Source organism: Rutidosis leptorrhynchoides, chromosome 3, assembly GCF_046630445.1.
Source record: "Rutidosis leptorrhynchoides isolate AG116_Rl617_1_P2 chromosome 3, CSIRO_AGI_Rlap_v1, whole genome shotgun sequence".
NCBI classification, from domain to species: Eukaryota; Viridiplantae; Streptophyta; class Magnoliopsida; order Asterales; family Asteraceae; genus Rutidosis; species Rutidosis leptorrhynchoides.
Window position 1 is genome coordinate 230126228 of NC_092335.1, and position 72089 is coordinate 230198316.

Here is a 72089-nt window from a genome sequence, read left to right on the forward strand (position 1 = left end):
ATAATTCTTCACACCATACTTTATATACAGGTCTACGCATGTTGAATAAACGTACCCAATCGTTAAAAGTAGAATTACCATACCTCTACGTAAGTAATTCCCTAATTGGCCCGGCCAATTCTACAGCTTCTAACGGTGCCCATTCTATTACCCTAGGTACTTCAATAGCTTTAGAATGAAGAGTATGCAAGCCCCTTTGGTATTTTGGATAATCTATCCAACGTCTGTCAAATCTCAAGTTCGGGTGCAAATCTTCCAAGTGCATATCTGAAAATGTCATAACTGGATGAGGTATATCTTGTTTATAATAGCTATCAACATCCTGTTGTTCCACATTCTCAGGAGGAGCATTGCGAGCTTGGGATGAAGATTCACCCCTTTCAGTCTGCAAAACACATCAAACACAATTTTTGTGCATCCAAATATGCATTAGTGTCAGCAAAATCATCAATCAAAATAATTACAATGACATGTCCAATTTATATCAAACTTATGCTCATTTTCATATTTTTATCAAATCTACACTTTTTCAAATAAGCATATACGAAAATGTTCGCCAAGTTCATAAGCATTCAACTCAAATAACATGTCAAAATAATCATTACTAGCAATTAAACAAGTTTCAAATGGCATTATCTCTCAAAAATCAAATTCATGAATTTTAGACTTGAAAAAGTCCACTTTAATTCTCAAAAATCATGTTTAGGATCAAAGTTTGGATCATTTAACTACCTAAACATGTTACACTACTCAATTTAGCAATAATTCATGACAAAAATCGGCCATAACCTATTTATATCAAAAAGCCCCAAATTTGGTCAAGAACACAAACCCTAGATTACTCAAAATTTGAAGTTTAAGGCTTCTAATCATGTTAAATAGCATCAATCTAGGTTATACAAGCATAATACATAAGCAATTTAAGTATAATTACACTAAAAAGCATCAAAATCGAATTAGGGAAAAAATTGCTCAAGAACACCAATTTTCGGATTAAATGGTGTTTATGTGTAGAAATTTACCATTTTCCTTGAGTAATTCCTTGATAGCATCCTTCTTAACATGATTTTATTAAAAGATTTGATGAAAAACGGTGAAAAATTGTGAATTTCGGAGTGTTTGTGTGTGAATTTTCGGGTGTTTTTTCGCAGTTTTTGTGGTGTGGGGATGGGGACTGATCAGTTCAGCTCGTTTTATTTTTTTTTCTGTAATTTCGGTCCTCCACGAGTCGCGGTAAATTTACCCTTCAAACTCCGCGAGTCGCGGAGTTTGTATATATATATATTTTTTTTTAACATCTTATACTAATTAAAACAATTAAGTAATTAATTTTAAAATTTTGTTTCCCTTGTTATTTAGGACAAGGTCGTTTCGGAACGATGTCCTAGTCCGTCCCTTGACAAAATTTTAAAATTTGTCTTTTTGTAGCGATTGTTTTAAAAGCTAAGATTTTTGGGTTTTTTTTATTTATGTTTTTGGCATACTTTAATTCAATTAGATTAAAAATAATGATAATAAAAGTTCTCGTCCCTCCCTTGGGTAGAGCAATTTCAGTTCAACGACCTAGTCTTCAACTCACGACGAATTTTAAAAATCATATTTTTAACTTAGCGAATTAAAGTAAATTTTTATTTTTAAATTCACACCAAACTTAAATTTAAAATGCATAAAAATAAAATTCACACCAAACTTAATTTAAAAATTCATATTATAAATTTATACCAAACTTATATTATATTTTTGTTTTTATACATACAAACTTAAAAATATCAATTGTTCAAATATTTACAATTTTAAATATATTAATTTAAAAAGTTTACAATATTAATTTAAGATTTATATATTAATTTTAAAAACATGGTAAAAATAAAATTAAAAAATCTTTTTGGCTTTTATCCCACTTTAATTAATCAAATATTATCAAAAATATACGCCCCTCTTTTCGGTAAAGTAATTTCGGTTCCATGACCTAATTTAACTCATGACGAATTTTTGAAATATTTTGGTTTGATTGATTAAAGATATTTATACCTTAAGAATAAACGTTAAATTTCGCAGTGATGTAATAAATTTTTGTATGATATCAATAATTTCGGTCGCCAAACCTAATTTTATTCAATACCAATTTAATAATTTATAGCGAGCAAATTAGCGTTTATTATCAAAAGGTTAAAAATAAAAATAAAAACTGTACAGACTTACCTGTGAGATAGTATTCTTAGTGATATGATCTATCCCATTCATAAGATAGTCGGTTTAATTGATTTTCCATAGCTACATAGGCGTAACCTCGAGCATTCAGTGTTTTTTCTTCTAAACATATGAACGGTCCGTCTCTGCATAAAGTAACAAATTCGGTGTTTGAATAGGTTTGATTATTTGAACATTTATCTATGTGACCATTTTCCGCATTTGTGACATCTTTCAAGGTGTCGTGCTCTTCTTTTCGCTGCGGATTTTGATTTTCCTTTACCAAATTGTAACTTATTATCTTCGCATCTGGATTCTTTTCTTACTCCGTCCAATCTTTCTCTGATTACTGATACTAGATCACTCGGAAGTGTGTCATTATTACGTTTAGTGATCAAAGCGTGTAGCATTAGACCATGGTTTAGTTCACAGGAAGTCTTCATTTCGTAAAAACCTAAAAAAATAAAAATTCAGAATGGGGGGAGAAGACTAGTTCTTTAGGGTCTGCTAGGGAAAGACCATTCGGGTTCCATTTTCGAGAACTACATGAAAACAGAAAATCTAACTCTAACATAAATACATATTATCCTTTAAAAGACTTGATTCTCCCCACACTTAGTTAGCCGTGGTATCGAAATTGTGATTAACTTCGTTGTTGACTTCCATCGGACTATCTATGTAGTGTTTAACTCTGTGACCATTAACCTTAAATTCAATTCCATTTGAATTTATCAATTCTACTGTTCCGTATGGGAAAACTCTTTTGAATATGAATGGTCCAGACCATCTTGATTTCAATTTTCCAGGAAATAGCTTGAATCGTGAATTGAAAAGAAGAACTCTGTCTCCTTCTTTAAATTCTTTTAAACTTTTGATTCTTTTATCATGCCATTTCTTCGTTCTTTCTTTATAGATTAACGAATTTTCGTATGCTTCATGTCTTAATTCTTCTAATTCGTTTAGTTGACTTAACCGTAGACGTCCAGCTTCGTTTAGTCTTCAAAGCCCAAAATGCTTTGTGTTCAATTTCTACTGGAAGATGACATGCTTTTCCATAAACGAGTCTAAAAGGTGTGGTTCCAATTGGAGTTTTGTAGGCTGTTCTAAAATCCCAGAGTGCATCCTCCAATTTAATGGACCATTCCTTCGGATTTGATCCTACGGTTTTTTCTAGAATACGTTTTAAAGCTCGGTTAGTATTTTCAACTTGTCCACTTGTTTGTGGATGATATGCGGTGGAGATTTTATGAGTTACTCCATATCGTTTAAGAACTTTCTCAAGTTGATTATTACAGAAATGAGTTCCCCGATCACTTATTAAAGCTTTCGGTGTTCCAAACCTTGCAAAAAGACGTTTTAAAAAATTGACTACAACTCGTGCATCGTTAGTTGGGAGAGCTTGTGCTTCCGTCCATTTAGATACATAATCAATGGCTACGAGAATATAGAGATTATTATGAGATTTTGGAAATGGACCCATAAAGTCAATACCTCAAATGTCAAATACTTCACATACTTGAATGACATTTTGTGGAATTTCATCACGTTGACTTATTTTTCCGGCCCTTTGACAAGCATCACAGAATTTGCAAAGAAGGTGTGCGTCTTTGTAAATTGTAGGCCAATAGAATCCAGCATCATAAACTTTTCTTGCTGTTAGTTGAGACCCATAATGCCCTCCTGTTGGTCCTGTGTGACAATGGTTTAAAATTTTACTAGCTTCATCTCCGAATACACATCGGCGTATTATTCTATCTGGACAACTTTTAAATAGATGTGGATCTTCCCAGAAATAGTGTTTTATATCACTAAAGAATTTCTTTCGTTTTTGGTACGACAATCCTTTTTCAAGGAATCCACATACTAAGTAGTTTGCATAGTCTGCAAACCATGGAATTTCGTTATAATCTATCTTCAATAGATATTCATCAGGAAAGTTGTCTTGTATGGCCGATTCATTTAGAACTTCTAATTCGGGATTTTCAAGACGAGAAAGATGATCAGCGGCGAGATTTTCTGCTCCTCTTTTATCTCGGATTTCAATATCGAACTCTTGTAAGAGTAAGATCCAACGGATTAATCTTGGTTTGGCATCTTGTTTCGAAAATAGGTATCTAAGAGCAGAATGGTCGGTATAGACCACCGTTTTTGCTAGAACGAGATATGAACGAAATTTGTCAAAAGCAAAGACAATAGCAAGGAGTTCTTTTTCAGTAGTTGTGTAATTCGTTTGTGCTCCTTGTAACGTCTTACTAGCATAATATATAGGTTGAAATCGTTTTTCAATCCTTTGTCCTAAAACGGCTCCCATTGCAAAATCACTTGCATCGCACATTAGTTCAAATGGTAGATTCCAATTTGGTGTTATCATGATCGGCGCATTAGTGAGTTTCTCTTTAAGAATATTAAAAGATTTGATGCATTCATCTGAAAAGATGAATGGAGCATCTTTTTCTAGGAGTTTATTCATAGGAGTGGCAATTTTAGAAAAATCTTTTATGAAACGTCGGTAAAAACCGGCATGCCCTAGAAAACTCCTAACTCCTCTAACATTGGTGGGATGTGGAAGTTTAGCAATTACATCTACTTTAGCTCTATCCACTTCAATTCCTTCCGTTGAGATTTTATGTCCAAGAACAATGCCTTCTTTAACCATGAAATGACATTTCTTCCAATTAAGTACTAGATTTGATTGTTCGCATCTAATAAGCATTCGTTCAAGATTAACTAGACATGATTCAAAAGTATCACCGAAGACTGAAAAGTCATCTATGAAAACTTCCATGCATTCTTCTATCATGTCGTGAAAAATCGTCATCATGCACCTTTGAAAGGTTGAAGGGGCGTTGCAAAGTCCAAATGGCATGCGTTTGTAAGCAAAAGTACCATAAGGGCACGTGAACGTGGTTTTCTCTTGATCTTCGTGTTGGAATTCAATATAACAACATGTTCTTAATGTTAACATAATTACTAAATCAATTTAGTAAGAAATATAGCAAGCGGAAGCATGATATATTAAGAAAATAAGTGTATATATTAAACCATTTCAGTTGAATTCCAAGTAGATATCAAGTCTTGATAATATGCTTACAAATATAACAAGTAAAGGAAGAAGATTATACCTCCTTTATGATGAGTTATGAGCTGAATTTGGACAGCAATATGGATGATAAAGATGATGGAATAAAGCCTCTAACTTGAAGCCTCAAGTGTGTAATACCCCAAGCTCTTTTGCACCAACACTACCTTTGATTTTGTTAGGAATTAGGACACTTAATCACTTGTTTTTAACAACCAAAATCTGCTCTCTTCTACTACTTTTATTTCGGCCAGCAGACCCCAGGAAGAAGTGAGAGAGATTTTCAATTGTTACTTTGTATATTGTGAGTCAAAATCCTTGGTTAAAGATAGATGAGCATGCCCCTTAAGGAATGTGCAATGTGAAAAGCAACAAAACATGCATGGGGTGGTCTTTCCTTGGGGTTGCAAAACCGCCACCTCCACCATGTTAATAACAATATTTAGTTTTTAATAAAACTTGTAGTTATTAGACCATGCATTTAATTTGTTACTTGCAATTTTATAAACTTATTTATAAAACATAACACATCTTAATTATTTAAACCTATAAATAATTAAAATCCTTTGCATTTATAAATTATCCAAATAATTTATCTCAAGTGATAATATTTCAGAAAACCGATTTTCTAAAGTTCAAGTGTCGTGTATTTAATTAATGATCCGATCGTTATAATTAAATACAAATAAAATGCCGGTAAGCTTGTTATTGGGTATGACCCGACTTGGATCATAATATATTAGCCACATTAATTAAATATGTCTCTCGGGCATACGAAAATCCTTCAATCTCCCACTTGCACGAGAAACATAAGAAATTAATGCAAGTGATGGATACCACCTAACGACCGTCCATCACCCCCAATATGTTATGACTTTGTGCCATTCAATAACATCATCCTTTTCGAGTTCCCATCTCGAATATGAATAGGTGAATCTTTCATCACATCCTTTTGTCCTAGATGTCATGTTAACTCCAAGAGAGACAGAGTGATCACTCTCTTCTAGATTTAACTTTATCAGGCCTTAGACATCTGACTCTCAACGAATAAGAGGGACAAATTCCATCTTGATTACATACGTCCTAAACATGTACCTTGCATTGTACCTGAGCTCTTCCTTATGAACTACCATATTTCAGAATAGCGAGGGAAAGAATCAAGGCACAATACTTGGTAAATATCTGAACCCAATATGTATCTCAGGTCAGAGGATACAATGATATTCGCCTTTACTCAAGATTACATGTGATCAACCACAAAGGCTCCATTTAGCAAATCTTGAGGGCGGGTCTTCCAATATTTGCATCCCACAAATATCTATGAACCTTGGTAGCAACCTTGCCCCACATTCAGTCCGTGAATGTATACCAATCCAAGTTCATAATAGTCTAAACCTCACACTTGTTCCCACGAATGTGATCGACTACGGAATTTAGAATAATTACTTATTCATGGATAAAATATGCAAAATAGGAACATGACTCAAAACAAATTAATACCATAATTATATTAACGAGCTTGAACAATTTCGTTCCGTTACAATACTTAAAACAGATCATGACCAATCACTAGAATATCGAAGCCCTAATGCACAAACATGTCCTGCATGTTTTGCTCCATGTAAGAGCTTCGTGAGAGGATCCGCTATATTAAGATCTGTGTGAACTTTGCGAATACATATCTTTCCTTTTTCAACTTCATCCCTTATGTAGTTGAATCTCCGCTCAATGTGACGTGTCTTTTGGTGAGCACGAGGTTCCTTGATTTGAGCAATCGCACCCTCGTTGTCACAAAAGATCTCAAGATGGTCCTGAATGGAAGGGACTACTCCTAAGTCGTCGATGAATTTCTTCATCCATGCAGCTTCCTGAGCTGCCAATGATGCGGTAATGTACTCCGACTCTGTAGTGGATAATGCAACAACATCCTGTTTTGAACTCTTCCAAGAGACCGCACCTCCATTTACCGTGAAGACATAACCGGACTGTGATCGAGAATTATCTCGATCAGTTTGGAAAATCGCGTCCACGTAACCTTTTACAGCCAGTTCCTCCTCACCAGACCCATATATTAGAAACATATCCTTAGTTCTCCTAAGGTATTTCAATATATTTTTAACCGTAATCCAATGACTGTTTCCTGGGTTATTCTGGTATCTACTTGTCAAGCTTAGGGCGCATGACACATCCGGTCTAGTGCATATCATTGCATACATGATTGACCCAATAGCAGATGCATAAGGGACTCTCTTCATTCTCTCTTGTTCATCTTTCGTGATGGGGCACTGAGATGAACTGAGAGGCGTTCCTCTTTGAATAGGTACCAAACCACTCTTAGAGTTCTCCATCTTAAACCTTTTTAAGACCTTTTCAATGTATGCACTTTGATTCAAACCTATCAGTTTCTTGGATCTATTCCTGTAGATCCCAATCCCCAAAACGTATTGTGCTTCTCCAAGATCCTTAATGGAGAAGCATTTACTTAGCCAAGTTTTGACACCTTCCATTTCCGGAATATCATTTCCAAATAATAATATATCATCCACATATAGTACAAGGAATATGATAGTGCTCCCACTAGCTTTCTTATATACACAAACTTCATCACCATTTTTAATGAAGCCAAATTTATCGGCTTCCTCATTAAAGCGATGATTCCACATTCTAGATGCTTGTTTCAATCCGTAGATTGACTTCTTTAACTTGCATACCCTTTTAGGATATTTCGGATCAACAAAACCTTCAGGCTGAACCATATAGACATCTTCCTCAAGATGTCCATTTAGGAAAGCGGTCTTGACATCCATTTGCCATATTTCATAATCATAATGAGCAGCAATGGCAAATAATATCCTAATAGACTTTAGCATTGCCACATGCGAAAAAGTTTCATCATAGTCAACCCCTTGAGTTTGAGTGAAACCTTTTGCTACAAGTCTAGCTTTATATGTATCCAAGTTTCCATGTATGTCGGTTTTCATTTTGAAAAGCCATTTACAATCAACTAGCCTTGAGCTAGCAGGTTGTACAACAAGTTCCCAAACTTGGTTGTCATACATGGATTGCATCTCAGCGTTCATGACTTCCTGCCATTTATCCTTATCAATCCTTGATAAAGCATCTTGGTAGTTTGTTGGTTCATCCAAATCAACCACATAGCAACCATCCATGAGAAATCCATATCTCTCAGGAGGATTACTAATCCTACCAGATCTGCGAACGTCTTGTGTATTTTGATCATCCTCAACATTTTCATGTTGAGTGCTAGTGTCAACCAATTGTGTATCATCTACTTGATCTTGAATCTCTTCAAGATTTATTTTCCTTTCACTTTCGCCTTCCATTAAGAACTTAGTTTCAAGGAATTCTGCCTTCCGAGCAACAAATACATTCTGCTCGGAAGGATCATAGAAATAATATCCCATATTATCCTTGGGATATCCTATGAAGATACACTTCGTGGATCGAGCATTTAACTTATTAGGGACGTAACGCTTAGGATAAGCTTCACATCCCCATACCTGTAAGTATGATAGAGATGGAGGTTTTCCAAACCACATCTCATGAGGAGTTCGTTCCACTTTCTTGGTTGGGGCCATATTTAGAATACGAACCGCAGAGCATAGACAATAACCCCAAAATGATAGAGGTAACGAGCTTCTAGCCATCATAGATCAAACCATATCCATTAGGGTTCGGTTCCTCCTTTCGGAAACTCCATTAAGTTGGGGTGTTCCAGGAGGAGTAAGTTGTGAGATAATCCCACAACCTTTAAGATGATCTTGGAAAGCATCGCTTAGGTATTCACCTCCTCTATCGGTACGAAGTACCTTGATTGTCTTGTTGAGTTGATTTTGTACTTCGTTTTGATATTCCTTGAATGCTTCAAAAGTTTCGTCCTTATGTCTTAAGAGGTAGACATATCCGAAATGACTGAAGTCATCAATGAAAGTAATGAAGTATCTCTCACCATTCCTAGTTATGGGCTTAAAGGGTCCACATACATCCGAATGTATTAATCCCAATAAGTCCTTAGCCCTTTCATAGGTCCCTTTGAAAGGTGCTTTAGTCATTTTGCCTTATAAACAAGATTCACATACATCAAACGAGTCTAGTTCATTTGATTTCAAAAGTCCATTCTTTTGAAGTGTATGCATTCGATTCTTGTTTATGTGACCAAGGCGACAATGCCATAAGTAGGAATCACTCAAATCCCTTTTGAGTTTCTTGGTGTTTGCATGGAACATTGAGCTATTGTATGATGTGTCATCATGAACCAATTCATAAATACCATTTGAAGGTGAAGCCTTAAAATAGAACACATTATCTAAAGAAACATGGATATCATCATTAATGAAATTAAGATTAAAACCATATTGTTTCAAACGGGATACAGAAATAATGTTTCGCGATAAATCGGGTGCATACAAAACATTTTTCAAAATAAGTTCCAAACCACTTGGAAGCTTTAGAATAAAGTCTCCTTGAGCTACTACGTGCACCTTAGCTCCATTTCCCATGTAGAGACTTGATGGTCCCGCTTCTTGTTTACTTCTTTTGAACCCCTGCATAGAATTGCAAATGTGAGTTCCACATCACGTGTCTAATACCCATGTATTAGAAGAAGTAATACTAAGCTCAATGTATACCATATATACATTACCTGAGGATTGCCCTGCATCCCTCTTTTCCTTCAACTCCTTTAGGTAGACCGGGCAGTTACGTTTCCAGTGACCCATTTCACCGCAACCAAAGCACGGATCTTCCTTGGGGTTAGCCTTTCCGGCAACCTTTTGCTTCTTGTTGTTATTGGTTGGGGTAACCATCTTCCCTTTTCCCTTGCCCTTGCCTTGGTAGGCGGGTCCTTTCCTCTTAGCTGCCTTCGGCTTAGAAGTGTTATTGCTTTTGGACCCGCCTTCATTGATCATAAACATGGGTGAAGCCCTTTTACCCATGCTCGCTTCGGCCGTCTTAAGCATGGCGTGTAATTTGCCAATGCTCTTATCCCATCCATTCATGTTGTAATTCATTACAAATGTGTCAAACCTCTTTGACAAGGAATTAAGGATAAGGTCTGTGGCTAATTCATTAGACACGTTGCAGTTTAGACGGTTCGCTCAATCAATTAGGCTTTTCATCTTATGGACATAAGATGAAACGGATTGGGAGTCGTCCATCCGACATGCATGAAGCGCTCGAACCGTTTTGAAGCGCTCGACACGAGCTTGTTGAAGGAACATCTCCTTCAACTGTGTGATCATGTCATATGCACTATGATGCTCAAAATCCTTTTGGAGTTCGGGTATCATAGTCCCAAGCATGAGGCAAGAAACTTGCACCGAATCGGTGCAATGTTTCTCCCAATAAGCCATGCCTTCCGTATCATCCTCGTTCGGTTGATCGGGAATGGGGTCTTCCAACACATACGCCCTATCCTCTAGTTTAAGGACAATTCTTAGATTGCGAAACCAATCCATGAAGTTCGTATGGTTGAGTTTTTCCTTTTCGAGGATTGACCTCAACGATAGGTTGTTAAAGTTTATTGGTGCGTTTGGAATGTTGTTGTTATTGGCGGCCATCTACAAAATTTGACAAAGTTATTTAAGTATTAATTTTAATTTAACAATCAATACCCTTTAAATCCAATTGATATTTATTAAATTTTTAGAATCCAACGGTAAACCAAATTTCGGTTAGGTGACCTTTATCCCGTCATTTGATTTAGCTAGGTAGTCATTATATGACAATTGCAATCCTTTTGCAACTTCTAAGTTATGGGATCATGCAATCCTTTTGCATGGCATATTATCCCATCAATGCCTATTTGTTCATCATGCTTCGATGACTCTAAGTTCATGATTTCCAAATCAAGTCGTCCTACTTGTGAAAACGTGTAAACTTAACATACAAGTGGTTAGGTGACCTTTATCCCACAAGCATGCGAAATTCACCTTAATCATATTAGTTTCCTCATAACGGTTAGGTGACCTTTATCCCATTATGAGTTCCCTAATATTTTTAAGTGTTGCACAAAAGGATGGCGTTTAACTTGTTTACCTTGTTAATAAGGGATTTTAAGTTTTCATTAATTCTAGTTTGAGAAAACAATCATGTCATACACCAACATGCATTTAGTGTATGGTTAATTTGAAATCCATTTTCAAGTCTTGTAATTTTAGCCAATTACTTGATATAAACCATTTCATATATATAATCCTTATCATGTTCTTAATAACCGATTATTAATGTCCTTTTAGCCATTTTAATTTAACCATTTAAATTGACGTTTTGCATGTCGTTAATAATGTTTTAATTTAACCAATTAAATTGCCATTTTCTAGTTGTTGACTTGTTTGATTAACTTGTAGCATACAAACATACAATCCACATAATACAAAACAACAACGCATGCAAAATCAAATGTTCACAATCAAGCCATTTTGGTGGACATTTGTTTAGCCGAAAACAAATGCCACCGGTGAAGGGGTTATAACACAAAGTAGGAGATTTTAAATCTCCCACTTAATCTTGCATCCAAATGCTTCTTCATGTGTTCTTCAAGTCTTCATCATCTTCATTATTTTACAAAATATATCCTAATACATTTTGTCTAAAAAAAGAAAATACAACCTAATCTATTTTACATATCAAATATAAAATAAATTACATAACCAAATGAATAATTATTACAAACCAAATTGAATAAATTATTACAAACCAAATAGATGAATAAATCAACCAAACGAACATCCATTCAAACACAAAGTCGTGGCTATGATTGTGAACAATAAATATGACCAAAATGGAACAACCCAAAACCCATTTTGGGTATCCAAGAATTCGGCCAAACCAAGCAACCCTCCAAACCCGAAAAGTTTTTGCAATCTACTTTCATGCATGTTTATAGATTACAAATTCATGGGTTTATAAATCATATAAGAAGCATATTCCAAAGACCTCGGCTCTAGATACCATTGTTGGAATTCAATATAACAACATGTTCTTAATGTTAACATAATTACTAAATCAATTTAGTAAGAAATATAGCAAGCGGAAGCATGATATATTAAGAAAATAAGTGTATATATTAAACCATTTCAGTTGAATTCCAAGTAGATATCAAGTCTTGATAATATGCTTACAAATATAACAAGTAAAGGAAGAAGATTATACCTCCTTTATGATGAGTTATGAGCTGAATTTGGACAGCAATATGGATGATAAAGATGATGGAATAAAGCCTCTAACTTGAAGCCTCAAGTGTGTAATACCCCAAGCTCTTTTGCACCAACACTACCTTTGATTTTGTTAGGAATTAGGACACTTAATCACTTGTTTTTAACAACCAAAATCTGCTCTCTTCTACTACTTTTATTTCGGCCAGCAGACCCCAGGAAGAAGTGAGAGAGATTTTCAATTGTTACTTTGTATATTGTGAGTCAAAATCCTTGGTTAAAGATAGATGAGCATGCCCCTTAAGGAATGTGCAATGTGAAAAGCAACAAAACATGCATGGGGTGGTCTTTCCTTGGGGTTGCAAAACCGCCACCTCCACCATGTTAATAACAATATTTAGTTTTTAATAAAACTTGTAGTTATTAGACCATGCATTTAATTTGTTACTTGCAATTTTATAAACTTATTTATAAAACATAACACATCTTAATTATTTAAACCTATAAATAATTAAAATCCTTTGCATTTATAAATTATCCAAATAATTTATCTCAAGTGATAATATTTCAGAAAACCGATTTTCTAAAGTTCAAGTGTCGTGTATTTAATTAATGATCCGATCGTTATAATTAAATACAAATAAAATGCCGGTAAGCTTGTTATTGGGTATGACCTGACTTGGATCATAATATATTAGCCACATTAATTAAATATGTCTCTCGGGCATACGAAAATCCTTCACTTCGGGTGCTATTGGAATTTAAAAATATCCGAAAAAACCATCAAGAAAACAATAGTAACTATTTTCGGCTAATCTTTCCAACATTTAATCAATAAAAGGTAAGGGAAAGTGATCTTTTCTGGTGGCGTCATTTAATTTTCTATAATCAATACACACACGCCATCCTGTTACAGTCCTAGTAGGAATAAGCTCATTTTTCTCATTTGTAATGACAGTCATGCCACCCTTCTTAGGCACGCATTGAACTGGGTTTACCCATGGACTATCAGAAATTGGATAAATTAAACCTGCATCTAGCAGTTTAATAATTTTTTTTAACTACATCTTGCATATTCGGATTTAGTCTTTGTTGGCGTTGCACATACGTTTTATGACCTTCTTCCATAAGGATTTTATGTGTGCAATACGAAGGACTTATTCCTTTAATATCATAAATCTTCCATGAAATGGCTGGTTTATAAGCTTTCAACGCAGAAATGAGTTGTGATTTTTCATTTTCAGTAAGAGAAGACGATATTATTACAGGTAATTCAGATTCACCATGTAAATAAGCGTATTCCAAATGGTTTGGAAGTGGCTTTAACTCTAATGTCGGAGGTTCTTCTATCGATGATTTATATCGATATCTGTCTTCTTCTTTTAGCATTTGAATTTCTTCTGTTGTTGGTTCATATCCATTAGCTATAAGTGTAGCTAACATTTCAGCTTCATCAATTGGTTCATTACCTTCTCCTAAAGAACATTCTCCTGTTCCTTGTAATTCTGGAAATTCTTCCAACAATTCTGCATGTGAATCTATAGTTTGAATATAATAGCATGTATCATCTGCAGATTGTGGTTGTTGCATTGCTCTATCAACTAAAAAGGTAACACTTTCGTCCTCTATACTTAGGGTCAGTTTCTTACCAAACACGTCTATCATTGCTTTAGCCGTGTTTAAGAATGGTCTTCCTAATATGAGAGGAACTTGAGAATCTTCTTCCATGTCCAGAACAACAAAATCTACTGGAAATACTAAAGTACCAACTTTAACTAGCATGTTCTCCATTATCCCTCTAGGATATTTTATTGATCGATCGGCTAGCTGTATGCTTATTCTTGTTGGTTTCAATTCTCCAAGGTCTAGTTTAGCGTATAGTGAATACGGCATTAAATTTATACTAGCACCTAAGTCTGTCAATGCTTCTATTGAACTAAGACTACCCAGAAAACATGGAATTGTGAAACTTCCTGGATCAGATAGTTTTTCTGGTATCTTATTCAACAGTACTGCAGAACAACTAGCATTCATAGTAACGGCCGAGAGTTCTTCCATTTTCTTTCTATTTGTGATTAGATCTTTCAAGAATTTAGCATATCTAGGCATTCCTGAAATCACATCAATGAAAGGAAGATTTACATTTATCTGTTTAAACATATCCAAGAATTTGGATTGCTCGGCTTCAAGTTTCTCTTTTTTCATTTTACTCGGGTAAGGAAGTGGTAGTTGGTATGGTTTAACATAAGGTTTATCCTTAGCTGTGTTATCTTCATTAACCTTTTCCACTACCGGTTCTTTTTCCTTATCTTGTTCAGGTTGTGGTTCTTGTGGAATAAGAATAGCTTCTTCAGAATTTACAGGTATTTCAGGTGGTTTAAGTGTTGTACCACTTCTTGTGGTAATGGCTTTAGCTGTTTCATTCCGGGGGTTAGCATTTGTATCACTAGGTAAACTTCCCGGTTTTCTCTCTCCTATTAACCTTGCTATGTTACTTACTTCTTGTTCCAAGTTTTGAATAGAAGCTTGTTGATTTCTAAATGCTTGAGCATTTTGTTCATTAGTTTGTTTTTGAGATGTGAAAAACTGTGTTTGAGTTTCAACTAGCTTCGTCATCATATCTTCTAAATTCGGCTTTTTATCATCGGTTTGTGGTGGTTTGTTTTGAAAATTAGGTCTTTGCTGGTTGTAAGTATTGTTGGATACTTGTTGATTACTAGGACCTTGTTGGTTGTTGTATGGAATATTTCAGTTATAATTCTGATTTTGATTGTAAATCGGTCTTGGCGGTTGATAATTATTCTGATAATTATTTCCAGGCCTTTGGTTTTGATATGAAACATTCTCTCTTTGTTCCATTGTTAATTCAATACTGAGACAATCTTTTGTCAAATGTGGTCCTCCACACTGCTCACAACTAATTCGTATTGAGTGTATATCTTTAGTCATCTTATCCATTCGTCTCTAGACAGCATCTATCTTTGCGGAAATGGAATCTAAGTCATGGCTAGAATCGGCTCTAGCTGCTTTAGATGATCTAGCGATATCTTTTTCTTGGTGCCACTCATGTGAGTGGGAAGCAGTGTTATCAATAATTTTATAAGCATCAGTTTCGGTTTTCTTCATAATAGAACCACCAGCTGCTATATATAGACTTGCACCGTCCGAGTTAAAAGAACTTCAAAGTCAGTTAAAAGAATTACTGGACCGTGGATTCATACGACCGAGTACTTCACCGTGGGGAGCTCCAATTTTGTTTGTTAAGAAGAAAGATGGATCTTTTAGGATGTGTATAGATTATCGTGAATTAAATAAGTTAACTATCAAGAATCGGTATCCACTACCGAGAATTGACGACTTATTTGATCAACTCCAAGGATCATGTGTGTACTCAAAAATTGACTTAAGGTCGGGCTATCATCAATTACGTGTCAAAGAAGAAGATATACCGAAAACTGCTTTTCGGACACGTTATGGTCATTACGAATTTTTGGTTATGCCGTTTGGATTGACGAATGCGCCAGCTGTATTCATGGACCTCATGAATCGAGTTTGTAGTCCGTATTTAGATAAGTTTGTTATCGTTTTCATTGATGATATTCTTATCTATTCCAAGAGTGAGCAAGAGCATGAAGAGCATTTAAGGTTGATACTGGAGTTGTTGAGAAAAGAACAACTTTATGCTAAATTTTCTAAGTGTGCTTTCTGGTTGAAAGAAGTGCAATTTCTTGGTCACGTTGTTAATAGCGAAGGAATTCAGGTTGATCCAGCAAAAACTGAAGCTATTGAAAAATGGGAGACTCCTAAGACACCAACGCAGATACGTCAATTTTTGGGTTTAGCCGGTTATTATAGAAGGTTTATTCAAGATTTTTCCCGAATAGCTAAGCCGTTGACAGCGTTAACGCAAAAAGGGAAGAAATATGAATGGACCTCGGAGCAGGAGAACGCATTTCAAATACTGAAAAAGAAGTTAACTACGGCGCCTATTTTATCGTTACCAGAAGGGAACGATGATTTTGAAATATATTGTGACGCTTCGCGACAAGGTTTTGGTTGTGTTCTTATGCAACGAAAGAAAGTAATTGCATTTGCATCCCGACAATTGAAGATTCACGAGCGGAATTATACGACGCATGATCTAGAATTGGGAGCAGTCGTGCTTGCATTGAAGATGTGGAGACACTACTTGTATGGGGTTAAATTCACTGTGTTTACTGATCATAAAAGCCTTCAACATATTTTTGATCAGAAACAATTGAACATGAGGCAACGTAGGTGGGTCGAGTTAATAAACGACTATGATTGTGAAATTCGTTATCATCCCGGGAAGGCGAATGTGGTGGCTGATGCTTTAAGCAGAAAAGAACGAGAACCAATTCGAGTTCGAGCAATGAATATAAAAATTCGTATGAATCTCAACTCACAAATCAAAGAAGTTCAACGAGAAGCACTCAATGAAGAAAACATAAAGAATGAAATAATGAAAAAGTACGAGAAATAACTTGTTGTACGGGAAGATGGAATTCGGTATTTTGCAAATCGTATTTGGGTACCGAAGTTGGGTGGATTAAGGAAGTTAATATTGAACGAGGCACATAAGACAAGATACTCGATACATCCTGGAGTTGGAAAGATGTATCAAGATCTTAAGACACGTTATTGGTGGCCTAATTTAAAGACCGACGTTGCAACATATGTTGGGGAGTGTTTAACTTGTTCTAAGGTCAAAGCAGAACACCAGAAGCCGTCAGGGTTACTTCAACAACCAGAAATCCCAGAATGGAAATGGGATGGTATTACCATGGATTTCATCACAAAGTTACCAAAGACTGCCTGGGGATACGACACCATTTGGGTGATTGTTGATCGTCTCACCAAGTCTGCACATTTCTTACCTATAAAGGAAACGGATAGAATGGAGAAACTATTACGATTGTATATAAAGGAAGTTGTTTCAAGGCATGGAATACCTATTTCCATTATATCCGATCGTGATAGTAGATTTACCTCAAAATTCTGGCAATCACTACAGGAGGCACTAGGAACTCGGTTGGATATGAGTACCGCATATCATCCACAAACCGATGGACAGAGTGAGAGAACGATTCAGACTCTCGAAGACATGCTCAGGGCATGTGTGATCGATTTTGGAAACGGATGGGATAAATATCTACCGTTAGCAGAATTCTCGTATAATAATAGTTATCATGCGAGCATTGGAGCTGCGCCATTCGAAGCATTGTACGGAAGGAAGTGTAGATCTCCTATCTGTTGGAATGAAGTAGGAGATCGACATTTAACTGGTCCCGAAATCATACACGAAACGACCGAGAAGATAGTACAAATCAAGGAGAGATTGAAAACAGCTCGTAGTCGCCAAAAGAGCTACGCCGATGTTCGAAGGAAACCATTAGAGTTTCAGGTCGGGGACATGGTTATGCTAAAGGTGTCACCTTGGAAAGGTGTAATACGTTTCGGCAAAAGGGGTAAACTGAACCCAAGGTACGTAGGCCCGTTCAAGATCATCGAACGCATTGGACCGGTAGCTTATCGACTCGAGTTACCGCAACAACTCGCCGGAGTACATAATACCTTTCACATCTCGAACCTTAAGAAGTGTCTTGCAAAGGAAGACCTTACCATTCCTCTTGAAGAAATCCATGTCGACGAGAAACTACAATTCGTCGAAGAACCAATCGAAATCATGGACCGTGAAGTTAAAAAGCTCAAACAGAGCAATATACCGATTGTTAAGGTTCGTTGGAATGCTAGAAGAGGTCCCGAGTTTACTTGGGAACGAGAGGATCAGATGAAGCAAAAGTATCCACACTTGTTTCTCGATGACGCAAAATAGGTACAATTTTAAAATTTCGGGACGAAATTTATTTAACGGGGAGGTAATGTAACGACCCGCACTTTTTCGATCATACTATACTTATAAGATTAATATTTACATAAATTAAACCTTGCCAACATGATAAGCAATCCAAATTGTCGAGACTTATATTTCCGAAAAGAGTTTTACACAACGTTTGACCGTCTAGTTTGACCGATGATATCACGAACTATACAATATATGATAATTATACGTTTGTGTATATAAATGTATATATACATATTTAACATGATTAATAAATGTTTTAATATCTCATTTTGTATTAATAACAACAAGTTATATGTGTATTTTGAAACTACTAACTTAAGTTTTCAAAACGATAACTATACGTAACGTTATTTGACATAAATACTTAAGACATATAATGTTTATACATATATTGTATAAGTAATGTATTTAATCACTTTTAAAGACTTAAATACATAAAACCATATAAGTGTATTCACAAAAGATAGCTATATTTGAATCCTCATTCCATTTTTCACAAAATTTCTATACGTATACCTAGAGTATTTGTACTCGTATCATACCAAGCTCCTATACGTATTTACTAATAGTAAATACACATCAAAATCACCACCTAACCAGCCATTATTCATGCCATGAGGGCTAGGTAATTGAACTTGGAAGCAATTAGGACTAGATACATAAAATTATCACTTGAAATTTTGTCCATATACACCATGTTACACGTTTTTTTTGGTGTATATATACATGCTCATTTTGATCCATTTTTACTACCATTTTCTTATCAAAAACACACACTCTTTCTTACTCTCTAAACTCCATAAACATCCAGCAAGAAACCTTGAAGATCTAGCTTCAAAAACCATACTAAAACACCATAAGAAAACCATACAAAAACACTTCAAGAAAACCCTCCAAGAACACCAACTTACTTCCAATCTTTCATCCACTTCTATCACCCTTTTGATTCTAGCTTCTTACTCCTCTTTTACAGCAAACTTATCCAAGGAACTTGAGGTAGAATCTATGTTCATAACCTTATTCGATTCATATATATATAGCTATCTTATTTTGTGGTACAAAAGTTTAACAACAAGAACATAGTTTGAATGTTTTCAAACTTGTTTGCAAACTAAATAGATCCTTCTAACTTAACTTTTAAAATACTTCAAGACATGTAATATAACTTATTTATATGTTAATTTAACAAGGTAAAACTTGGTTTTTCAAAGTATAAGTATTTTTGGAAAAATGGTCATTAAATGATTTTGTTGTAACAAAAATGTTTAACTTCATATGTTTCACTAAACTTTCACCTATGCCGTATGATTTTGAATACAAACCAAGGTATTTACAGTTCATAGTCTTAAAGAAGAACTCGATCCAAGAAGATGGCAATTTGAATCAACGAAAACGGACTTGTAACGAAGAAACTATGACCGAAACAAAATTGGCTATCCTAGACATTTTCAACTTCGGGATTCATTGGAAAAATTTACATAAAATCACATACTTCTAAGATAACATGATATTTTATATATATGTACTCATAATTCAATTTCATATGGTTCAGGATCACCCGTAAGCAACACGAGAAGATTAATCATAAGATCCCATGTTTGTACGCAATACGTCATTTGACAACACCGGTACTTTATGTACGCAATACGTCATTTGACAACACCGGTACCGTGGGTCAAGATTAATCTCTACCAATACATATACGATGGGGTTTTATTTATTTCGTTGGGGGTTTTGTTTATTGCGGGTATATTAAACATCTAAAAATGAACCATTAAAATTGAATTACTAACATCGAAATGCTAACTACGGACTAAGGAAATATTCAAAATATTAAAAGTATAACAAGTATATATATATATATAACGTTTGTTTTAAAATGAAAACATATTGATATATTATATATGGATAGGTTCTTGATATCAACCGGAAGACCGAGTCAAAATATATATATCATCAAGACAAGAGTGAGTATATAGTCCCACTTTTAAACTCTAAATATTTCGGGATGAGAATACATGTATTTTATGTTTTACATTATGGACACAAGTAACTGAAAAATATATTCTACGTTGAGTTGTACCACTGGCATACTTCCCTGTAGCTTGGTAACTAATATTTACAGCGGTATTGTAAACGCGAATCCTGTTGATAGATCTATCGGGCCTGACAACCCCAACCGGACTGGACGACCAGTATTCAACGGTTGCACAGTACTTCGTTTTGTGACTACACTTGGTACGGTGTAGTAAGATTTCATATTAAAGGGAATATGCGACGTGAAAATGTTAAGTATGGTTACCAAGTGCTCAACCACTTAGAATACTTTTATTAAACTGTTTATATACGAAATCTTGTGGTCTATATATATATTGCTGCCGGCATTAAACCTATATCTCACCAACTTTATGTTGACCTTTTAAAACATGTCTATTCTCAGGTGATTTCTAAAGCTTCCGCTGCATCATGTTGGATCTAACCAGGATCTTGCGTACGCATGTTTGTGTCAAAAAATAAAACTGCATATCCGAGATGTTGTATTGTAAAATATGCTAGAAACCGTGTTGTTGTCATCATTTGTAAAGTTTGTAAGTCGAAGATTATCGCTAAACGTTAATCTTCTTTTTATTGTCTTAAGCTTGTAACAAAAATAATGGTTATGGTTTGTAATGTATAATATATGCAGTTTCCTTTCAAAAATGTCTCATATAGAGGTCAATACCTCGCAATGAAATCATACGTTATCTAACGCGTTCTTATGGTTAAGGACGGGTTATGACATGTGGTATCAGAGCGTTGGTCTTAGCGAACCAGGTTTGCATTAGTGTGTCTAACCGAGAAGTCGTTAGGATACATTAGTAAAGTCTGGACTTTGACCGGGTCTGATTTTAAAAAAACCATTGCTTATCACTGTTGGTTAAAAATTTATATGTAAATATTATAAGTACTAATGGGTTAGTTGTTATGTGTTAGATGTCGGGCTCGAAACTTATTATCACATTCAGCGACTCCGAATCAGAACCTTCAGATTGTGTTTCAGTCATTAACATATCCGATGACGAAAGTGGTATTTTTGGGGAAGACTCACAATTTCCGGATGAACCAACTATTGAAATATCGGAAAGTGAACCCGAGGAGGAAAGTGAACCCGAAGAGGAAAGTGAACCCGAGGAAATTACAAAAGAAAAATATGGTCAAGGAAAGAAACGAAAAGCTAGTGAATTAGAAAATCCAAATCCCGAGTTTAATGAGAATGAAGTGGCACCAATTCCACTCAACACTACCACCCCTATCCCCGCTATTCCTATTAGTGCTATCCCCGCATCTAGTTCTTCGGCACCTCAGCCAAAACGTAGAGAGACAGCTAGGATTCGCGTTGGGGGATTCCCTGGACATAAATGTTTTGGGAAATAGACCAAATGATGCGTTGCCGTATTAAACCATGGAATCACATAATGTTTTGTATAATATTATTAGTGTGGTTTGTTTAAAGTTTGATGTAAGCATATGTAAAATAGCGAAGTATGAAATGCAATAATTTTCCATGGTTAAGTATTATTTAGATTGTAGTAATTGATTCTGTACTAAGCTATTAAGTATGAACATTAACGGGTAGGTACTACCCAAGATATAATTATAAAACGCTAATAAGAAGAAAAGGCTTTTATAATAATACCTGGTTCATATTATTAACAAGCTATAAATGTACTATAAATACACACTACATCTATAATATTCCATGTGAATAATTATTTTCTTTCATTAGGAAATGGCGCGATTGAATCGAATGACGGAACAAGAACTCGAGGAACTCATCAACCAGCGAGTGAACGATAGAATGCTATGGGTCGAAGCTGCAAGAGCTGCTGCAGTTAACCCAAATCCTCGTGTAGGATGCTCCTACAAGACGTTTCAAGCTTGCAAGCCATCATCATTCAGTGGAACGGAAGGACCGATCGGTTTAACCCGATGGATAGAAAAGATGGAGACGGTGTTCAAAATCAGTGGTTGTGATGAAAAAGACATGACCAAGTTTGCATCGTGCACTTTACAAGATAGTGCACTCACATGGTGGAAGAATTATGTGAAGGCGGTAGGAGGAGATGTAGCTTATGATACTCCATGGGAAGAATTCAAAGCGATGATAATCACCGAGTATTGTCCAAGGAATGAGGTTATTAAGTTAGAAGATGAGTTACGAAGTTTGAAGGTGGTTGGTACTGAAATCACCAACTACAATCAGCGATTCATGGAATTGGTTTTACTATGTCCTGAATTGGTTCCAACCGAAGCACGGAAGATTGAAATGTACAAAGGTGGTTTGCCCAGAAAGGTCAAGGCAAACGTTACGGCATCGAAACCTAAAACAATTCATGAAGCTATAACCATGGCGAACGAGCTAATGGATCAGGTCATTTTGGACAAGAAAGCATTCAATACTGAGGTGAAGGTATTGGGGAACAAGAAAAAGTGGAATGGAGGTTATGATCGAGGTAACCAACAACAACCTTATAAGAAACAAGAAACCACGAAAGGTGCGGGTAGTGGTTCAGGCTTTGCTTACAAAGGACAAAGTCCTTTATGCAACCGTTGTCACAAACATCATTTTGGTTACTGTAGTGTGTTGTGCACTAAATGCAATAGACAGGGACATCTTGCTGAAGATTGTAAGGCTCTCGTTACAAATGCAAATGGTAACAAGACTCCTGCCACCAACGCAAATAGAACTGCTTTGGCTAACATTACTTGTTTTGGGTGTGGAAAACAAGGTCACTATAAGAGCCAGTGCCCGAATCAGAATGGCGGACCTGCACGTGGAAGAGCGTTTGTTATTAATGCTAGAGAGGCACGAGAAGACCCGGAGCTTGTTACGGGTACATTTACCATTAATAACTTATCAGCATCTATTTTATTTGATACTGGCGCCGATAGAAGTTACGTGTGTATAAATTTTTACACTAAATTGAATTGTTCATCATTACCTCTAGATGCTAAGTACTTGATTGAGTTAGCTAATGGTAAACTAATTAAAGCCGATAAAATTTGTCGTGATTGTGAAATAAATCTAGCCGGAGAAACGTTTAAAATCGAATTAATACCGGTAAAATTAGGAGGTTTTGATGTAATAGTCGGCATGGACTGGATGTCTAAAATAGGAGCGGAAGTTGTTTGTGCCAAGAAGGCAATTCGTATTCCTGGTAAGGATAAAATGCCAGTGATGATTTATGGAGAGAAGGGTAATTCAAAGCTAAAACTCATTAGCTGTTTGAAAGCCAAGAAGTGTTTAGAAAAGGGATGTTACGCTATTTTAGCACATGTTAATAAAGTCGAAAAGAAAGAAAAGTGCATCAACGACGTGCCTGTGGCAAGAGATTTTCCTGAAGTTTTTCCGGAAGAATTGCCGGGATTACCTCCATTTAGATCGGTAGAATTTCAAATAGATTTAGTACCAGGAGCTGCACCAGTGGCTCGTGCTCCATATAGACTTGCACCGTCCGAGTTAAAAGAACTTCAAAGTCAGTTAAAAGAATTACTGGACCGTGGATTCATACGACCGAGTACTTCACCGTGGGGAGCTCCAATTTTGTTTGTTAAGAAGAAAGATGGATCTTTTAGGATGTGTATAGATTATCGTGAATTAAATAAGTTAACTATCAAGAATCGGTATCCACTACCGAGAATTGACGACTTATTTGATCAACTCCAAGGATCATGTGTGTACTCAAAAATTGACTTAAGGTCGGGCTATCATCAATTACGTGTCAAAGAAGAAGATATACCGAAAACTGCTTTTCGGACACGTTATGGTCATTACGAATTTTTGGTTATGCCGTTTGGATTGACGAATGCGCCAGCTGTATTCATGGACCTCATGAATCGAGTTTGTAGTCCGTATTTAGATAAGTTTGTTATCGTTTTCATTGATGATATTCTTATCTATTCCAAGAGTGAGCAAGAGCATGAAGAGCATTTAAGGTTGATACTGGAGTTGTTGAGAAAAGAACAACTTTATGCTAAATTTTCTAAGTGTGCTTTCTGGTTGAAAGAAGTGCAATTTCTTGGTCACGTTGTTAATAGCGAAGGAATTCAGGTTGATCCAGCAAAAACTGAAGCTATTGAAAAATGGGAGACTCCTAAGACACCAACGCAGATACGTCAATTTTTGGGTTTAGCCGGTTATTATAGAAGGTTTATTCAAGATTTTTCCCGAATAGCTAAGCCGTTGACAGCGTTAACGCAAAAAGGGAAGAAATATGAATGGACCTCGGAGCAGGAGAACGCATTTCAAATACTGAAAAAGAAGTTAACTACGGCGCCTATTTTATCGTTACCAGAAGGGAACGATGATTTTGAAATATATTGTGACGCTTCGCGACAAGGTTTTGGTTGTGTTCTTATGCAACGAAAGAAAGTAATTGCATTTGCATCCCGACAATTGAAGATTCACGAGCGGAATTATACGACGCATGATCTAGAATTGGGAGCAGTCGTGCTTGCATTGAAGATGTGGAGACACTACTTGTATGGGGTTAAATTCACTGTGTTTACTGATCATAAAAGCCTTCAACATATTTTTGATCAGAAACAATTGAACATGAGGCAACGTAGGTGGGTCGAGTTAATAAACGACTATGATTGTGAAATTCGTTATCATCCCGGGAAGGCGAATGTGGTGGCTGATGCTTTAAGCAGAAAAGAACGAGAACCAATTCGAGTTCGAGCAATGAATATAAAAATTCGTATGAATCTCAACTCACAAATCAAAGAAGTTCAACGAGAAGCACTCAATGAAGAAAACATAAAGAATGAAATAATGAAAAAGTACGAGAAACAACTTGTTGTACGGGAAGATGGAATTCGGTATTTTGAAAATCGTATTTGGGTACCGAAGTTGGGTGGATTAAGGAAGTTAATATTGAACGAGGCACATAAGACAAGATACTCGATACATCCTGGAGTTGGAAAGATGTATCAAGATCTTAAGACACGTTATTGGTGGCCTAATTTAAAGACCGACGTTGCAACATATGTTGGGGAGTGTTTAACTTGTTCTAAGGTCAAAGCAGAACACCAGAAGCCGTCAGGGTTACTTCAACAACCAGAAATCCCAGAATGGAAATGGGATGGTATTACCATGGATTTCATCACAAAGTTACCAAAGACTGCCTGGGGATACGACACCATTTGGGTGATTGTTGATCGTCTCACCAAGTCTGCACATTTCTTACCTATAAAGGAAACGGATAGAATGGAGAAACTATTACGATTGTATATAAAGGAAGTTGTTTCAAGGCATGGAATACCTATTTCCATTATATCCGATCGTGATAGTAGATTTACCTCAAAATTCTGGCAATCACTACAGGAGGCACTAGGAACTCGGTTGGATATGAGTACCGCATATCATCCACAAACCGATGGACAGAGTGAGAGAACGATTCAGACTCTCGAAGACATGCTCAGGGCATGTGTGATCGATTTTGGAAACGGATGGGATAAATATCTACCGTTAGCAGAATTCTCGTATAATAATAGTTATCATGCGAGCATTGGAGCTGCGCCATTCGAAGCATTGTACGGAAGGAAGTGTAGATCTCCTATCTGTTGGAATGAAGTAGGAGATCGACATTTAACTGGTCCCGAAATCATACACGAAACGACCGAGAAGATAGTACAAATCAAGGAGAGATTGAAAACAGCTCGTAGTCGCCAAAAGAACTACGCTGATGTTCGAAGGAAACCATTAGAGTTTCAGGTCGGGGACATGGTTATGCTAAAGGTTTCACCTTGGAAAGGTGTAATACGTTTCGGCAAAAGGGGTAAACTGAACCCAAGGTACGTAGGCCCGTTCAAGATCATCGAACGCATTGGACCGGTAGCTTATCGACTCGAGTTACCGCAACAACTCGCCGGAGTACATAATACCTTTCACATCTCGAACCTTAAGAAGTGTCTTGCAAAGGAAGACCTTACCATTCCTCTTGAAGAAATCCATGTCGACGAGAAACTACAATTCGTCGAAGAACCAATCGAAATCATGGACCGTGAAGTTAAAAAGCTCAAACAGAGCAATATACCGATTGTTAAGGTTCGTTGGAATGCTAGAAGAGGTCCCGAGTTTACTTGGGAACGAGAGGATCAGATGAAGCAAAAGTATCCACACTTGTTTCTCGATGACGCAAAATAGGTACAATTTTAAAATTTCGGGACGAAATTTATTTAACGGGGAGGTAATGTAACGACCCGCACTTTTTCGATCATACTATACTTATAAGATTAATATTTACATAAATTAAACCTTGCCAACATGATAAGCAATCCAAATTGTCGAGACTTATATTTCCGAAAAGAGTTTTACACAACGTTTGACCGTCTAGTTTGACCGATGATATCACGAACTATACAATATATGATAATTATACGTTTGTGTATATAAATGTATATATACATATTTAACATGATTAATAAATGTTTTAATATCTCATTTTGTATTAATAACAACAAGTTATATGTGTATTTTGAAACTACTAACTTAAGTTTTCAAAACGATAACTATACGTAACGTTATTTGACATAAATACTTAAGACATATAATGTTTATACATATATTGTATAAGTAATGTATTTAATCACTTTTAAAGACTTAAATACATAAAACCATATAAGTGTATTCACAAAAGATAGCTATATTTGAATCCTCATTCCATTTTTCACAAAATTTCTATACGTATACCTAGAGTATTTGTACTCGTATCATACCAAGCTCCTATACGTATTTACTAATAGTAAATACACATCAAAATCACCACCTAACCAGCCATTATTCATGCCATGAGGGCTAGGTAATTGAACTTGGAAGCAATTAGGACTAGATACATAAAATTATCACTTGAAATTTTGTCCATATACACCATGTTACACGTTTTTTTTGGTGTATATATACATGCTCATTTTGATCCATTTTTACTACCATTTTCTTATCAAAAACACACACTCTTTCTTACTCTCTAAACTCCATAAACATCCAGCAAGAAACCTTGAAGATCTAGCTTCAAAAACCATACTAAAACACCATAAGAAAACCATACAAAAACACTTCAAGAAAACCCTCCAAGAACACCAACTTACTTCCAATCTTTCATCCACTTCTATCACCCTTTTGATTCTAGCTTCTTACTCCTCTTTTACAGCAAACTTATCCAAGGAACTTGAGGTAGAATCTATGTTCATAACCTTATTCGATTCATATATATATAGCTATCTTATTTTGTGGTACAAAAGTTTAACAACAAGAACATAGTTTGAATGTTTTCAAACTTGTTTGCAAACTAAATAGATCCTTCTAACTTAACTTTTAAAATACTTCAAGACATGTAATATAACTTATTTATATGTTAATTTAACAAGGTAAAACTTGGTTTTTCAAAGTATAAGTATTTTTGGAAAAATGGTCATTAAATGATTTTGTTGTAACAAAAATGTTTAACTTCATATGTTTCACTAAACTTTCACCTATGCCGTATGATTTTGAATACAAACCAAGGTATTTACAGTTCATAGTCTTAAAGAAGAACTCGATCCAAGAAGATGGCAATTTGAATCAACGAAAACGGACTTGTAACGAAGAAACTATGACCGAAACAAAATTGGCTATCCTAGACATTTTCAACTTCGGGATTCATTGGAAAAATTTACATAAAATCACATACTTCTAAGATAACATGATATTTTATATATATGTACTCATAATTCAATTTCATATGGTTCAGGATCACCCGTAAGCAACACGAGAAGATTAATCATAAGATCCCATGTTTGTACGCAATACGTCATTTGACAACACCGGTACTTTATGTACGCAATACGTCATTTGACAACACCGGTACCGTGGGTCAAGATTAATCTCTACCAATACATATACGATGGGGTTTTATTTATTTCGTTGGGGGTTTTGTTTATTGCGGGTATATTAAACATCTAAAAATGAACCATTAAAATTGAATTACTAACATCGAAATGCTAACTACGGACTAAGGAAATATTCAAAATATTAAAAGTATAACAAGTATATATATATATAACGTTTGTTTTAAAATGAAAACATATTGATATATTATATATGGATAGGTTCGTGATATCAACCGGAAGACCGAGTCAAAATATATATATCATCAAGACAAGAGTGAGTATATAGTCCCACTTTTAAACTCTAAATATTTCGGGATGAGAATACATGTATTTTATGTTTTACATTATGGACACAAGTAACTGAAAAATATATTCTACGTTGAGTTGTACCACTGGCATACTTCCCTGTAGCTTGGTAACTAATATTTACAGCGGTATTGTAAACGCGAATCCTGTTGATAGATCTATCGGGCCTGACAACCCCAACCGGACTGGACGACCAGTATTCAACGGTTGCACAGTACTTCGTTTTGTGACTACACTTGGTACGGTGTAGTAAGATTTCATATTAAAGGGAATATGCGACGTGAAAATGTTAAGTATGGTTACCAAGTGCTCAACCACTTAGAATACTTTTATTAAACTGTTTATATACGAAATCTTGTGGTCTATATATATATTGCTGCCGGCATTAAACCTATATCTCACCAACTTTATGTTGACCTTTTAAAACATGTCTATTCTCAGGTGATTTCTAAAGCTTCCGCTGCATCATGTTGGATCTAACCAGGATCTTGCGTACGCATGTTTGTGTCAAAAATAAAACTGCATATCCGAGATGTTGTATTGTAAAATATGCTAGAAACCGTGTTGTTGTCATCATTTGTAAAGTTTGTAAGTCGAAGATTATCGCTAAACGTTAATCTTCTTTTTATTGTCTTAAGCTTGTAACAAAAATAATGGTTATGGTTTGTAATGTATAATATATGCAGTTTCCTTTCAAAAATGTCTCATATAGAGGTCAATACCTCGCAATGAAATCATACGTTATCTAACGCGTTCTTATGGTTAAGGACGGGTTATGACAAACGTCCCATGTATCAATCGCCCCTTCAGGTAACGATTCCAACCAATCTTTGGCTTCTCCCTTTAAAGTCCAGGGAAATAACATGAGATATATCTGTTCATCCTCAACTTCTCTTATTTTAAATAGTGTGCAGATCCTATTAAAGGTACGAAGATGTTCATTTGGATCTTCCTTCGGCGCACCACTAAATTGGCATTGATTAGTCACCATATGTAGAATTTGTCCTTTGATTTCATAATCTGGCGCATTAATGTCTGGATGAGTAATTGCGTGACCTTGGCCAGTGCGTTTAGCTCTCATTCGGTCTTCCATACTTAAAGGTTCTGTTACTTCCATAATTGAATTTATTGAATCTGAATCACTAGAGGATTCTGATTTAATGGTTCGTTCCTCAACAATCTCTGTTTGAATGATTGGTGGTTCCGGAGGAAAAATTAGTGGTTCAGGATCTATGAATTGTCCCTGAATATTCTCCGGATTCTCAATTGTGAGGTCGGGTTCAAAAAATGAATTATCAACGGCGACAATATTAGCTAGATGTCTTGATCCAGTTATAGGTGGTGAACGTACAAAAGGTGGTGAACGTCTTGCTCGGTGCATTCACTGAATATCCTATTAGTTTTTAAAAGGAAAGAAAAATTATATAAGTTATCCAATTAATAGACTTTTCTGATTTTGCCCACGTTTCGAATAGCCAAAAGATGCAGCAGAGGGACAGGATTCGTTTGGTCTCAATATAATTGAGGACTGTTTGGCTCCAATAACCCGGTCCACGTACAAATCCAACTATTACTACGAACCAGAAAATTTTGAGGTCTATCAATTTAACCACTTAAAATAAATTTTCGTAATTTTAAGAAATTTAGATAAGAAGTAGAATAAAAATCTATGTCCTAAAACTAGAATAGCGAGAAATAAGAAAGAAAAAGAGCGCGTCGAAAAAGGTCGAAAAATAAAAGGCGTCAAAAAATAAGAAAGAAAAAGAGTGACTTATAAAACTTAAAAATACTTGACTAACACAACCTTATTACTATCACTAACTTAAAATTATAATCGCAAATTGAGATTACTAATTGGAATGATAATTGATACATAGGTAAAAGGCGTCTAAATATATTAAAGCTTACAAGTAAAACTATATCCCAAATGGCAATATCTTAAAAAGGAACTAAAACTTAAAAAGGCGTCGCAAAATTCTAAAGCACCTAAATCTTAGTCTAAAGAAAAAGTACTTAAGGGATTTTACAGCAAGGCCTAAAAATCTAGAAGTAAAAATAACTATGGCAAAAACTATATTTAAAAACTAAAAATGAGCGAAAAATACAAATATTACGCTAAAACAGTTAAAAAGAGATAAAATATAAAAATATACTAAAAGTTGCAAAAAGTACAATTTTTTATAAAAATATTATTTTTATATTATTTATTTTATAAAACTATTAATTTTATATTTTATTTAAACTAATTTAACTAAATAATACAAATAATAAAATAACTAAACTATTTAATATAATATAAATAACCTAATTAGGTTTAAAGTTAATAATAATAATAATAATTACCCCGTATTAATTGCGATTAGGGTTTCTGGTCACGTGTGTCAGGGCGGCTCCGCGAGTTGCGGTGCCCGAAGCTGGAAAACTCCGCTAGTCGCGGGGTTCGAAAATTCAGATTAGGTAGCTTCATTTGACAGGTTTCGGTTTTTTTATTTATTTATATATATATTTTTTATTTTTCTGTTTTTAATTTAATTAAAATATTTATATAATTTAAATAAAACTTATATTTTAAAAACTAGAATAGAAATAAAAATATGTTACAATTTTATAAATAAAAATCTTAAAACTAGATTTATATATAAATTTTTTTTCGGTTTTTGATTTTATGTTTTAAATAAAAACAAAATATTTAAATAAAACTTATATTTTTATAAAATAAAAATAAAGAAACTTTATAAAACTTAAATATTTCACAAACTCTTAAAAATATTTATATTTTTGTTTTCTTTTTATGTTTTCGAATATTTAAAACGTATTTTTACAAAAAAACGTATTTTTTTTTATGTGTGGCGTTTCGCTTCGACGATCCCCGGCAGCGGCGCCAAAAATACTTGATGTTATGCGAGATGTATATAAAATAGTTTAAATTTTACTAGGAAATAGTATTAAATACGATACAATTTTACACAAGATATTTATTTATTTATTGAATGGATATACTTAAACCTTGCTACAACACTTATATGCAGTGTACCTAATCGTACAGTAGTGTAGTTTTTAGTAAGTCCGGTTCGTTTCACAGGGAATCTTTTAACAAAGCTTAACGCTATATTAGTTTTATTTTATAAAAATACAAATATATATATATAAGTAATATTATTATTATAAAGGGGGGTTTTTACCGTTTAATGACCGGTTTGTCGATTTTAAAACTTTAGTCGCAGTTAAAACCAAATGTAAAATATTAAAAATAAATACAAGACTTAATTTAAAGCGTAAAGTAAATAACGATAATGAAATTGTGATAAATAAAAGTGCGATAAAATAAACTTGCGATAATTAAAAAGTACGATAATTAAAAGTGCAATTAAATACAATAACAATAAATAAAAGTGCGATAATTAGAAGTGCAATTAAATATAAAATAAAGGAAATTAAATATGAAATAAAAGAATTATGCTTATTTAAACTTCCGTAATCATGATGTTTGACGTGTTGATTTTAGTTTTATGCCCATGGGTTAATTGTCCTTTGTCCTGAAATATTTAATATGTCCGTCTGGTTTTTGTCCATAACAGTCCATCAGTCATAAATATAAAGTGCGAGTATCCTCGTCAAATTATCCTTATACCCGAAGTTAAATATTCCAACTAATTGGGGACTTAAACTGTAACAAGATTTTAATACTTTGTTTAATAATTACACCAGGTTATCAACTGCGTGTAACCAAAGGTTTTAATACTTTGTTAACAATTATGCCAAGTGTCCTTGTACATAATTTCACCCTTGTTTTAATAATTCTAGTGGCTATTAATCCATTCCCGTGTCCGGTTAAATGAACGATTATTCGTACATATAAATACCCCGCCCATCGTGTCCGATCGAGTGTATATGGTTATTTATTGGGACGTCCAATTGTAAATCTTTATATTAAAATTAACAAATTATCATTTAGTTAAACAAATATAAAGCCCATTAATAGCCCATAGTCTAATTTCCACAAGTGTCGTTCTTTTGTCCAAACCCCAATTATGGTACAAAGCCCAATTACCCAATTTTAGTAATTAGCCCAACATCATGATTACTTCGTTTTAAATAAGCATAATAATAACTTAGCTACGAGACATTAATGTAAAAAGGTTGAACATAACTTACAATGATTAAAAATAGCGTAGCGTTACACGGACAGAATTTCGACTTACACCCTTACAACATTCGCTATCATACCCTTATTATTAGAATTAAAATTAAAATTAAAATTAAAATATAAATTATAAATATATATTACGTATATATTGAGAGAGAGATAGATTATGGATCTATTTACGATCAAACTGCATTTGCTTTTATAGGCATTTTCATTTTTTGGGGCTCCGCGAGTCGCGGCCCTCTTGTTCCTTAAACTCCGCGAGTCGCGGAGATATCAAATCCAGCTCACAAAGCCTTGGCTCCTAGCTTGCCGACGGATTTAAATATAAATATAATATATAAATAATTTTTTAGAATTATTTAAATATTATATTATATTTATGTGCATAGTTGACTTGTAATTTTTAGTCCGTTGCGTCGAGCGTTGAGAGTTGACTCATGTCCCGGTTCCGGATTTTCGAACGTCCTTACGTACAATTTAATATCTTGTACTTTGCGTTTTGTAACTTGTACTCTTGTCATTTTTAGACGTTTCTTATCAATAATTGGAACCTCTTTGATTGTATTTTGTACTTTTGAGCTTTTTGGTCGTTTGCGTCTTCAATTCGTCGAATCTGTCTTTTATCTTCACCTTTTATTATTTAAACGAATATCACTTGTAAATAGAACAATTGAAACTAAAAGCTTGTCTTTCTTGAGGAATAATGCTATGAAATATATGTTCGTTTTTAGCATTATCAATATACGATTGGTTTCTGAGCGACAATACAGTAGAATAGGACACCCTAAACACTTGAGTGATACGAGTGATCCGCTAGTGAGGAGCCTGGTCATGTATACTCTACATCTGAGAATTGGAAAGTACGCCTTTTTCACTATGGACGCAATTGAAATCTAGCATCCAAACCATCGAAGCTCGAAACTTTTTCTAATACTTTCGAAAGATGTGCCGACATGAAGGCATAATAAAAAGATCTATGGGTGGGGCAAGGGAGAGTCGATTAGAAAGATGCTTATATTCTCACTTTTTGCTTAAGAACAACCAAAGCTAAGTGTGGGGTATTTGATATCGGGCAAAAAGTCACGTTTTTACCCCCAATATTGAGCCCTAAAAACCATAAAGTTCCAAACTTTATCGCAAAAATAATCGCTTTGTCGGTTGATTTTGTAGATTAAGTAATTATAAAGGCGATGCAAAAAGAATCAATTAAAACGGAGCTAAAACGAAGAATCTATAGTGAAAACGCTGAAAGACAAGAAAACGAGTTACGATCCAGGAAATCAGGCTGACCTGGCAAGCCAAACGGCCAGCCAAACGGCTTGCCAGGCTCAGAAACGACCTGCCATACAGATTCAGCAAACGGGCCAAGCAAACGGCCTTCCTCAGCAAACGAGCTGGCCAAAAGGCCTGCCAAACGGGTTGCCAAACTGCCTGCCGACCGTTTGCAGGCAAATTTCAAGTATATCTAAAGGGCTTTCTCCATCCATTTTAACACACACTCAATTTTGTAATTCATTTCATATTTTCAAGCTTTTAGTTAGTTTTTAGTAGTAGTTAGCTTAGCTTTTATTTTCCGGAGGATATCCTGACGAGTCACTGCGATCTCGGGCAGATTTCTTCGGCCTTTTCAGGTTTGTATCCGAAACGCTTGTCTTTTGTATTAAACATATGTTCTTACTTTTTATGTTTAATAATGCATTCCGATATTGCCATGATAGCTTAATTAATCTGTATGTTACCATGATAAAAGTTTGGGTTAGCATAATTATGTTAATTTAGTACGGTTACTGTTATAATGCTGAACTAGGAAGTCTGATAGATTTGTATGCTAGCGTCTTAAGGATTGACCAACCTAGGTTGTGATTAGGACTTGTCCACCTATATGAAATTAGCTACTTCATAGGATTAAGACCCCTGGCTATACTGTATCTGAAGATTCTATGAACTCGGTATGGCCGGAGTTCCCGAGAGGCATCTAATGCACTTTTAGGACACGGAACTTAGGAATTGAGACATGAATGACCTAGTATACCTATTGACTATTCTGAAGAGACCTCTTAGGAGCTGTTAAGATCTAGTTAGTGCCTACACTATGTGACCTAAGCCTATTGCATGTTCTTGTTTGATTGTTGCCTTAGGTCTTAGTCATATCAACTGTTTAGGTATTCATTAGGTTTCTATCTGCTTTACTACCAACATATTAACTGTGATGTTGTATAATCCTTGAATTGAAATGATCTCATTAGTATGATGGAATGGCTATTAGTTTTCATTTAAGGTTTTGCCAACTTAAACCAACGGACTCCTTCCGTTTGTGATCAGTGTCAATCAACACGGCACGTTGTTATTCAGTTACCTAAACTGATAACGAGGGTTAGGATTAGAGCTTAACTCACTAACAAACCTAGTGCTTTACTAAGCATAACCTCCTAGGTATTGTTACCTTTCAATTATACGACCAAGTGACATACTTCTCACTGCTCAAAGAGAACTCCGAGAGTTCAGAGACAAGTAGGTCTGTGTAATTGGCTCATCCAACCAGATCTACATCATCCCAAGCATAGTTTTAACATAGGCATAATTACCTTTCCTTAACCCAATACTGATATCTTGGTCAACATTTCCCTGATCTGCATACTCCGGATATCCTTCCACTCTATTTACTTTTCTGCATTTAGGACCTTTAGCTAAAATCAATTACTATCTTTTATCCAGGTAATTTAACAAAAAGACAATTATCCACTTGATTTTCAATTCGTTAATCAGCAAAAAATACGACACTAGGTTAACTTACACCTTCTACACCTTAGAAAGTAAAAGTAAATTTAGGCCCCGCAAAATATAAATAAACAAAACCACTGCGTGCTACCTTGATAAACCGAGTCCGTTTCGGCCATATCACTTCTCGATCCATAATTTCGACAGGTTCCTCAACAAAATGGAGTTGTTTATCAACATAAAGTTCATCAAGAGGAATGGTTTCATCGGCCTAAGTGTAAGACCCGAATAGTCACTGTACAGGAGTGTAAATAGGGTGCATATAGTGTGGGGGGCTGAATATAATTAAACTGAGGCCAGAGGCTGCCTAGGCCCTTGTGCGCGCCGTGCAAGGGTAAGGGTGCGTGCCGCGCACTTGCACTGTTGGCAGATTCCAGCTTTTAAATAAAAGTTTAATGAGGGGCATTATGGTCCTTTCACATGGGGCCGGTTTTAGGGCACTTATGGCCACATTTGTGGTGGTTGAAGCACATTCAACACAACCACCAACATCATCTTCAATTCCACTTTAATCTTAGAGAGAGAAACCCTTTAAGTGAGAGAAAGCTTAAATCAAGGAGGAAGAAGCTTGATCCGGGTTAAAGCTCAAGCATTAAAGTTGTTCATCTAGCCGTTAGCTACGTTTTGGTTATGGTGGTATGTTCTAACTTTGATTTCCCTATTTTAATTTGTTTAAGGGTTAGGGTTTGGGTTAGTGATGAACATAAAACCCAATCACGACATCAAACCTTCTTAGCTTTATTGGTATGAGGTCATCTTCAAATGACCTTCCCGTTAAATTTAAAGCACAAATTTAAATCATTCATCCACCTTCGTCAGTTTATCTTTTACTGGGTTCTATAGAATTTTTAACGTCCATGGTTGTTGATGGATCATGTGTCGCAACACTAAATTCCTCGGATATACGGCTTCTACCGTACCAATGCTAAACAACTTCGAAATCATAAAATCTTGAGAAGGAATACACTATCATCAAAATCGAGATCCTTGTGAGCCTCTCTAGTTGAGATAAATATTGTCCAATCACAAGCAAGTTCAGTGATTATTCTATTTAAGCACTTGTTCCTTAAGTGCCTAGGGCGTTCGAATCTATAACAAATTTCCAAGGTTAACGAATCTTCAATAAAAGTCCTTCTTGTGTAGTCCTTGGCTATGTGGTCATTCTTTCTCAAATCTCCGGCAGGCCATCATTCAAATACACAAGTAGTGCTTACAAGATTTTGATTTTTTTCAATTTCTATTCCTCATGAAACAATATTGAAACTTCTATATGATTTACCATAATATAGTCCCGTTGGCCAGACGTCATTATATTATACTAATTCATACTTCCATTTCAATATCACCCCATAAGGTCAGGATACGTGATCAACTTCGATTTTCTACAAAATTTTCTCTAAAACGATTTCTTAAATGGTGTGCTAAGGATAGCACGAAGGGACAAAAATATCAAGAGTAATGAACATGAATAATGATGGCATAAAATGTCTTTGAAATATCGAGAATCTTTAAAAGTCAAGAACGATGTTACCGGTTCGTAAACCAAAGCACAAAGGCACAAAGGCACGTAATAGAACAAGAATGTTATATACATAAATATAATAGCTGACATTGGAATGTCGAGTATTCTAGAAGTCATGAATGACATCCCTCGGTTTCACTAACCGAGGTGGTTTTATTTAAAAAAAATATTCACGCATGAGTCGGAGAATACGTTTAATTGAAATGGGAGTTCCTCCCAGAGTCAGAACATAAAAGAGATGTATGTATATAGGAAATAGGTCTATGAAATAAATAAATCATCCACGATCATATCATATCATATCTTCCTGGAACGGGTATGATAAGCTGGTCCAGTATGAGGCTCCTCGGGAGTCTCATACCTTTTCAACTTATCCTTCACCACCTCCAACACCACTTTGATGCCACGCATCTCATTCTCTAATGCCTTAAACTTCGCGTCCAGCTCACGGTCACGCTTACGGATCTCGAACTCAACACCCTTCTTGAAGCTATTAAACCTAGCCATGTCACCCTTAACTTCATCAATCACGTCCACGTGCGGCAGAACACGCATGCAGTCACTTAGGGTATCAATATGAGTCTTCGGCTTGTAAGCCCGGGTCATGTGGGTAATAGTAGACATATAGTAGTTGACTGGGTCATCAATACGAGACTGACAAGCACGATGTCAAGCGGTAGAAGGAGAAACAGGAGAAGGAACAGAGGTGTTACTCGAAGATGACATCTATAAACAGGAAACGCATACGAACATACAGTGGAGAAGTAGAGATAAGTAACAAACTCATAAATATTCCTCATACGAACAAAAGTGCATAATAATGTTATAACATGAAGGGTCGGGCTGTAGACTAGACTCTAATGCACCCTAAAGACCAAGGTTTGACCACATTATGACTGCCTAGTTCCATACAACCAACGCTCTGATACCAACTGAGACGGCCCGTCAAGTACCCTTAATGGCTCCGTCACTTGGTCCCATAGTTTGATCGTAACTCTTAATGAATTTAATAAATAACATTGCATTCTTTATTTAAAAATGATTTCCTATAAAGAAAACCTACCAAAATATATAAGTTTAGAAAAATCATACATAAATACTTAACCAAAAGTTGACCAAAACAAAGTCAACAAACACCCACAATTTAATGTATCAAAACAGAATGCAAGTTAATGTTTTATAAAATCTGCCAACATGCATGCAGACTCTCTAGCACAGCGGAAGCTACATAATCAAGTACCTGAGAAAACATGCGAGTAAACTGTGAACAAAAATGTTTAGTGAATTATAGGTTTAAATGTTGAGAACTTTTTTTGTGTGAGAACCCCGAGAATTCAAAAATACACTAAAATTCGAGCAAAAAAAGAAAAATTCGAGCAAAAATGGGACACGGGCGAACAGAAAACATGATAGTCGAGCAAAAATGGGGAAAGTCGAACAAAAACAACACGGCCGAACAAAAAACAAGAAATTCGAACAAAAATTGTTAAATTCGAACAAATATGTGTTCTACATATTAGAAAGTCGAACAAAAAAATGTAGAACACACGGATAGTCGAACAAAAATATTGATATTCGAACAAAAATGTGTTCTACATTTTTGAAATTCGAACAAAAAATAAATTTTTTTTTTTTTGCTCGACTATGAAATTTTGTTCGTCCGTGTTTTTGATTTTGGCTCGAATTTCCTTTTTTTGCTCGCCCGCGCACCTTTTTTGCTCGAATTTCAGTATATTTGGAGTTCCTAGAGTTCTCACACTAAAAAAGTTCTTACTGGATCCTCACCATATATATATATATATATATATATATATATATATATATATATATATATATATATATATATATATATATATATATATATATATGTATATATATGTATATATATATGTGACTATGAAATTTTGTTCGTCCATGTTTTTGATTTTGGCTCGAATTTCCTTTTTTTGCTCGCCCGCGCACCTTTTTTGCTCGAATTTCAGTATATTTGGAGTTCCTAGAGTTCTCACACTAAAAAAGTTCTTACTGGATCCTCACCATATATATATATATATATATGTATATATATATATGTATATATATATATATGTATATATATATGTATATATATATATATGTATATATATATATATGTATATATATATATATATGTGTGTATATATATATATATGTATGTATATATGTATATATGTATATATATATATATGTATATATATATATATATATATGTATGTATATATATATATATATATATATATATATATATATATATATATATATATATATATATATATATATATATATATATATATATATATATATATATATATATATATGAGACGGCTCATCAAGTACCCTTAACGGCTCCGTCACTAAAAAAGTTCTCACTGGATCCTCACCATATTAATCCGTTCAAAAACTTGTTTTAGCCATTCCGGGTGATCCGTGGCTCGAATTTTGATGACCCGAACATAATGTTCATCCAATCATCAATTCTAACCCAATGGTACACCCTAAAGACTCAAAATATGACCACAAAGTCGGACCAAACCTGGTCTTACAAAATATCACATTTCAATTTCAACAAAACACTAAATCATGCATATTTTATGATCCGTAACTCGAAATGACATGAATCCAAAGCCTAAAATTATGCTCTTGATGAGAGGAACTCATTTATACACTTTAATTAATTATAAACATGACTTATGTACACTGATTGTAAACAAAAAGCTACTGTCCGCTTTTAATCATACCGAAAACACATGAAATCGAGCATTTCTAAGCATAATAACAATACCACAATAAAATCAAGTACTAATACATTAACATACATAAAAAATCAGTATAAAATAGATGAAATTGAAAAGTTAGGGTTTATGTTCATACCCAAAATCAAAAATAGAGAAGAAGAGGCTTAAAGATCGTGAGATAAGACACCTGAATATGTAAATGATCTTGCAAAATGACGATTTTTGGGAGTATGGGGGGCTGTAATATTCGTGCAAGTTGAGAGGAGAATGAAGAGAAAAAGTGAAGTAGGGTTTAGAAATGAAAAAGTGTGTAAATGTAATGTAAAACAATGATTTCTTGCAAAAATAAACAACTAAGGAATGTGAAAAGGCCCTAGTTAGCTTAAATGGGCATGGGAGTGGGACCCACTAGTCCAAAAATTGTTTACTTGAATTTGATTTTGGCCCGAAAGTCCAAACGTAGCCCGATTCACGAAAACATCGTTACGCGATTAAAATTTCGGAAAGAACACGCACCCACGTAAATAAAATATAGAAATCTTTTATAACTTCATATGATATAGAAATATCATAGATAAAATAATTCGGATTTGAAAATCACAAAAGTCTGATCGTTGGTTTGAAAACCGAAACGATTTACTGGATAGAAAACCGAAATACGGAGAAACGTATAAATCTAAATATGAACACATATAATCAAATAACGTATAATAAGGAAAATATTATTATTGAAATAATAATATAAGTCATAGAAATGATGTGGCAAGAATACCAATTAACAGACGTTAAATACTAACGGAAAAAGATAACGAAAAAAATAGAGTCGTGACAATATATATAGTATTGTTCATATATATATTGAAACTTAGTTTTGTGGTCCTATAATGTTGACTGAGATGTCGTTTAAAACACTTTGGTGCTTTTTTTCCTTTTTAACACGTGTTTTGTTTTTTAAACTTATTAATTTTCTAGTCGTATAATGTTGAATGAGATGAGATGTCGATTAATCCAATGCGGTAATTTTTCTTTTTAACATGTGTTTCGTTTTTAACACTTCTTATTCAATATATCTAATATATTAAATTAATACTTTTTTTACTTCTCAAGTTCATTTTTAACAGTTTTTATTCGATATATATCTAATATATTTTTACTTTTCTTACTTTTCAGTTAATAAATTGTACTATCTCCGCTCCAAGTTAATAGTTAAGTTATTTTGAGCTTTTCTAAAATAAATAGTTTACTTTCGTAAATAGATAACAATATATTTATATTTAATTTTTTTAGTTATAATTTTAATAATTATATTGCATTCGTCTCAATTAAATAGTTCAGTTTTTTCTTATTTAGCTGCCTCGAATTATCATTACACTTCCATATGTGTGTGTGTGTGTGATATCAAGGGATACACACCTTTTAGGGGATAAAGGTGTTAAAATGCAATGCAAATTTAGATAATATGAAATTAGTAATGTATGTAAATATCTAGATATTAAAATGTAAAAGAAATATCTAGATATTAATGAGAAAAAATCTAGATGTTAAAATGTAAAAATCTAGATATTTTTATGTGGTAAAAATATCTAGATATTTATCCATGGAAAAATCTAGTGTGTAGAAGTTTCCATAGAGTAGTATAAATATGGGTGGTGATTTCATTTGTGAGTAAGTTGTGAAAAGAGTGAGTTGAGAAGTAGAGAAGAAGTAAGAAGTGAGAAGAGTGTGAGTAGAGAAGAAAAACTTGTAAGTAAGTAATATTGTAATTGTATTTTGTATTAATAAAAGTGTTCTTTGTTAAGTTTCCCGGTTAAGCCTTAGTTTGTGTTTAAGTTCTTAGTGCACTTTTGTTGTTCTTATTATATGGTCGGCTCTGCCGCCTAAGTAATAGATGGTCGGTTATACCGCCTAAAGATATATGGTCGACACTGTCGCCGAAGTACATTGTGCACTAAGGATTTATAAAATTAAAGGCTAACCAACGTTAAAGTGTTGGTGTAGTGAGTCTAGTATAGTCTAGGTCCTCTGTAGTGGGTGTGTTGGGCTCGTCGAAGCTTCCAACAATTGGTATCAGAGCGGGTTGTTCGGGAAGTAGTTCTAGTGGAGGTACTCATCGGTAAACGTTGGACGTTTACATCATCTTGTTAACACCAAGGCCATAAGGGAGATTCTGTCGGAGCACAGTTAGGAACTGTGAAAGCTCATCGGTCAGGGACCAAGCTTATTGGACGTTGGACGTCATGATGGCAGATCTTGCAAGTACGAGCAGTGGAATCAAGAGTCTCAATAACCACAACTATGGTTATTGGCGAACTTGCATAGAATCCTACCTACAAGGACAGGATTTATGGAAAATAGTTGCTGGCAGTGACACAACGCCTCCACCGAAAGAAAATGCCGAAGCCTTGAGAAAATGGAACATCAAGGCTGGGAAGGCTTTATTTATATTGAAGACTACAATCGAGGAGGATCTATTGGAGCACATCCGTGACGAGAAAACACCGAAGGCAGCTTGGAAAACTTTTGACAAGTTATTTTCAAAGAAGAATGAAGCACGCCTCCAGCTCTTGGAATATGAACTCGCAGTTATCTCACAAGGAAGTCTATCTATTTCTCAGTATTTCACCAAGGTGAAATCTATTTGTCGTGAGATATCTTAACTTGCTCCTGAAGAGAAAGTGAGTGATGCAAGGATGAAGAGAATTATCATCCACGGCTTAAGATCCGAGTATAATGGATTTATAGCCGCTGTGAGAGGATGGCCTACTCAACCATCATTAATAGAGCTGGAGAATCTATTGGCTAATCAAGAGGCATTAGCCAAGTAGATGAATGAAGTAACCATAAAAGACGGAGAAGATGCACTCTTCACCAATAAGAAGAAAGCAACATCTCGAAGACAAGAGGCGATGAAAGAAAGTAAGACATATGGGTGGAAGGGTCACCTAAAATCAAAAGGCAACACTTCAGGGGGAGCTCAACAAGGAAGAAGAGATCATCGCCAACAATACGGGAAAAATGATAAGAGAAAGAATGGTGAATGCTTCAATTGTGGCAAGAAGGGTCATTTTGCTCGAGATTGTAGATTCTCCAGAATGCGAACTTTTGAAGGAAATGTGGCCGCCGCAAGAGATGAGAAGAAAGAGGTCACATTCGAAGCAACCATTAATGAGGAAACATGGGATGCAGAAGCTGGACTCTCTGTTGAAGCTGACATAAATGATCAAGCTCTTACAACAACTTTAAAGTCAAAAATAAACTACAAAGATGATTGGATCATCGATTCTGGGTGCTCAAATCATATGACCAACGATGGGACGAAGCTGCAAGAAGTGGAGGATTACAAAGGAAAGAGAGTCGTGTTGACATCCGACAATTCAAGGCTGTCTATTTCTCACATTGGAAAGACAATAATTCCAAATGAAGGCGACTCTCATAAGCTCCAACTCGAGAAGGTGTATGTTATCCCTGGCCTAAAGAAGAATTTACTATCAGTACCACAATTGACAGCAGAAGGAAATTATGTGCTCTTTGGACCAGAAGATGTGTCCGTATTCAAGAGAGTAAAGGTAGTTGGCAATCCAGTTATGCATGGAAGAAGAATAGAATCGGTCTATGTATTATCTGCTGAAACAGCTTATGTGGATAAGACTCGAAAGAATGAGACGGCTGATCTGTGGCATGAACGTCTTGGGCATGTGGGATACAATAAGTTAAAGGAGATGATGGTGAAACGCATAGTAAATGGGCTTCCTCAAATTGATATCCGAACAGATACAATATGTGCTGGATGTCAATTTGGCAAAGCTCACCAATTGCCATTCAAGGAGTCAGCGCATCAGTCCAAGACACCACTAGAGCTCATACACTCAGATGTCTTCGGCCCAGTGAAACAAACATCACTTGGAGGTATGAAATATATGGTGACATTCATTGATGACTTCTCAAGATATGTGTGGGTTTACTTCATGAAGGAGAAGTCGGAGACTTTTCTGAAGTTTAAAGAGTTCAAGAACAAGGTAGAAAGTAAGCTCAATACTAAGATTCGGTGCTTACGCACAGATAATGGAAGAGAATATCTATCGACTGAGTTCAATATCTATCTTGAGAAGCACAAGATCAGAAGGCAATTAACTTGCCCCAATACTCCACAACAGAATGGAGTGGCGAACGCAAGAATCGTCACCTTGCTGAAACTTGTCGAAGTATGCTTCATGGTAAGAATGTACCAGGAAGATTTTGGGCCGAATGTATGAGGACGGCTTCATACGTGATTAACAGACTCCCACAAACAAAGTTGGGGTATATTTCACCTTATGAAAAATTATGGAAGATCAAGCCAACCGTCAACCATCTCAAGGTTTTTGGATGTGTATGCTACGTCTTCGTGCCAGATCATCTACGAAGCAAATTTGATAAGAAGGCAATTCGGTTCATTTTTGTCGGTTATGATGAATCAAGAAAAGGATGGAGATGTTGTGATCCAAATACTGGAAAGTGTCATACTTCAAGAAATATGGTATTTGATGAAGCTTCTTCATGGTGGTCACCTCAAAAGATAGAGCTTCCAGAATCTCATGGATTAGAAGAAGTTCCAGAAGAGAAAGAAGAACATAAAGAGCACATATCGGATCTAATTAAAGAAGGAGATGGATCGTACTCTAAGAAAAGGAGTCCATGGAAAACTGGGGTACATCAATCTACATCCGAAGAGGTTCGTCCAAGCCAAATGGATGCCGAGGAGCATGTGCAAGAATTACAGAGATCAACAAGGCCGAGACAACCTAATTCGAGGTATGCCAATGCTGCTCTTGTGGATGAATCAATACCTATTGAGCCTTCCACTTATGAAGAAGCAGCACAAAGTCAAGAATGGCAGAAAGCGATGGAAGAAGAAATTAATGCACTAAAAGAAAACCAGACATGGAGTTTAGTTCCAAAGCCAAAAGATGTAAAACCAATATCTTGTAAATGGGTTTACAAGGTGAAGACTCGATCAGATGGCTCCATTGAAAGGTATAAAGCTCGACTTGTTGCTAGAAGTTTTTCTCAACAATATGTGCTGGATTATGAAGAAACGTTTAGTCCAGTGGCGAAGATCACAACATTTCGAGCTCTACTAGCTTTAGCCGCCAGCAAATCTTGGAAGCTGTGGCAGATGGATGTCAAGAACGCTTTCTTACATGGAGAACTTGACAAAAACATTTATATGAAGCAACCAAGAGGCTTTGAGAACAAGATCCATCCTGAGCATGTCTGCAAATTAAAGAAGGCACTATATGGTTTGAAGCAGGCTCCAAGAGCTTGGTATGGGAAAATTGGTGAGTTCTTGGTACAAAGTGGTTTTACAGTTGCTCCTTCAGATTCTAGTTTATTTGTGAAACAAAATCATGGAAAACTAGCCATAGTGCTAGTATATGTGGATGACTTAATCATCACGGGAGATCACTATGAGGAGATCCAAAGAACAAAAGAGAATCTGTCTATCAGATTTCATATGAAGGAGCTTGGAGAACTCAAACATTTTCTTGGACTCGAAATAGAGCAGAAAAGAGAAGGATTATTTCTGGGACAACAGAAATATGTGCGAGATCTTTTACAAAAGTACGGAATGCTTAATTGCAAACCTATCTCAACTCCGATGGATCCGAATACAAAACTACGAGCAGATGAAGGAAAAAGTCTTCAAGATGTTACCATGTATCGAAAGATGGTCGGAAGTCTTATTTATCTCACACTAAGCCGGCCAGACATATCTTATGCAGTTGGAGTGGTTAGTCGATACATGAGCAATCCGAAGAAGCCTCACCTTGATGTTGTACGACGCATCTTAAGGTATGTTAAAGGCACTATCAACTTTGGTATTTTATACAAGAAAATAAAAGAATGTCACGTGACTGGATATTGTGACGCTGATTACGCTGGAGACTATGATACACGACGGTCAACAACTGGATACATGTTTAGTCTTGGATCGGGAGTAATATCATGGTGCAGCAAGAGACAACCAACAGTATCCTTATCAAGCACCGAAGCGGAATATCGATCGGCAGCATCAGCAACACAAGAAATTACTTGGTTGAAGCAGCTAATGGAAGATCTTCATCAATCAACAGATTATCAAGTAAAGCTTTTATGCGATAACTTATCAGCTATACGTCTAGCAGAAAATCCAGTCTTTCATGCGAGAACAAAACATATAGAAGTGCACTATCACTATGTTCGCGAGAAGGTCCTTGAAGGGGAGATCAAGATGGTGCCAACAAAGACAAATGAACAAGTTACAGATATATTCACCAAGAGTCTAAGTAAACCAAAGTTTACAAAATTCAGAGAAACACTAGGAATGGTCTGCAAGTCATCGTTGGAAGAAAATTTGCATTGAGGGGGAGTGTTAAAATGCAATGCAAATTTAGATAATATGGAATTAGTAATGTATGTAAATATATAGATATTAAAATGTAAAAGAAATATCTAGATATTAATGAGGAAAAATCTAGATGTTAAAATGTAAAAATTTAGATATTTTTATGTGGTAAAAATATCTAGATATTTATCCATGAAAAAATCTAGTGTGTAGAAGTTTCCATGGAGTAGTATAAATATGGGTGGTGATTTCATTTGTGAGTAAGTTGTGAAAAGAGTGAGTTGAGAAGTAGAGAAGAAGTAAGAAGTGAGAAGAGTGTGAGTAGAGAAGAAAAACTTGTAAGTAAGTAATATTGTAATTGTATTTTGTATTAATAAAAGTGTTCTTTGTTAAGTTTCCCGGTTAAGCCTTAGTTTGTGTTTAAGTTCTTAGTGCACTTTTGTTGTTCTTTTTATATGGTCGGCTCTGCCGCCTAAGTAATACATGGTCGGTTATACCGCCTAAAGATATATGGTCGACATTGTCGCCTAAGTACATTGTGCACTAAGGATTTATAAAATTAAAGGCTAACCAACGTCAAAGTGTTGGTGTAGTGAGTCTAGTATAGTCTAGGTCCTCTATAGTGAGTGTGTTTGGCTCGTCGAAGCTTCCAACAAAAGGAATAAGTAAATTTGTGCTATTTATATCTCTATAATTAGAGTTTAAAATTTAGATATTTTAATTTCTAGGGTTATTATTAGTTGTTTACATTTAGGGTGTGTTTGGATGAAACTAGCTGGAGCTGGAGCTTATAGTTGGTGCTGGAGCGTATGGACTAGAGCTGGAGCTTAGAAAAAAAATTATAAATTTTTTTTATTGCAATTTAACATAAATCTGAAGTTTGTTAACCTTCTATGAGTTTTTTTTTTAATTCAGTCCGATTTAGAGTTTAGGGTAGGGCTGTTAATGAACGAGGTTTTAACGAGCTAATCGAGTTCAAGGTCGTCTATTTCGAGTTCGAGCTTTACCGAGTTCGAACTCGAGTCGAATTCGAACAAAGAATATTGTTTGATTAGTTACACGAGCCGAGTATGAAAAAGTTAATGTTCGACTCGCTCGAAAGCTCGTTTAATAGTCGAACGAGTAATCGAACTTATATAGCTTGACTCGTTCGAAAGCTCGTTTAAGAGTGGAACGAGTAATTGAACAAACATAGATCGAATAGTTCGTAAGCTCCATTTATGCTTGATCTGGTAGAAAGAACCTCTTGCATACACTACCCACATGCACTTACCAATAAGGCATAAGATGATTTTTATGTAAATTTGGTATTTTGTATATAAAACTTGATATTACTCCGTATTAACTTAAGAATATTTATATTAAAATAACAAAAAAACATAATTTATTTAATAGTAATTAATTTAGCAAGCAAAAACCTTACTTAGTAGAAGATGTATTAAACATTTTTTTTAATATCTGTATATCTTTATATAATATAATATTATCATACTTTTTACAAAAAATCTTTATTGTAACTTTACTTTTGTATATGCAGAAATCTTTACAAAGAAATCTTTATTTGTATATAATCTAATATTATCATAGTAAAATTATAGTTGACTAGTTGTGCTAGTTTTAAATAGTAAACATTGCTCGTGGAATGGAATTCTAAACGTGGGATCAAAAGTGTGTATTAATTTTTCTAATGCCTTTGTTGAAGTAGTTTGCAATAGTAACGAGACACTTTTTTGAAAGGATACTTGGATCGGTGACTTACTCTATGTCAGCGTTTTAAAAGAATTTCAAGGTTAGAATCACTAAAGGATTGTCTAGTTTGCGAAAGACTAGCATGTCAAGCATGTCGTTGGGTGTGTGCTTACAAGTAGGGATGGCAATGGATACCCGATCCAGTGGATATTCATCTGATCCATCCGATTATTCGTGGATATGGACGCTCTAAATGGATATGGATATGGATATGGATGAAAAAATTTCATCCATGGATGAACCCGCTTCCACTCGAAATAACTAAATATATAAATTTATCACTCAAATTAGTATCATTTATGTAGTGATATTTCATTAATTATATTCATATTTATCTTTCGTTATATTTTTTTCTAAAAATATAACTTTATTCTTATATTTTGTTTTGTTTAATTTAAATGTATTTATCGTACTTTGGTGGTTTAAACGTGATTCCATGTAACTAAAAGTAAACAATTTACATGTCGATATCTTTACACATTTAATAGGCTATCTATTGAATATTTGTTATATAGATTAGTAAAAATGTGACTTTCGGTTGCATAAACTATTAAAAATATTACTTTTGATCGTATATAATGAATCACCGCTTATAATTGTTAAAAATAAGATAAATTTAAATGGATATGGATAATTATCCATTAACCCGCTTCACCCGACGGATATGGGATGGATGAAAACTAAAAAAAATAAATGGATATGGATATGGATACGGCCTCACCCGATCCATATCCGATCCATTGCCATCCCTACTTACAAGATATGGCAAAACCGAAACAACAATATCTTCTGCAAATCAAGTTGGACGGTCCCTTTCATACTTCAAGAAATCCAAGCCCAAAGCTTTGAATGGATATCAAATCGGTCAAAGTCTTCCAATCGATTGGCTGCAATCGATCTCAAAACCATATCATATTGATGATCACGGCTAAACTCATCGCCATCTAGTTATATATAATTAGAGTGCTTTGTCGTCATGTTTGTGAATCGATTAGAGCTTGATAAGTGGTCAGATTGGTGAGAAAGTAAAAGTCACGGCAGAGTTAATGCTTGAGTCTAATTAGTATGTTTAAATTCAATAAAAATGTTCATCCATTAGAAGTTTGAGTTCAATAAGGACTTGTGACCATTAGTATAAAAGTCAGTTGCGTTTTAGTTTTCTTTTCAATTTTTATTTATCGAATTATTCAGTTTAATAAAAGCCGTGAGCTTTGTTTGGTTATCGTGAGTTATAGTGTGTTGATATTCCAGTCAACTGTTAATTCTAGAGTTGTTAACGAACCGAGCAATAAACGAGCTACTCAATTACGAACTCGTTTGTTCCCTATCATGTTTCATTATTTATAATTATAATTATTATATTATATTATATTTATATTTATATGAATATTAATATTAATAGAATAACGTAAATTATTCATTTGCAAACGTCCACGGTACAATTCCAAACTCGATATTATTCATTATTTTATTCTATATTATATTTTTCTTGTAAAATTTTGTTCTATATTAAAGTATTAAGCATTACTGTAATTTGATTTTCAGGTAGGATTTAAAACCAATAAAAATTTAATTTTAACATTTTCATAACGTCTCAATTTTATTTTTAATTTAATTTAATTTAATTTAATTTAATTTTTTTAATATTTTCGTACTTATTGGCCGGAGGTCCACTCGGAAGCAATCTCTCTATCCGTTGAATATAGAGAGATGTGTTTCTCTACTTTTGAGAGTGTTTTTGTTGACATTAGTTTATGTATTAGTTTAGTGGTGTACGGTTATATTATTGTAATATCTTGTATTTACCTTTATTTACCATGATAACTTTTGTAAGACATGTAACTAGGGAGGTTGTCATATATAAACAACCTCCCTACCATTTTGTGAACTAGTTATCCATATTACACTTTTATATCTACCTTGTTCTCTCTCAAGTTTTCATCATAACTAATACCTCTAACCCACATAAACACCAATAAACAGATCGGCCAAGGCTCTAAAGGACTAACAATTGGTATCAGAGCGGGATTTGTTATCTTGCTTGTAGATCCAAGGATTGAAGCCTCTTGATTCGTGTTTTGAAGTGTTGTGTGTTCTTCGATTTAGGTATCATGATAACTCGACTTGTTTATCATCATGCTGCTTGTTTTGTCAATTGCATCGAACCTACATGCTTATAATATGTTAATCTTGCTTAAATAAAACGAATCTAAGTCATAATATTGCAGTTTGTTAAGTGTGTGAAAAGGTTTATGTGTAAAAGCTTGAAAATCTCTCTAATCTGTTGACTTTAAGAAGTGTTGTAGAGATAATTAACATGCTATTACTTCTTAAAACGATGCATATATTAATAATGGATGTGTTACATGATGATTTCTTTTAAAACGAGTTTATAATTCATATTCATGTACTCAAAGACATGTTTCTGCTGCTATGCTTAGATGCATAACATTTTTGTGCTTAAAACATGATTTAATCGAATTATGCTTGTCCAAACTTGCTCTATATGTGTTAAGGGTGCTTAAAAGGTGTTAAATCTACTTGATTCATAAAGAGTTTGCCATCAAATCTTGTTTAAATCAGTCTTAGAATCGAAAAATTAGTGTTTTCTGTCACATACAGCTTGCTCGAAAACCGCCATCTGGGTTCAAATTTGCACATAAACCATCTTGGTTTCACTGATAACAGTAAAACTCTAAGGGATCTTCTCGAAAACCATCATTTAGTGACTCAATACTTTGACTTGTTGACTGAGATTTGACTCCAAACTTTTGACTTGGGGACAATACTCACCGAATTATTTTTAACTGATAGTCCTTAGTTTGAAAAGGACATGCCCTTGACATAATCCCTTGATTTATGTCATAAAGGACAAAGGATTTGTCGTCCTTGTGTGCATAAGCCTTGTACTTGTGTGTAAGAACTCACGTGCTAAGTTGTTTTTAATCGAAGAAGTCAAAATTCAACTATTCAGACTTCAACATCTTAGTTAAAAGGCTCAAATATTTTGTTAAAAACGTGTCTAATGCTCGAAAACAGTTTAAAATATGAGAATTTTGCTCGAAAACAGTGTGAAATCTTCGACATTTGCTCGAAAATAGTGACTAAATTTTAAAAGGTGTCTGAAAAACTGTCATTTACTTTGCACGAAAACCCCAGGCTGCTCGAAAACTTGCTCGAAAACCTTGACTTTTGTCCTTTAGTGCTCGAAAACCTGGCTGTCCAGAAAACTTTGTTTTGCTTGAAAACCGCCTTGTTTTGAAGGCTTGGTTTTGTTTAAAACCCTAGTTTGTCTGCTCGAAATTTAAGTTAATGCTCGAATATTTAACTGCTCTAGAACTAAGTCACTGCTCTAGAACTTGGATTGTGCTCGAATACTTTACTTGCTCGAAAACCTAAGTACTGCTTGAATACTTTTCCTGCTCGAAAACTAGACTAGTGCTCGAATATCTTGCCTGCTCGAAATCTAGGTTTTTGCTCGAATACCTGTCCTGCTCGAAAACACTCCTGTTCATAACCTAACAGTTTTCTTGTCTGAAAACCAATCCCTATTCGAAAACCTTGTTTGTTTTGAAATTGGGCTTTGCTCGAAAACCACCTTGTTCCATAAAGGTGGTTTTAAATCAAAACCCTAATTTCAATACTCGAAAATTTTGACCCTTATTGCTCAAGATCTTAACTTGACAATCTCATTTAAACCACTACTCTCTTGCACCACTCTGTTCCCATTCTTAGTTAAGATGGCAACTGCAAACCGTGATGCTTTGGTCGTGGGCTCAGATAGAATATTTGACAACTTCATTGATGGAAAGGGAGAACAAACCAAGAATCTTTGGGACTCCTATCTCAATGGCTCAAGGTATTTCCTCACCCTGAAACTGGTGTTACCCTGAAACCCTATGAACTCCAGGGTGAACAAGCCAAGAGAGCTCAAGCTGACATTGACTCAAGGACATTCATCATGCAAGCTCTTCCCCACGTCATGTACAAATTCGTCAGCTAACTGAAATCCGAAAAAGAACTTTTGGATGAAATCACTCGTCAACCGGAAGGATACAGCCAATCTGACCAAACAAAACTTGACATTGCTCTCGCTCTGTATGAGGATTATCACCAGAAGCCTGATGAACCGCTGAAAGACTACTACAAATGCTTCTGTGAAGTCATCAATGAGCTGAAGAAAGTGGGAGCGAATAAAGAAAACCAGGATTTTAACATGAAATTCCTGAAAAAGATGAATGCAACCTGGAAAACATATGGAAATAACTTCGGTGCTGCTAAGAACACCAAGAAGTACAGCATTCATGAAGTTATCGGTAAACTTATGAATCACCTACCTGATGTTCAAGCTGTCCTTCACTCCAAAACAAACCCTACTGGAACCAATGATCTTATGGCTCTGTATGTGAACAAAATCTCTATCAAAGCTGCTTCCAGCCGCTCCAACTCATTCAAAACAAAGCAGACCATGTCATCTGACGAAGATACATACTCTGATGTTGATGAAGAACATCGAGATCTTGTCAAAGCTGCCGCAATGTTTAGCAAGCAGCTAAGTCTCGGGAGATCATCTGGCGGTTTCAACAAAAACAACAACAACAGAACTTCTTCCAGCTCCACGTACTACAAAAGGCCTAAAACCTTAACAACCCAATATCGAGTCCCTGAAAACAAGGACTCCGATAATGTGTGTTTCAACTGTGGTAAAACAGGTCACTTTGCACGAGAATGCAGACTACCCAAATGAAAAGATGCTGAGTACTACAAAAATAAGATGTTACTAGCACAAGATGCTGAAAAGGGAAAGGTTCTCAAAGCCTCCGATGATGTTTGGCTAAACTGGTCAGATAGTGAACAGGAGCCAGAACATGCCAATGTGGTCAAACTAACCAACATGTCCCCCGCACCTGATCACATTTCTTCCGATGTTGAGGAAGAGGTTATTCCAGCATGTGTTTAGTATTTGAATTCTAGTTGCTCCAGACACATGACTGGAGATAAATCCATGTTGACAAACTATGTCGACAAGTTCTTAGGTATTGTTCGCTTTGGAAATGATGAAATTTCAACAATTGAAGGATATGGAGATTATGTGTTAAACGGTGTAACCATCTAGCGCGTGTCCTATGTGCGAGGTCTTGGGTGCTGTCTCTTTAGAGATAGCCAATTCTGTGATAGTGATCTCCGCGTGATTTTTAAAAGATCCATGTGTTATGTGCAAACCATGGAGGGAGACGATCTTCTTGTAGGAAAACGTGCATCCACCCTCTATACTCTAGCCATGAAAAACATGTCATCAAATCCCCAGCCCCTTTGCCTGGTTTCAAAAGCTTCTTCCGAAACCTCATGGTTATGGCATCATCGGATGTCACACCTACACACTCAAAACCTCGATAGATTAGTTTCCAATAATCTTGTTGATGGTGTTCCTCTTATCTCATTCGATTCCACTCATGTTTTTCCTGCCTGTGCCATTGAAAAGATTCATAAATCCTCCCACAAATCAAAAACCGAACATAACACCACCAGTCCATTGCAAATGTTGCATATGGATCTATGTGGACCAATGCGTGTCTCCAGTCTTGGCGGCTGGAAGTACATTCTAGTGATAGTTGATGATTTCTCACATTACACCTGGGTCAGATTCTTAAAACGTAAATCTGAAACTCCCAAAGTAATCATTGATTTCTTAAAAAGAACCCAACTGTCCACCAATAAAATTGTTCGCATACTCATAACTGATAACGGCACTGAATTTCAGAACTCAATACTCAATTCGTATATTGATCATGCCGGTCATCAAAGCTCCGCCTCCCGTACTCCATAAGAAAACGGCGTTGTTAAAAGATGAAATCACACTCTAGTTGAAGCAGCAAGGAAAATGCTTGTTTACTCGAAGCTGCCTCCTTCCCTCTGGGCTGAGGCTGTCAACACTGTGTGCTTTACCCAAAACCGCTCAATCATTAATCGTCGATTTGACAAAACTCCATATGAACTTCTCTTTGATCGACGACCCCATGTGAAGTACTTTCCTATTTTTGGGTGTGTTTGCTATGTTCTAAACGATGAAGACAACCTTAGAAAGATTGATATTCGTGGTGATGAAGCCATTTTCATCTCGCAGGATCGTGCGGCATACCGTGTCTATAACCGTCGAACTCGCATCATTAAAGAAAGCACAAATGTTAAGCTCTAAAGGGCACGCAAGCGCTTAACTAATAGAATAGGGGGCTGAGAAGCTCTTGCTTGCTGTCTACTTCGCTAGCCTTCACTATAAATTACCTTCTTTCGTCCGTCCATGAGGCTGTAAAAAGAGAGAAAGGGGCGGCTATCTAGCAGGAGTCATTTCGGTTGTATGCCACGAGGTCCCTATGGACAAAGGGACAAGTGAATCATCGCTTTTGGGCGCAGGCAGCCCTCTACCATCTATCCCATTGCATTCCATTATCTCGTGTTGTACTGTACCGTATCAGACCATATACATCTATTGAGTGAGAGAAAGGTAATATATTTCATTCTATTTTCTTCATTTTGATATTGTTAGGGATCTCCATTCATTCCTAGATTCCCGGATTGATTGTCCCTACCTAACTACATGGTAGTGGTCTAGGGAGCGCAATTGCTAGAGCACGAGAGAATGAAGAGTAATGATTTCAGCAAGAGCAGCCGGACGGTGACGAGATGTCCGGAATGATTCTTGGACATAATGGTTCTCGACCCGGTCTTAATCCTTCTACACCTGAATCTCCATTCCAACATGTTCCCCTTGCAACCTTGGATGACCTCGATGTGTTGTTTGAACCCATCATTCCACCATTTTTGCCAACTCCCTTGGTAGCTCCTGAACACATTCCTTCTGAATCCATTACTATTAGTTCTTCTACTCCCGCTAACGTTGGCGAATCTCGATCCGCTGAAAATGATTCATCTGAATTCGTTCTCTGGATGAACTTGATACTGGAGTGTCTTCTACTAATTATTCTCCTGCTGTCACCTCTCATAGTCCAATAGTAGAGAAATCTCCCCTCGAAACTGGTGAAATTTCCCCCTCCAGTGAAACAAATACCCCTGTTTCTGATGAAAAAACTCCTCCCGTGCTTCCCATTGATCAAAATGTCGAAATACCCGTACCTCTGTGGGAAGAGAACGCCACTTATCCTACTGTCAATACGGAACCAACGGGATCATCATCTTCTTCATATGTTGATACTTCACTTGACAATGAAACCAATCCTCCACTTCCCCATACTACCAAATGAACCATAGATCACCCAATTCATTAAATCATTGGTGATCTAGATGCTCCAGTTCGAACTCGGGGTGCCTCCAACAATGAATGTCTCTTTGCTTTCTTTCTGAGCAAAGTCGAACCTAAGTCAGCTCATGAGGCTCTACAAGATCCTGAATGGTCAATTGCCATGTAAGAAGAAATTTATCAATTTAACCGTCTTAAAGTATGGGAACTTGTTCCTCGACCATCTGGTAAAACCATCGTTGACACCAAGTGGATCTTCAAAAATAAAAAGGATACTCACGACATTGTCATTCGCACCCGTAGCACGCTTAGAAGCCATCCGACCATTTCTATCATATGCTGCCCACAAGCGGTTTACTGTCTATCAAATGGATGTGAAAACTGCTTTCCTAAACGGCGTGCTTCAAGAAAAAGTCTATGTCAGTCAACCTGAAGGGTTTATTGATTCTAAACGTCCCCAGCATGTGTATCTCCTATCCAAAGCCCTTTATGGCCTGAAACAGGCACCTAGGGCTTGGTATGAAACCTTGACTGCCTTCCTTCTCAAAAGCGGCTTCTCCTGTGGAACCATAGACACAGCTCTGTTCATCAGAAAGCAAAATGAACACATCTTGTTAATTCAATTCTATGTTGATGATATCATATTTGGTTTCACTTCCCCCGCTTTGTGCTATGAGTTTTCTGAACTCATGAAAAACAAATTTGAAATGAGCATGCTTGAAGAACTTCACTTCTTTCTGGGTTTGGAGGTTAAACAACTTCCAACTGGGATTTTCATCGGACAATCTAAGTATATCTCAGATATGTTCAAAAAGTTTAACTTTCTCGAGATGAAAATAAGCCCTACCCCAATGTCAATTAACATTTCCTTACATTCTGATTTGGATGGACGACCATATGACCAAACGCTCTACCGAAGTTTGATAGGCTCATTGATATATCTTACTGCCAGTAGACCCGACATCATGTTTTCTGTATGCATGTGTGCCCGATTTCAAGCTAACCCAAGATACTCTCACTACAAGGGTGTAATGCCAATATTCATCTATCTTAAGGGCACCGCTCACCTTGGTCTCTGGTATCCCTTCATGACTGGATTCAAACTCACGACATTCACAGATGTTGATCATGGAGGTGATCAAGTCAACTGGAAAAGCACCTCTGGAGGACTTCAATTCCTAGGTCGTAAATTAGTTAGTTGGTCATCTCGCAAACAAAACTGCATATCACTTTCTACAGCTGAATCTGAATATATTGCAGCTGCGAGTTGTTGTTTACAAGTCTTGTGAATGCAAACCCAACTCCTTGACTTTGGATTCAAATTCCACAAAATCCCGATCTACTGTGACTCTCAGAGTGCCATTGCTATCACCAACAATCCGGTTCAACACTCTCGAACCAAACACGTTGACATTTGCTATCACTTTATAAAAGATCATGTTGAGAAAGGAAATGTTGAACTCTACTTTGTCCCCACTAAAAATCAACTGGTTGACCTACTTACTAAGGCATTAGATGAACCCACGTTCAAATACCTGGTTAGTGAAATTGGCATGGTTGATTTCTCTGATATTTAGATACACTACAAGTGCCTAGAAGGAGTGATGCACTTGCCTAGAGGGAGCCTTGTGTTTTTCAAAATCTGATGCATCACATTTTGAGGGGGAGATAAGAAAGTTGGCTCTCACATAAATTACAGTGTGAGACCCGGTGTTATAATACGATTTTTAAAATCCAAAATGGCTTTTGCACAAATAACAGTGTAAAACCCGTATTTTCACACATAACCCTCCTAAAAATTGCAACTATCAAGGGGGAGTTAAGATTCAAATGTCAGCAATGACGGAGGATGTGTCCTAGTGACTGCCTCAAGAGGATGTGTCTAAATGACTGCCTTAAACCAAATAGTCAGCAATGACAGAGGATGTGTCCTAGTGACTGCCTCAGAAGGATGTGTCTAAATGACTGCCTCAAACCAAACAGTCAGCAATGACGAAGGATGTGTCCTAGTGACTGCCTCAGGAGGATGTGTCTAAATGACTGCCTCATGTTTCCGAACTCAATAAGTAAAACCTGAGAAAATTAAATTTTGAAAAATAATTGAAGTTTAACCTTTAACATAGTTATTTCACAGAATTTTTTAAAATTCTTAAGGTTTTCGAGTGTCCTAAATCCCCATAAATCCAAATCTGCTCTAAAACAATCAATATTTTCGAGCATGCCCAAAATCCAAACATCTGCTCGAAAACTCAATGTTTTCGAGCAAGATTAAAAGCTGGTGGTTCTCGAGCAAGTGTGTCTGAAAAACTCATGTTTTCGGTCAAAGAGTGGTATAAAAGGTACAAAATTTACCTTTACTCCCATCACTTTCAAAATCTCAATTTCAAAATTCAAACCTATCTACTCTCAAGATAACCCCATGACCACTGTTCATTATCCTCAACCTCTTTCTAATTTGGTATTGTTTCTTATTTTCAATAGATTAAATGTTTATGAATTAAATGCATCTTGTAAACAACTAATCTAGAAACTAATAATCAAATTAATTTGTTAAATTCCTGATCTCTGTTATTGCTCCCCTAAAACCTTCGAACCCTAGAACAACAAAATAACATAATAGTGATTAAATTACAAAATTGCTTCTTTAATCGACTTACGTTGTTTACTAGATGATGATTAGAACATTAAAACTCACTTTAATCAATCATTATTAGTTAACTTGATTCGATGAAGAAATGGATAAAAAATTAGGGTTCTTGATTGATTATGCCTGAATCTGGATATAGAACTTGGTAATGTGCTTGATAAGTTAAGTTTAATGTTAATTTAACATTTATGAGTTGATTCAAACATGCCTTGATGATATATTGTTAAGACCCCGAAATGTATATAGTGTTAATGTGAAACAAGCCTAAATTATGGTTCCTTAGAAGAGGGCTATATAAGGAACCTTAGTACCTAATTAGATAGCCATTGCATTGTAAACTAGTTTAAGAAGCTGTGGAATGTAAATTTACAGATTCTCTCTAATATCGAGTCTGTTCATACCTTACCGAGTCTCACTCAATCTTATCACATCTTCGATTATCACTATGATCTAACCTATCATTTGGTATCAGAGCATCCACGGAGTGATATTACATCACTATATCGATCCAGAGATTGAAGATTACAGAATCTGATCACACTCAGTTAGATTAAATCACATTTGGTTGGATCGAAAGTGATAATTAGATGTTCAGATTCTTGTAATAAGTTTATCAAAGGTTAATTAGGTGTATTAGAAAGTGTTTCGATCATCATTACAGTTTTTTAACAACAATTAAGGAGAATCAAGCTAATTTTTAGAGTTCGTGGCTAAAACTCTTGGTATTGATCAATTCAAGCTTGATTCAGTGTTTAAGTGAAGATCATCAGAGTATTCAGTAGTGTTCGAGAGGTGTTTAATCACATATTTGACGGTTCAATTTCATCAATTCTTCAATTATTGAAGATTTGATCATCATTCAGGATTCTAATTGCCATACCGAGTCTGCTTCAAAGTCAAAAATTCATCTTAAGTGTTGCAGATTGTGGTGTGTTTAAGGTTCTATCACATTCGGTTTGAGTAAACGCAGCTAATTGGTGTGGTATGAGCAAGGATTCGACTATTTTTCTAAGTTTTACATTTAGACTCGGTTTGTTAACTGCTACAATTGACATTCGGTATCATAAAAAATCAGTTTCATTGATATTTTGTTTGTTACTAATTTGTTTCCTTGTGCAGCAAGGTTATCGAATGTGTTTCAAAGGAATTGGATTGTTTTGAGTTCAAATTTTACAGAATTTAGGTACCGAGCCAGATACGGAACCGGAATCTTTGTATACTTGATATTTTTGGGGTTTAAGTGTTCAAAGGCTTCATATTCTTTATTTACTGAATCTACACCGAATCAGAGTGTGATACTTGTTATTCCTATCAGTTTCTGATACAGAATCTGATATACTGAATCTGCTACAGTACTGAACCAGATACCGAATCTGCTACAGTACCAAACCAGATACCGAATCTGACATTTTTGTTAGATTTTTATGAACCAGAATCTTGGATTTTGTGATATACCGAATCTTTACCGAATCTACCTCAAATTGTGTCAATATGTCTACTCAAGATACATTGATTATTGGGTCAGTATCCCGACCTCCAGTGTTGTTTGATGACAAGTACAACCAATGGCTTCATCGTATGTAAGACCCAAATATTTATTGTACATAATGTAATTATGGTGTACGATGCGTGTATGAAGTGTACGAAGCATGTACGTGTTGCTTGCTCGAACGTCGAAGGAAATTGGACGTTGTCTGAAATGACAAGGTGTGTACGTATCTTTTCAACCCCAAATAAAGTTTGTGTTGATGTTTCAAAGCCTTACCATTGGAAATAAAATCTTATTACGTTTCCAACGATATTTGATTCATCGAAAACGGAGCTACGGTCAAAAATTTATGGCCAAAACAAGTTACTCAAAACTGACCTGAAGGTTGGAGCGGTGCTCCACCTTATGGAGCGGAGCTCCGAATGCGTCTGATGCAATTTTCAGCATTTTTAAAGTGTTTAAATGAGGGGTACTTTGGTCTTTTCACTTGGGGTCGGTTTGGGGTCATCAAAACTGATCCATTGATCATTCTTATCCTTATTTCACCCACACAAATACTTTCATCAAACCCTAGAGGGAGAAACCCATTTTAGAGAGAGAGAGAGAGCTCCAATTGGAGAAGAAGAAGAGTGTTTCGGGTCAAACCTCAAGTATTAAAGTTGTTCATCTCGTCAACGGCATCATTTTGGCAGTATTGGTAAGTTCAAACTCCGAATTTCATTTTTTAGATTTGATATTCAAGTTAGGGTTTGAGATTGTTAGTTGTAAAACCCATTTAGTTGATGAAGAGGGTTTATGGAAACTTGCTATTTTGATATTTGGCAGATTTTGGGTTGGTTAATGATTTAACCATGTTTAAGACTTGTAAATGGTGTATAATCACTAGTATTAGTGATTATTGATGTTTTGGTGACCATTAGGGTTCTTGTGGTTGACTAATTTTGACTAGAGTCAAAATTAGGGTTTGTTGATGATTATGACCCAATTGTCGAGGTAATAAGGTTTATAAACTTAAAATGGATTAAGTTGAAGTATAAAACCGAGTTAAATGTGTTTTGGTGTCAAAACTTGCTAATGGCGTGATGTTGACTCCTTATGGGTCAAAATTAGGGTTTAAGTGTCATTTTGGGCAAGATAGGTGTTTAACACCTATGATTGGGTTTAATTGGCGTATTAGGACCATTCTCACTTGTGTTAGTGATTATTGGTTAATTTTGGGTGCGGTTTGTACTTGGAAGTGCATTTGGGTCGAAATTGCACTAAGTGTCAATTGGGTTAGTTTTTAAGTCAACCCTAATTGTGTTACTTGTTATGTGATAAATGGAATAGGTACATTCCATCGGCGATTGCGGATTTTAGTTTGGCATCCATCAAGACTTCAAGGTGAGTGTTAATATCCTATGTGCATATGCATGTGTAGGATGGGTGCAGGTCGGGTGAAGTGATTCTCGGCTATAGAGCTCACTTCACATATAGGTGGTTTTGATGGACTTTTGTTTAGGCCCAATTGGCACGGTTGTGCGTTTTGGTTGATCACCTTTGGCAAAGTACACATTTGGTGTGTACATTATCACACGTGGTTGTGATGTGGATGATATAACCCCAATGGCGAAGGGTTTTGATGTTGAGAAGTGAGTCGCGTGTAGTTCGGATTCACGATGACGCGTGTAGTTCGGTCAACTTATTGAGGTAGTAATCTCGTGTGGTTTCGGATTACTAAGACTCGTGTAGTTCGGCCAACCTCGATGTTGTCTTGTTGAAGATAGTAATCTCGTGTGGTTTCGGATTACTAAGGCTCGTGTAGTTCGGCCAATCTTCATTGTGGTGTTTGGTATTCGGTAATGGGTTAAGGGGTTAACCTTATTCATTTATATATTGTTATATATATATATATATATATATATATATATATATATATATATATATATATATATATTGTTGTATTGTCGTGATGTAGCTAACCCTTCGGGTGTAGATTCTTGGCGTTGTTCACATCGTCGTTGGTGAACTTATTTTTGTTGATGCATATTTAGCTTGTTGCTTAGTGATCGTACGATATGCTTAGATTAGCTTGCCTTTATGCTTGGATGCTTCGGTATGCGGTATTTGTTTATTTATGTGGCGTGTCCATTTTATGCATATATATGTATGTAGTATATTTTCACTCACTAAGCGTTAGCTTACCCTCTCGTTGTTTACATTTTTATAGATTTTCTTGGATGAGGTGGCTCGGGTAAGCGTGGGAACTAGTGGCTCGCGTAGTTGCTTTAGAAGGCTTGCTTTTGGTTTAATTAGGATTGGATAGCGTATCCCCAATCGCCATGCTCGGCTTTTATTTTGTGTTCAAAATTGTGGGGTCGAAACTTGTATTTTGTACTTAAAGGGTAAATTGGGTCGATGTGGGCCCCGCCTCATAAAACTTAATTTATGAATGGAACGTGTTTAGTTTTTCATATATGAATATGTTGTGAAAAGCGTTTTGTCTAAATACGTCGGGAAGTGGTCAAACATTTTCGCATTTGGGACTTTTTGGACAGCGGGAGGCCAGGCCCCTTTTGCGCGCCGCGCAAGGGGATGGCGCGCCGCGCCATTTACTGCACAAAGAAATATTTTTTTTAATTGATATTTTCGCGTGATCGTTTGTATATCGGGTTGGATTGTTACATCGTACCACTCAGTACATAGACTATAAAGGTGAGAAGGCAAATTACATATGGGCTTCTTTGAAAGAAGGTCCAGTTGTTGAATTCCATCCAGAAACTGGTATGCCTATTCCAGTCTATGAGCTTTCTGGAGAGAAACGTGAGAGAGCTCAGGGTGATATTGAAGCTAAAAATATCATCATGCAAGCCATCCCGTATGAGTTGTTTGAAAATGTTGATAGCAATACCACTGCTAAGGACATATGGGATGAGATCAAACGATAACAAGAAGGTTATGACATGTCTAATGTCACTAAACTGAATAAGGCTCAGGGATTTTATGAAGATTTCAAACAGGAACTAGAAGAACTATTCAAGGATACCTACTGACGTTTTAATGGTGTTCTGAATGAGTTGAAAAGGTGCAAGATTACTAAAGTGAATGCTGAGATCAACATGAAGTTTCTCAAAAAACTCAATACTGATTGGTTTCCTTATGGAACCATCATTCGATCCACTAAAGAGATTGACAAGCTGAATATTCATGAGCTTATTGGAGTCTTATGCATTATCAACCGGCCGTGTCTAAACTTCAAGAGGAAAGGAAAGAGTCTTCTCTGGGTGATCCACTTGCTCTCATTGCTAAAAAGAAGAGCAAATTCTATACTACTTCCAAGAGCATATCCAAAAAAGTGCTTGTTAAAGAATCAACTGATTCTGAGGGGCTCATGTAGTGACCCGAACTTTTCCATATTTATATATATTAATTGAGATTGATATTTACATGATTAAATGTTTCCAACATGTTAAGCAATCAAACTTGTTAAGACTTGATTAATTGAAATATGTTTCATATAGATAATTGACCACCCAAGTTGACCGGCGATTCACGAACGTTAAAACTTGTAAAAACGACATGACGATATATATATATGGATATACATATGGGTAACATGAGATTATGATAAGTAAGTATCTCCATAAGTATATTAACAATGAGTTATATACATATAAACAAGACTACTAACTTAAGGATTTCGAAACGAGACATATATGTAACGATTATCGTTGTAACGACATTTAAATGTATATATATCATATTAAGATATATTAATATATCATAATATCATGATAATATAATAATTTAACATCTCATTAGATATAATAAACAATGGGTTAACAACATTAATTGAGATCGTTAACTTAAAGGTTTCAAAACAACACTTACATGTAACGACTAACGATGACTTAACGACTCAGTTAAAATGTATATACATGTAGTGTATTTAGATGTATTAAAATACTTTTGGAAGACTTCAAGACATATATCAAAACACTCATACTTAACGAAAATGGTTACAGTTACTTTTCCATTCTTTTCTTTCATCAAGAATTCTAGTCGTATTCTTACCCGTATTATACACAGCTTCAAAACGTACTTACTATGAGTATATACCAATAGGAACTAGCATGGGATTCCACTATTGATTATGTCATGTATGAATAATCAATTTTAACTTCTACCATGAGCTAGTCAACTAACTAGAACTCCTTTTAACCCCACTCACCACTCACCAATTACCACTCATCATTCACTCCATTTCACTTCAATTCTCTTTCTAATTCTCTCTCAACACACACACATACACACACTATTATGAACGTATTTTTCCAGTAGTTAATCATCATCTTCATCAAAAATCACTTCAAGAATCAAGCTATAATCATCATAGGAAGAACACTTCAAGAACACTTCAAAAATCCCTTCAAGTTTACTAATTTACTTCCAAGCTTTCTAATCCATTCCAAGTAATCATCTAAGATCAAGAAACCTTTGTTATATACAGTAGGTTATCTTTCTTATTCAAGGTAATATTCATATGCAAACTTCGATTCAATTTCTATAACTATAAACTATCTTAATTCGAGTAAAAATCTTACTTGAACTTGTTTTTGTGTCATGATCCTACTTCAAGAACTTTCAAGCCATCCAAGATCCTTTGAAGCTAGATCATTTCTTGTCACTTCCAGTAGGTTTACCTACTAAACTTGAGGTAGTAATGATGTTCATAACATCATTCGATTCATATATATAAAACTATCTTATTCGAAGGTTTAAACTCGTAATCATTAGAACATAGTTTAGTTAATTCTAAACTTGTTGGCAAACAAAAGTTAATCCTTCTAAATTGACTTTTAAAATTAACTACACACATGTTCTATATCTATATGATATGCTAACTTAATGATTTAAAACCTGGAAACACGAAAAACACCGTAAAACCGGATTTACGCCGTCGTAGTAACACCGCGGGCTGTTTTGGGTTAGTTAATTAAAAACTATGATAAACTTTGATTTAAAAGTTGTTATTCTGAGAAAATGATTTTTATTATGAACATGAAACTATATCCAAAAATTATGGTTAAACTCAAAGTGGAAGTATGTTTTCTAAAATGGTCATCTAGACGTCGTTCTTTCGACTGAAATGACTACCTTTACAAAAACGACTTGTAACTTATTTTTCTGACTATAAACCTATACTTTTTCTGTTTAGATTCGTAAAATAGAGTTCAATATGAAACCATAGCAATTTGATTCACTCAAAACGGATTTAAAATGAAGAAGTTATGGGTAAAACAAGATTGGATAATTTTTCTCATTTTAGCTACGTGAAAATTGGTAACAAATCTATTCCAACCATAACTTAATCAACTTGTATTGTATATTATGTAATCTTGAGATACCATAGACACGTATACAATGTTTCGACCTATCATGTCGACACATCTATATATATTTTGGAACAACCATAGACACTCTATATGTGAATGTTGGAGTTAGCTATACAGGGTTGAGGTTGATTCCAAAATATATATACTTTGAGTTGTGATCAATACTGAGATACGTATACACTGGGTCGTGGATTGATTCAAGATAATATTTATCAATTTATTTCTGTACATCTAACTGTGGACAACTAGTTGTAGGTTACTAACGAGGACAGCTGACTTAATAAACTTAAAACATCAAAATATATTAAAAGTGTTGTAAATATATTTTAAACATACTTTGATATATATGTATATATAGTTATAGGTTCGTGAATCAAACAGTGGCCAAGTCTTACTTCTCGACGAAGTAAAAATCTGTGAAAGTGAGTTATAGTCCCACTTTTAAAATCTAATATTTTTGGGATGAGAATACATGCAGGTTTTATAAATGATTTACAAAATAGACACAAGTACGTGAAACTACATTCTATGGTTGAATTATCGAAATCGAATATGCCCCTTTTTATTAAGTCTGGTAATCTAAGAACTAGGGAACAGACACCCTAATTGACGCGAATCCTAAAGATAGATCTATTGGGCCTAACAAACCCCATCTAAAGTACCGGATGCTTTAGTACTTCGAAATTATATCATATCCGAAGGGTGTCCTGGAATGATGGGGATATTCTTATATATATATGCATCTTGTTAATGTCGGTTACCAGGTGTTCACCATATGAATGATTTTTATCTCTATGTATGGGATGTGTATTGAAATATGAAATCTTGTGGTCTATTGTTACGATTTGATACATATAGGTTAAACCTATAACTCACAGACATTTTTGTTGACGTTTAAAGCATGTTTATTCTCAGGTGAATACTAAGAGCTTCCGCTGTTACATACTAAAATAAGGACAAGATTTGGAGTCCATGTTTGTATGATATTGTGTAAAAACTGCATTCAAGAAACTGATTTTGATGTAACATATTTGTATTGTAAACCATTTTGTAATGGTCGTGTGTAAACAGGATATTTTAGATTATCATTATTTGATAATCTACGTAAAGCTTTTTAAACCTTTATTTATGAAATAAAGGTTATGGTTTGTTTTAAAAATGAATGCAGTCTTTGAAAAATGTCTCATATAGAGGTCAAAACCTCGCAACGAAATCAATTAATATGGAACGTTTTTAATCAATAAGAACGGGACATTTCAGTTGGTATCAGAGCGTTGGTCTTAGAGAACCAGAATTTTGCATTAGTGTGTCTTATCGAGTTTGTTAGGATGCATTAGTGAGTCTGAACTTCGACCGTGTTTACTTGAAAAATGATTGCTTAACATTTTTGTTGAAAACTATATATTTTTAACATATGAATATTATGTGATATATTAATCTCTTAACGTGTTTGATATTATGTGATAGATGTCTACCTCTAGAACAAGTCCCATTGACTCACCTAATAATAATGAAGAGTCAGATGTAAATTGGAATGATTCGTGGACTGATTCACAAGTTCCCGAAGAGGAACCGGAAGAAGAGTCGGAACCGGAAGAAGAATCGGAACCGGAAGAAGAAATAGAACCGGTGGGGGAAATAATAAAACGGTTAAGTAAAAGAGAATCCTTAACCAACCGACCAAAGTTAATTATGGTCAATGGTGTTTCCGCCAAGGAAGCAAAATATTGGGAGGATTACCAATTCTCCGATGAATCGGATTCCGACGAGAATTCCGATGATGTTATAGAAATTACCCCAACTGAATTTAAAAAGGCAAAAGAAAATAATAAGGGAAAGGGCATAAAAATAGAGAAATCTAATTCCAACCCCGATGAACTTTATATGTATCGTCAACCCCTGAAGTCCTTAAGTTGTAACAATGACCCGGGAACCTCTAAACCACCAGGTTTTTCTAAACCAATGTGGACAACGACGGCTCGTATTAGGGGAACATCATATATCCTTAGAAACTTGGCAAAACGAACCAAAACTGAACAGGAAGAAACGAGCGAGTTGGAATAAGATAGTTGTATTCGTGTGGTGTAATATATGTAATATAGTGTGCTTATGCTTTATGATATATGTAAAAATTGCTTGTATTAATAAGTATTTTTTTTATGAATCTAACTCTTGTCTATTTTACAGTATAAAAACACAAAATGGATAGACAACCCAATATTTTAAGAGACCTACCCGGAGACATGATTGATGAAATCTTGTCTAGAGTCAGTCAGAATTCCTCGGCACAACTATTTAAGGCGAGATCAGTTTGTAAGACATTCGAAGAACGTTCCAAGAATGCCTTGGTTTATAAAAGGCTTTCGTTCGAAAGATGGGGGATATCACATTGGGAAATCCATAAGTTACGATGTGTTTACTTTGACGCATATATTGCGAGGAACCCAAATGCTATTTTATGCAACGGGTTAAGAAATTATTTTGACTCAGTATATCCGAATATAGGACTTCGTGATTTAGAAAAAGCGGCTAACATGCAACATAAAAAAGCATGTTATGCTTACGGGTTAGTAATGTTCGCTTCTCACCAAAGTGAGAACAAGAACATCGGCCTACAACTATTAAACAAAACGTTCCCACAAGTGACGAAGTCGGTAATTGGGGTAAGAAATGAGGTTTTTAGGTTATTACGAGACTGTTGGTCATTACGTAACCCTCGTCCCTTTGACGACGTTACAACACGTTGTCTTATCAACGGCCATAATGGTTATGTTCCACAAGACCAAGGATGGGAAGTAGTCCTAGTAAAACCAGAATGCATGACTTGTTTCTGGACGTGTGAATTACGTGTCTTTATTGCCTTTGCTGAACGACTTGTGTACTAGCTAGAATTATCTTCACAACTATCTTGTATCAAAGTTATTGTGTGCTATATTTCATGCTTTATGTAAAATAAGCGGTATTGTAAGTTTGTAAAATACTGTATAAAAGTTTGAACGCGAAATATTATTACAATCAGTTTTTCATACAGAATTGTAGTAGTTGAATTGTATATTAGCTACTAAGTATGAACTTAACGGGTAGGTACTACCCAAATTTAAACTTATAAAACACTAATATGAAGAAAAAGCTTTTATAAATGAGTTCATATTATGCTACGAAATACTATTAACTACTCTTAATATTCTGTATGATTAACTTGTTCCATTTGACTATTTTGAAGGAAATGGCACCGACTACTCGACACACCGTGAATATGAATGAAGAGGAATTCCTTACTTTTCTAGCTTCAAACATAGCCGCAGTACAGGCTGCGCTACATACCAACAATAACCTTGGATCTAGCAGTACAGGAAATCGTGTAGGATGCATCTACAAAGAATTCACTGCCTGCAAACCTTTGGAATTTGATGGAACCGAAGGACCGATCGGATTGAAACGGTGGACCGAGAAGGTCGAATCGGTGTTTGCCATAAGTAAGTGTACTGAAGAGGACAAAGTAAAGTACGCTACGCATACCTTCACAGGTTCTGCGTTAACATGGTGGAATACCTATCTAGAGCAAGTGGGACAAGACGATGCGTACGCACTACCGTGGTCAGCATTCAAGCACTTGATGAACGAGAAGTACCGTCCCAGAACCGAGGTCAATAAGCTCAAGACAGAACTTAGAGGGTTACGAACCCAAGGATTTGATATTACCACGTACGAAAGACGATTCACAGAATTATGCCTATTGTGTCCGGGAGCGTTCGAAGATGAGGAAGAGAAGATCGACGCGTTTGTGAAAGGATTACCGGAAAGAATCCAAGAAGATATAAGTTCACACGAGCTCGCCTCCATACAACAGGCATGTAGAATGGCTCACAAACTAGTAAACCAGATTGAAGAAAGAATTAAAGAACAGACTGCTGAAGAGGCCAATGTGAAGCAAGTCAAAAGAAAGTGGGAAGAAAACGGTGATAAGAATCACCAATACAACAACAACAGCAATTACAACAATAATCGCAACAATTATCCCAACAATCGCAACATCAATCGCAACTACAACAAACGGCCCAACAACAACAACAACAACAACAACAACAACAACTACAACAATCATCCCAACAACAATAATAACTGCAACAACAACAACAATCAGAAGCAGCTATGCCAAAGGTGTGAAAAGTATCACTCGGGGTTCTGCACCAAATTTTGCAACAAGTATAAAATAAATGGTCATAGCGCGGCGAAGTGTGAGGTCTACGGACCAGGGGTTAATAGAACGAAAGGAACAAATGGTGTCAGAACGAGTAATGGCGGAGCAAGTAGTGTCGGAGCAAGTTATGCCAATGTAGTTTGTTATAAATGTGGAAAACCAGGCCACATTATTAGAAATTTCCCGAACCAGGAGAACACGAATGGACAAGGCCGCGGAAGAGTTTTCAATATTAATGCGGCAGAGGCACAGGAAGACCCGGAGCTTGTTACGGGTACGTTTCTTATTGACAATAAATCTGCTTACGTTTTATTTGATTCGGGTGCGGATAGAAGCTATATGAGTAGAGATTTTTATGCTAAATTAAGTTGTCCATTGACGCCTTTGGATAGTAAATTTTTACTCGAATTAGCAAATGGTAAATTAATTTCAGCAGATAATATATGTCGGAATCGAGAAATTAAACTGGTTAGCGAAACATTTAAGATTGATTTGATACCAGTAGAGTTAGGGAGTTTTGATGTGATAATCGGTATGGACTGGTTGAAAGAAGTGAAAGCAGAGATCGTTTGTTACAAAAATGCAATTCGCATTATACGAGAAAAAGGAAAACCCTTAATGGTGTACGGAGAAAAGGGCAACACGAAGCTACATCTTATTAGTAATTTGAAGGCACAAAAACTAATAAGAAAAGGTTGCTATGCTGTTCTAGCACACGTCGAGAAAGTACAAACTGAAGAAAAGAGCATCAATTATGTTCCCGTCACAAAAGAATTTCCCGATGTATTTCCGAAAGAATTACCGGGATTACCCCCACATCGATCCGTTGAATTTCAAATAAATCTTGTACCAGGAGCTGCACCAATAACTCGTGCTCCTTACAGACTCGCACCCAGCGAGATGAAAGAACTGCAAAGCCAATTACAAGAACTTTTAGAGCAAGGTTTCATTCGACCAAGCACATCACCGTGGGGATCTCCTGTTTTGTTTGTCAAGAAGAAAGATGGTACATTCAGGTTGTGTATCGACTACCGAGAGTTGAACAAACTTACCATCAAGAAACGCTACCCACTACCGAGAATCGACGAATTATTTGATCAACTAAAAGGCTCGTCTGTTTATTCAAAGATTGACTTACGTTCCGGGTATCATCAAATACGGGTGAAAGAAGATGATATTCCAAAGACTGCTTTCAGAACACGTTACGGTCATTACGAGTTTATGGTCATGCCATTTGGTTTAACTAATGCACCAGCTGTGTTCATGGACCTTATGAACCGAGTGTGTGGACCATACCTTGACAAGTTTGTCATTGTTTTCATTGATGACATACTTATTTACTCAAAGAATGACCAAGAACACGGTGAACATTTGAGAAAGGTGTTAGAAGTATTGAGGAAGGAAGAATTGTACGCTAAATTTTCAAAGTGTGCATTTTGGTTGAAAGAAGTTCAATTCCTCGGTCACATAGTGAACAAAAAAGGTATTAAGGTGGATCCGGCAAAGATAGAAACTGTTGAAAAGTGGGAAACCCCGAAAACTCCGAAACACGTACGCCAGTTTTTAGGACTAGCTGGTTACTACAGAAGGTTCATCCAAGACTTTTCCAGAATAGCAAAACCCTTGACTGCATTAATGCATAAAGGGAAGAAATTTGAATGGAAGGATGAACAAGAGAAAGCGTTTCAGTTATTGAAGAAAAAGCTAACTACGGCACCTATATTGTCATTGCCTGAAGGGAATGATGATTTTGTGATTTATTGTGACGCATCAAAGCAAGGTCTCGGTTGTGTATTAATGCAACGAACGAAGGTGATTGCTTATGCGTCTAGACAATTGAAGATTCACGAGAAAAATTATACGACGCATGATTTGGAATTAGGCGCGGTTGTTTTTGCATTAAAGGCTTGAAGGTACTACTTATATGGGGTCAAAAGTATTATATATACCGACCACAAAAGTCTTCAACACATATTTAATCAGAAACAACTGAATATGAGGCAGCGTAGGTGGATTGAATTATTGAATGATTACGACTTTGAGATTCGTTACCACCCGGGGAAGGCAAATGTGGTAGCCGATGCCTTGAGCAGGAAGGACAGAGAACCCATTCGAGTAAAATATATGAATATAATGATTCATAATAACCTTACTACTCAAATAAAGGAGGCGCAACAAGGAGTTTTAAAAGAGGGAAATTTAAAGGATGAAATACCCAAAGGATCGGAGAAACATCTTAATATTCGGGAAGACGGAACCCGGTATAGGGCTGAAAGGATTTGGGTACCAAAATTTGGAGATATGAGAGAAATGGTACTTAGAGAAGCTCATAAAACCAGATACTCAATACATCCTGGAACGGGGAAGATGTACAAGGATCTCAGGGAAATATTTTTGGTGGCCGGGTATGAAAGCCGATGTTGCTAAATACGTAGGAGAATGTTTGACGTGTTCTAAGGTCAAAGCTGAGCATCAGAAACCATCAGGTCTACTTCAACAACCCGAAATCCCGGAATGGAAATGGGAAAACATTACCATGGATTTCATCACTAAATTGCCAAGGACTGCAAGTGGTTTTGATACTATTTGGGTAATAGTTGATCGTCTCACCAAATCAGCACATTTCCTGCCAATAAGAGAAGATGACAAGATGGAGAAGTTAGCACGACTGTATTTGAAGGAAGTCGTCTCCAGACATGGAATACCAATCTCTATTATCTCTGATAGGGATGGCAGATTTATTTCAAGATTCTGGCAGACATTACAGCAAGCATTAGGAACTCGTCTAGACATGAGTACTGCCTATCATCCACAAACTGATGGGCAGAGCGAAAGGACGATAGAAACGCTTGAAGACATGCTACGAGCATGTGTTATTGATTTCGGAAACAGTTGGGATCGACATCTACCATTAGCAGAATTTTCCTACAACAACAGCTACCATTCAAGCATTGAGATGGCGCCGTTTGAAGCACTTTATGGTAGAAAGTGCAGGTCTCCAATTTGTTGGAGTGAAGTGGGGGATAGACAGATTACGGGTCCAGAGATTATACAAGAAACTACCGAGAAGATCATCCAAATTCAACAACGGTTGAAAACCGCCCAGAGTCGACAAAAGAGCTACGCGGACAGTAAAAGAAAAGATATAGAGTTTGAAATTGGAGAAATGGTCATGCTTAAGGTTTCACCTTGGAAAGGCGTTGTTCGATTTGGTAAACGAGGAAAATTAAATCCAAGGTATATTGGACCATTCAAGATTA